At 38.2% G+C, this 72,089-nt stretch overlaps 2 protein-coding genes across 3 annotated transcripts; both read left to right on the top strand.

The window, feature by feature from the left end:
* The first annotated feature begins 27,665 nt into the window (after positions 1 to 27,665).
* Positions 27,666 to 34,766, top strand: obi1 (ORC ubiquitin ligase 1). Of its 2 annotated transcripts, XM_051712974.1 has the most exons (6): positions 27,666 to 27,838; positions 28,133 to 28,268; positions 28,489 to 28,580; positions 29,823 to 30,044; positions 30,406 to 30,494; positions 33,322 to 34,766. In XM_051712974.1, exons 1-6 carry the CDS (start codon positions 27,767 to 27,769, stop codon positions 34,436 to 34,438), a joined length of 1,728 nt encoding a protein of 575 aa, XP_051568934.1. In that variant the 5' UTR covers positions 27,666 to 27,766; the 3' UTR covers positions 34,439 to 34,766. The 2 variants fall into 2 exon arrangements, with proteins under 2 accessions (XP_051568934.1, XP_051568936.1); XM_051712976.1 differs by lacking the exons at positions 27,666 to 27,838; positions 28,133 to 28,268 and having other exon boundaries at positions 28,574 to 28,722.
* A 106-nt stretch (positions 34,767 to 34,872) lies between these two features.
* Positions 34,873 to 38,992, top strand: pou4f1 (POU class 4 homeobox 1). Its single transcript, XM_051712977.1, has 2 exons — positions 34,873 to 36,393; positions 36,708 to 38,992. Exons 1-2 carry the CDS (start codon positions 36,271 to 36,273, stop codon positions 37,686 to 37,688), a joined length of 1,104 nt encoding a protein of 367 aa, XP_051568937.1. The 5' UTR covers positions 34,873 to 36,270; the 3' UTR covers positions 37,689 to 38,992.
* The last annotated feature ends 33,097 nt before the right edge of the window (positions 38,993 to 72,089 follow it).

The raw sequence follows: 72,089 nt of genomic DNA, 5'->3' as shown, positions 1-72,089 counted from the left end.
TGCCATGGTTGTGTAATACTTGACTACAGTGAACTGAATCCTACCATCAAAATGCCCTAGAAATTTATTAGTGCATGTGTATTCAGTAAAATTTTAAACAAAGCTGCTTGATTGTGCTAAACATCTTTTACATTATTTGTGATGCAGTCCTAAAAATCAGAATTTTCAAATTTTCTGTGTTGATTTTCAGTGGAATTCTGTGAAATGGATTTAAACATGGTAAAATAAATGAAGCTGAGAATAAAAAAATTTCCATTTAATTTTTGGTAGCTGAAAGCATCATCAAATTAGCCAAAATGAACAAACATGCTTTGAGTGATGGATTGTGTAAAACTTGATGGACGTTAAAATTTTATGGAAATCTGCAGCACTTTCTGCTGAAACTTAAAATATTTACTTTATAGGCCTTCTTACTAATAACCAGGGTTGGGGAGTAACAAAATACATGTAACGGGAATACGTATTTAAAATACAAAATATAAGTATCTGTATTCCACTACAGTTACAATTTAAATCATTGGTATTTAGAATACAGTTACATTCAAAAAGTATTTTGATTACTGAAGAGATTACTTTGCATTATATTGTCATTTGTTTCATTTAATATTTAGTCCTTTCAGTTGTAAAACATTTATCCATATAAATAATGCGATCCAAAGTGCATTTGAACAGCGGTGAAACACTTTCTTATGATGTGTTACATTCATACGAGCAGACAGAGAAGTAAGTTTGAAGTTAGTCTGGAGCAGAAGAAATATAAATAAACCTTGTGTAAATTGTCAGTTTATGCTAAGCTAAAATGCTATTTCTAGCCATTTTACATGCACATGTTACCAGGCACGATCATATTTTTTTATCCAGAAAATTCACGTTGGATCATAATTTCTTTTTTTCTAGAAAGACCTTTTATATTAGGGCAAAAATCATATTCTTGATAATAATTTTTGTATTATTTTCCTGTAAAAATATCTAAAAATCTTTAAAACAAGATCAATTTGATTAATCTTGTTTTAGAAACAACATTGCATAAGATATTTAGGTTTTTCAGAGAATGTATTTTTAACATGTGTATTTTGTCTTACTGTACTGGCAGAGTTTTTATAGTCAAAACAAGTGAAGTAATCCAAAGTATTTAGAATACGTTACTGACCTTGAGTAATCTAACGGAATACGTTACAAATTACATTTTACAGCATGTATTCTGTAATCTGTAGTGGAATACATTTCAAAAGTAACCCTCCCAACCCTGCTAATAACAATCATCATGGTTTTCTTTAGCTCATGGTTAATGCTAATGCTAATGAAATCCTGGAACAAATAAAATTAATAGTGCACAATTTCACAATTGTTGTTAGCTGTCCAAAAAATTTGCATTTTGGAATCTGCAAATGTTTCTCTTCATGTTATCTACTGTATATGCAGCATTTGGAACATTTACGTTTATGTTTTTATCTAATGAATCACTTGTGCAAGTTGTATTGGACAAAAAAAACAAAAAACAAATCCCACCTAATTGTTCATATTCCATGTCCCCCTCTGCCTCGGTTGATGAATACGGTCTGTTTGTGTGCATGTGTGTTAATGAAATTGTACATGTGTGTTTGTGTGTTGGGGATAACATGTGTAAAGTAGCATTACTCATCCATGACATCAACCAATTGATCATGATGTAGGACTCAATTTCCGAGGGGAAACCTGTGATGTAGGAGTCAGCAGGTTATCTGTTGGAGGTCTGCACCTTGTCTTTATCGAAGTGTAGGTGTTGCTGCACTCTGCAGAGGAGGAGGAGGGGTGGAGGTGGATGGCATGGCCTCCACCGGTCCCAATACCCAATTAAGTAATGGTTTAACTCAAAGGTGGAAATTCACAGTGCGGTAAACATAATTGTCAGATTAGTTTGATGCTTTCCAACCCAATGATTGTTCAAAATTCGCCCTAAACACTGTATGTTAAAATCAGACAATCAGACTTCATTTTATTCATAACTAACATGATCACACAGGAGATCAACATGTTGCTTCCGAATGATCATGTACCCTGATATCAACCCCATTCTGCTGAATTACTAACAATGCCATCCCCCATTAGACATTTTTTCATCAATTCAGACATAAACACATTTCCCTAAGGTGCTACTGATAGCGCATTATGCAAGCAACCTTCATGATGCAGGTTCTGGTCCCATAGAAACCAGGAAGTAATTATTTGCACATAAACAATAGTGAGCGTGATTCCGAGGTTGCTTTTTCACTCTAAAATGTAGAATTTTTTATCCACTGATGGTTAGGATTTGGGTTGGGGTTAGAGGGTAGTGTTAATTACTGTATTACATAATTTACAATTAAAAGACAACTCACTTTTGGTGCCATTCTGTGGACATTTCACCCAGAAACTGAAGCTCACATGTTCCCCAGACATTCAACAACACTTCTAGCTTCGGCCACTGGGGGCAGTGATTTGAATTTCGGTAAGCAAAGACCGATATTAGCTGAAGAACTTTTGAACTACTATTGCCGAATCCGTAGCGTGATCAGTAGCACCTCTGAACAGGACTGAACAAATTCATGTCGATCACAGTTCTGACTGATCTGATTGAGTGTGGCAGAATTTCTTCAAGTTATATCTTTAAAATTTGAAACCCGGTGAAATCTTCACAAATCAGCTCAGTTTTTGTTCACCTCACCAAACACATTTTTCCAAGCACAATTCAATCGGATAACAGCCCAAAAGGATGGCAACAATGACAGTAAATATTATTTTTCTACAATCTACATTTCCCAAAAGAGCCATCGTGAGGCATGCGGAAAACATGACTTGGAAATAGACGTATAACATGTATAAAAACATCTGTGTAGTCAAACATACTACAATTTCATACAGTAATAAACTCATGACTATTTCAACATGTCTTGCTAATGTTTCGGTCTGAACTGCTGCTGTTTGAAGCCTGTAAGACATTAAAGTCCTTTGAAATTCTGAACTGCTAATGGAATAGGCTTTTAATGTTGACTCAGTAAGTGACCCTTATTATGAGAAAGACTTTGGATTGGACTCTATCACGAGGTCCGAGGTCTCTAAAGGCAAAGCGAGGGGTATTGCGGTATTATTGCTGAACTTGATAGCCGGTTCTCCTGCACTGACCTGGCCTTTATTGATCCATTACTCAGTGGCCCTATCGCTGGACAATAACGGCCTGGTCAATGAATGGGGAAATGGTGAACATTCACTCCCAAAACTACGGTTTTATTTGTTTGCATTGCTGAGCACTGAAATATTGTTTGGCAAGTGATTTATGTTATATTACTCATCACTCCAATTCAAATCTTTCCTGTTGCTACTTTTATTTGTAGACACAGTATAGAGAGGACAGAAAATGCTTGGCTTTTCTCCTTTTGTTTTCCACAGAGGAATGAAAGTCATTCAGGTTTGAAACAACAGGAGGGTGAGTAAATGAATTTCATTTTTCTTTTAAGAATCACCATGCTAAGAAAAGGCTCTGACAATTAAACTCTTTCTAAAAAATACTGTATAGATGAAGTTACTGTATACAAGCAACACTCGACGGCTACACTTCTGGGTTCTTTTGGCACCCCAGAAAAGAACTGCTTTCAATGGGTGCTTCATTCAAATTGTCCTGAAATGCCACAAAATTACTGTTTGTGATTGGATTCACTGGATTCATTATCAGAGATTTGGGCTCTTATAGATTTTCACCAGGACTGATAAATCAGAATATATATATATATATATATATATATATATATATATATATATATATATATATATATATATATATATATATGAAATTTCACAGGTCACCGTCATTGTCACTGCGTCTGCTTTAATAAGACTGATTGCAATTTCCAAAGTGCTACCACTGTAACAGATATTAGGCCAAATGTGATCTTTCAGTGATCTTATATGACTAAGACCACCATGTTAGGTCTAACAGGACAAACGGGACCCCGTCGTGCCATCACTGCAGTGTGTACTGGCTGTTAATGAAAGGATATGTGAACAAAAAACGTGTACTTCTAAATAATGTCTTTGCCTTTATTTTGAATGCAGTAAGTTGTTCAATCAAAACTGACTGTTATTAAGTTTGAATATTGAATAAGTCAAATATTATTTACTGTATGTGGACCAATCATTTAATCAGTTTTCATTTTTTATCAATGTATTTTTGTTGATAGTTCAAATAAAACTTTTTTATTTCACTATAAACCATAGATATCCCTTTATAACAACTTTTCTTAACATTAACAAACAGTGCTGGGTAAGTTTCTCAAAAAGTAATCCACTACAAATGGATAATTACTTCTAAAAACTGTAATCAGATTACTTTACTGATGACTTCATAGATATATTTATTACATTAAAGGGATAGTTCAACCAAAAATGAAAATTCTCTCATTATTTACTCACCATCACGCCACCCCAGATGTGTGTGACTTTCTTTCTTCAGCAGAACACAAATTAAGATTTTTAGATGAATATCTCATCTCTGTTGGTCCATACAATGTAAGTGAATGTCACTTCTGAAGACATAGATTAGACCACTAGAGTCATGTGGATTACTTTTATGTTTCCTTTATGTGATTTTTGGAGCTACAAAGGTCTGAGCCTCATTTCCCAATTACGATTGATCTTAGCGGTTAAGAGCGGTTAAGAGCGTTTTCTACGAGCGATTCTATGAACGTTCGTTATTTTTTACATGCATTTCCCAAAACTGCACTTAACATGAACGAGCGAGGACGCACTTTATGTGTTACTTAAGATAGTCGCTGACCGCATGACAGTGCTGAAATGTGAATGTATAGTGTTGCTTATCATTGAAACGTATATTTGAGCATAACTTTACATTCATTTGTAATTTACCTTGCTAATAATTGTTAAAAATATTTTCTTAAATATTCGACTTTATTAACTACATATTTACATATTGTTTTACAATAATTTTGTGCAGAACGATCTATTTCTTTTACACAATCTGCTTCCATAATCAGGTGTGCGTGTGTAATATTTCGTTTTCACAAATTTCTCTTTATATGTAAGCTTCCAGGATTAGTGAAGACAGCGAAGGCCCCGTGTATGATCCTGCTAATTATAAGCATTCATTGAATATTATGAGTTTCACCGTGTTAGCACGCAGCAAAAATAAGGAGACATATAGAAGATGCGCTTTAGGGACATTCACCAATGCAGAGGTCTGCTCTTTTCTTCCAAAATTGATAACAGTGACAGCAAAACTGCATGTGTGGTGCTACACAACTTGTAGTGCTGGGGAGAAAGCATTTGGGTGTCAGCTAGGAAGAGGAGACATGGATGATAAGCCAATATATACTGACTTTTTTATTCTCTCTCTGATTTTAATTTAAACAGTTGTCTGCATCAATTATGCCACCTCTTTGCTGTTACCAACTTGTCCAACTAGTCCACACAAATAACTTAATTTGTTTACTAATTAATCTATTCATCCATTTATATAGACTATCTATTTTATGCATTTCATTATTATTATTATTATTATTATTAGACTCGTCTGTTAAAATTAAAATAAATAAGACATAGATATCCTGATATTAAAGTTTTAGCATAAAGTGTATATATTTAAAGAGTAGGTATTTAAATTGTATCAGGTGTAATTTTGCAATTGGCCTCACAGGTGTCTGCATAAGTCTATGTGCTTACGATGCTCTTAGCACTGTACGAGTACTCCAGAGCGCTCATAAATCGATGAGCATTTTCAAGCACTACTTAAGTTACAAAGCTTTTGGGAAATGGACCGCAAAACTGAGATGAATCTTAAGATGGATTCTACAGTCTAATTAGGCTTACGATAATTTTGGGAAATGAGGCCCTGATCACCTTTCACTTGAATTGTATGGACCTACAGAGCTGAAATATTCTTCTAAAAATCTTTGTGTTCTGCTAAAGAAAGAAAGTCACACATCTGAGATGGCATCTACTTTATTTTTGAAGTTACTTTCTAAAACACTTCAGAAAAGTCACAGAAAAGTTTTTGTTTTTCCCACTCAACAATTTCAAAATATTGTCTATATTTCCTCATTGTTCACTGTCAAACAGACATTCATATTAACATATGAATTTATATTTTAAATGTATTATACATGGATTATATTATTTTATAAATATTTGTAACTCAAGTAATGTACTTAAAAGTAATTACCTTAACTGAACGTCTGTAACTCTAATCAGATCTCTATAATTTAAAATGTAATGAGTTACACTACTTTTTGAGTAAAAAAGTAACAAGGTAAGAGTAACTAATTACTTACGTAATCAGATTACACCCAACACTTTTAACAAACAGATTATTAAAACTGCAGCATTGCTCATATCCACCGTTAAAAGCTGCTACTCTAACCCAGAAGAGTTATTGCCTATTGTGTGATGTCACAGTATCTTCATTTATACCAACACAATATAAAGTATGATACCTAATCACCCCAAAAACAATAATTAAATCACAGTTATTATTCAAATGATGCTGTTGAAGAAAGATTTTGAGCAACGATAGGTCGTTGTATGATCAGTTTCAATATATTGTCCAAGCGTATCCTCAGCATGCAAATTAATAAAACTTCACCAGTCTGTTGGTAAACCAGGACACCTCTCAGGACTAACATTACAGCTGTCATCTCCCACTGCACGGCATCACTCACAATTTACCACCAGTCGGTCAGATATAGTTACTCATACCCACAAGGACAAATTCACTGGAAGGGAGGGAGGGGTGGTTCCGAGACAAAGCCCAGTGAGCAACATTCAAAAGAGGGAAACTGGACCCTGGCGGGCTGCGATATCAGAGTTTTGTGTCGAAATAATTAGCCTGCTGAACACACCATCTGGGCCCTCCTTCGCTGGCAGGCTGTGGGTACCAGATGCCACCTGGCTAATTTTGCCACAGCGGTAGTGCCGGTGCTGACAATCTCTGCCGCGAGTGCTTCGCCGCCTCTCTGCTGAGCCCTAAATACTGTAGCGACAGTCTGAAACTCCCTCTGAAACTTTAGAGATGGCACATTATGTTCAGACCACTTCATTATCTGAGAGTTTAGCATCGTTTAGAGTTCCACAACTCACCAAACTGCTCTACAGGTGGTGGACAGCACTGTCAACAGTGCCATTGTCTGTACAGTACAATAAATCTTCAGTGAATCCAATCCACAGTGTAAATTCCAAACAATTTGCATCTTAAAAGAAACGACTCAACAGATGAATCCCAGACTTTGCTCCAGTTGTAGACTGTTAAGCAGTTGGTGAGTAACTACCTAAAAGTAGCAATGCTACTAACTAAATTACATTTTCCAGTAGCGTAACAGTAGTTTGGCTGTTTAAACATAGTCTAGCTTTACCAGTATCAAGCAAATTTTTCCAGTGAATGGTAGTGTGGCGTTATCACTGTTTTTGACGCATTGTATTGGGCGTGCAGGTTACGGCCAGAAATATACTTTATGGAAGTACATGTGCAGAGATGTGAGCACTTGGCCAACGTATTGCCAACAAATGGTTCGGTACAACATTCTTAACGTGCGTTCTTGCGTTACTGTGGCGGTAACAAACCTTAGTACTTAAGGGGGCGATAAAGAGTCACCTTCAAAAGTCTGTGCTGTTAAACTGGATATGTTAATGTTCTGGTAAGTTACTTTAAATATATTAACTTTACTTTAGCAATATTCTCTTCAAAATGATACTCTGGCATCACAGTAGCTGACTTGAAAGAGAAAACTCACCGTAGACACGGACTGTTCAAACTAATGTCTGCTATTGCACCCCTTGTGGCAATGTTGAGACTGCAATTCATACTTGCATTGTATTATGACTTGATGAACCTTATGAACCTTTTCACACTTTCGGGTTTGTAACGTGTAAGTAAACTATAGCAGGGTGAATGGCTCCACTTGCATTTAAAGATAAATGGTAGACTTTATCAAATGTTTTAATGTAGCAGTGTTCCTTTTTGATCCAACAGTAAAAAAAAAAATAAAAAAAAATCCACTATTATGTTTCCTCTGCTTTTCAAAGAGAAAAATAAAAATAGAAAAAGGTGGATTATGGCAGTCAGAAAAGAGAAAGATACCAAATTTACTGTCACTCTCTCATCAGCTGTATTTACTGCCAGGGTCATATAACATGAAGTACAGTAATATAATAATGCATCAAACAATGTTCATTAAGAGATTAAAAAAATTGTCCCACTTAATTAAAGCAGCAATGCGTCTCTATGAAATGAGTCCATCATGATAGCTTCTAGCTTGGAAATCTACACTGTCAAAGTAGCTTCCCCAACACTGCAGTTAAGACAGCTAAAGCGATAAAGTTTTGCACATCTGCAGTTTCCCCTACTTTTCCAGAGATATAGGGCAGCTCCGTCCTCCTAATTACCCTAACAAATCCATCACCACCCAAATTTCCTCAGTTATCAATGAAAAACAGGTGCCTCATAATGTGACTAGTCCAGGTCTTTAGCTCTGACAATGACAATGGGCAGAAATATTTGTTGAACTGCAAGAGGCCTGCTCAGTAACTTGATAAGGGTCTGAATTTACTTGATGAGGTAAAAAGCTCCTGAGCTCAGCAGCATGAGTTTGACGGCCCCCTGAGGGCGGCTCAGAAACCGTATCTGCCTGTAGGAGCTTCCCCTTTGGTAAGCACTTCTTATCAGGAGGCCATCGCGGCTGGCCGATAGGGCTGGGTAATATCCAGTAACAGCAGTCTTATGTGAGATCCAATACACGGATCAATCCTCAGGCCAGAGAGCTCTCATTATACTCTAGAGTCTTCCTTATCCTCTGAGCCGAGACCACTAAAGCACACAAGACACACGATGTCTGGGCACAAAGCATCAGATACAATGATTTTTATAAATTCGAGTAATGCAGAAGAGTAACATACTTATAACCTTATTATCTTTTGTTGTTCACATCAAAGGCAGTGCGTTCCATCAAACTCTATATTTTGGTGTAAATCACAGTGTGAATTTGGCAACAGTAGGAAAGTTTTTCTGCTTAAATTGGTCTGTGCATACCAAAATTCAAACCACTCCCCCAGTGGCTGAAGCTGAACATATGGTGCTAATTTCTCAGAGAAATGTCCACAGTGTGGCGCCTAGAAGCAAGTTTTATTTTTTGTTATAATGATATAATACACTCAACCCAAACCCCAACCCTTAACCTCTTTTAGGGTGAAAATGCAACCTCCGAATCACACTCACCATTGATTGTGTGAATGACATTACTTCCTCGTTCCCTTGGAACCAGAACCCGTGTCTCGGGGGTTGTTAGCGCAACACGGCATCAGTAGCGCTAGTGTACAATGTGTTTACACTTGAATTTAATTGATGCAAAATATCTGAAGGAGGATGACACTCGTCAGTAATTCAAATAAATTGGGTTGACTTCAGCAACATGTCGATTTTCAGTGTGATCATGTTGGACTGTCACTCAATGCCATAAAACATAAGAGACCTTGATTTCTACAAATCCACATAATACAGAAGAGTAGCATACTAATCAACATTCTTATTAGTAAGAGAATTTTATCTTTTGTTGTTCACGTCAAAGGCAGTTCGTTCAATCAAACTCTGTATATTGGTGTAAATGAATATGTTGCTTGGTAAAAGCTAGACAAACACCATGAACAAAACTATGCAAAGTAAAATAAAATACAACCAGACTGCAACTCAATGGCACAAAACATCAGATACAATGATTTTTTATAAACCTGAATAATACAGAAGAGTAACATACATGTTACAAACAGTATTTGCAACAGATTAACAATTTAATGGTTTGTATATGGAATATTATTTCATTGCATTTAGTTGTCTCCAATTGGTGGATTGTGACCCAAAATTGGTCTCAGATCTGTTTCCGATTGGGTTGCAGACAGAAGGAAAAGAAACAATGCTAAATGGAACTTATAAAATGCAAGTATCCATATATTAATTGACAGGACAGTGAAAGAAATGCTTATCAACTTTTAAAAGGGAGGAGAACACACTTCACATATTTTTTTTGTTGACATCAAAGGTTGTGTATCCAATCAAATTCAATCTCTTGGTAGAAGCTACAGCCAAATTAGGCTGATACCAACACGTATAGTTTGCATGAGTAAAAAAAAAAAAAAAAAAGAGTAAAAAATATAAGTAAATAAATAAAAGCCCCAGGATTAGCTCTGTTTGGGTCATCACTCAAAGTCCAATGAAAAATCTGGTTCCTGAAGCAAAACTCATTGAGAACCACCAGTTTAGGTGGCAATGAAGAAATCAGGTCTCAGGTATGTTTACTGCAAGTCCCCAAAAAGTTGAAGTGTAAAATCACAATTCCCTAACTGCACACTGTTCCCTTATGGATGGCTTTACAATGCAGTTTCTGTCCGAGTGCAAGTGTATGTCGATGATAATCAGATACAAGAGATGGAGAGAAAGAAAAAACAGAAGGATATGAGACAGATAGACAGAAAGAGAGAAAGACAGAGACATTGGGAGAGAAAAATGGGACTCTGAAAGCCCACTTCCATTCCTTTGGGGACACCCAGTATACTGGTGCACATTTGACGAAAGAAACAAAAAAACTACCAATTGTTATTCTGACACTCTAGAGGAGCCACTCGTTCGAATTCACGCTGAACAAGCAGGTAAAACAAATACTCCATATAGCGAAGGCACAATTTGCAAAGTAAGTGAAACAACAATAAGCTCAATGGGAAAAAAATTGAAAACTCTTAATACTCCAGTTTTAAATACATTTCATTGTTTAATAAGACTTTAAAGATAATGATTAAGAATATATTTTAATAAGACTTCAATAAAATAATCCTGTATCTGCTATACAACAGTAAATTGCTATTTTATTTATCTTATAATAATTCACTTATTTTCCCAATTAAAATTTCATAACATGGGTGTGATTTATAGAAAAACTCTGAATTGTGACATATTACCATTTCTTAAAAATATTTTCCTTTTCAAATAAAGCATGGCAGTTTCATCTCAGTATTTTATGTCCTTTAGAATATGTATTAATTTGACGGAAACGACTCTCAATAACCATGCATTTAAATTGATATCATTCCAGTCGAAGTACGCAGGTTTAATGATAGTTTGAACGGCCCGCTTTTTAAGAACCATGACACTCTGTGGCCTTAAAAGTTACAGTTCATTATAATGCGTTCAAATCAGTCAGGTTTCTTTTCATGTAGTTAAGCTGTATTAACTTAAATTCAGTTCAGATTTCTGTTATGGCCGTTAAAAAATGATACACTTGATCTGAATGCTTCTGAAACAGATCATTTTTTTCCTAGACTTATTTGGACTTTTAAGAAGCACATTACCATCCATACAAACTCAAGACAGCTTTACAAAGCACTAGAAAAAGTTTTGCCTGGGCAGATGAGAAAAGCAATTACCCATCCGTACAGCATGTGCACACACTGTACAGTAATCACATCAATTAGGACAAAACTTCCAGGACAACAACAACAAAAAACTGTACACACACCAAATTCTCCAGTAAAACTGCCTTGTGTCTCTTACCTCCAGAGAGGAGTTGGTTTCTTTGGGGGAAGGTCAGGACCCCACAGTGAGAAAACAGTCGTAGATCTCATTTTAGCTCCAGCACAACGGAGCTTCGCAGGCCACTGTAGCGACCAGGAGGAGATAAATCAGAGGAACGGGGCAGAGAGGAGCACCATACAGGGGCGAGAGAGGACTGCTCTAGCCAGGCCGGGTGGACGACTCCTTTTGCCTCTCCCTGAATGAAAGCAATCCCTGAGACTGAATGGGTAATGAGATCCCGGCTCCTGAGATTTTAGCTTTCTTAATCATGTTCATAATTAATTCAAGAACATTGATAATTTCATTACATTCTTTTTGTCTTATCAATAAATGATGTGCCTGCACTTTTGGTCTTGTGTACGGGAGAGAGGGAGAGAGAGAGAGAGATAGAGAGGGAGAGATGCAGCGAGTAATACAGTACTACCAGCAAGACGAGATGAATACGATACAAACAGCAAAGTGGTAATTATAATCTTTGACCAGGCCACCGGCAGCACAATATGAAGTCAAGTGGGCACTAATAATTAATAAGCCCATATGTTGAAACTGTGTTTGATTACAAGAGGCGTACTTCTGTGTGTATACATGGATGCGATGTGGCCACAATTAAAAAATGAATTCAAAGGTAGTCCTTTTTAATTTGGATTATGATTTGATATTAAACTGCTATTGCATTATAGCTATTGTTTTTGCATAAACTCATTGTTTACATTTTTGGGCCACATTCAACAGATAAGACTGGAATTCCAAACGGCAAATTGGTAGTTAACACATAACATGTCGACTGACATTTTTAAATCAGCATCAAGATTTTAAGTTAATATTTATATGAAAGTTTCAGGGAAAGTGTATATTTTAGGTGTTAAGACTGGTCGCTGTTTCTACACTAAAAAAATATAGCCTATTTTTTATGTATTTATGCATTTCAATTTCAGAACAAAATTCAATCAAATTTAATTGTGTAATTTAACCAAATTAAATTAATAGAACGTAAAATATTTAGGTTTTTAATTATTTATATATTTTATTTTTTTTATGAAAGGTTACTCAATTGAATTTGATGGAATTCTGCTGTGAAATTGAAATGTGTAAATCTTAAAATTAAAATGTATTTTTTGAATGAACTTTTGCCTTCACTAGTCCACTTTAAATGGTCCTGTGGTGTGACAAATGAATTTGTAAAACTACAAATTTTCCATGTATCCTCCCAACTAAAATGAGGTTATAAATGCTGCATATATGATAACTATAAATTTGCATATTGCTGTTAAAAACAATAGATTTTATATGAAGTAAAGCATGTCATTCAAAAAGTATTTAATGTGATCTATCCATTTGCAAAAAAAAAAAAAAAGCACAATTTGCCAAAAAAGCTCAATCATTTTACAGAGTCTGGACTGGATTCAACCAATCAGAACTTGGACTCATCACAATTCTGGTGTTATCATGAATTCAATACTGCAAATATATAAATAAATAAATAAGTGATATAAATGAAAGAGATTATAAGAAAGAGCTGTCTCTATCTCTGCAAAAGTTAATGAGATTTTATGCATTTTTAATGGACCATTGTGACAAATTCCAACAGCCACCTCTGTGTCTTAAACATGAGAATATGTGATGCCCTTGAATCATCTATTTCCAAAAATGATTTACTGTAAATGCATCGAATAGAGATGAGTCTTAAAATAAGCATTTGTAACTGCAGTTACATCAGAGATTATTTTATTATTATTTTATTTATGGGTGGTTGACTTGTAAATACTACTTGTTGACATGTGGTTGACAACTTTCCTGCGGTGTTACATAGTATACTCAATCCAAAACTATTCTGAACAGCATTTTGCCTATTCTTTTAGAATTATTATGCATGCAGATTTAATGACCTCATATTAATTCAAAGGCTACATTGAATATACTGTTAAAACTGCAGCTTAGTCAAGACAAAAAGATTAAAATTGGTTAAAACATGTTGATCAGTTACAGGATCTAAAATATACACTTTTCCTCATACATTTATATACAGTACATTTTAACCTAAAACCTTGAAGTTTATAAACAAAAAGTCCAGGGATATGTTATATGTCAACTATCCTTACATTAAAAGGTGTTTTGAACCGTTTCTGAATCTCTTAAAGTAAAAGAGAATGGAGTAATTTGACGGATGAGACTGACCCTGTTTATTGGGCAGTGACTGATAGGCCACAGTGGGCGGGTTAATCTGATAATAAGCATGGCAGAAATATCTCGTAAGGAACTAAACATAATCACTCAGAGACTGATCAGCGCTCAGACCGGTGACAATGATTGATATACGAACACACCATCCTTCCCTCGACACGAACAGAACCTGTTACGTTTGTGGTACAGATTTCACTGATATCAGCGCTATAACACAACATTTGACCAAGTTTTGCTAGAATGCAAAAAAAAAAAAAAAAAAAAAATTATACATTGCAAAAAGTAATTTTCTTAATCAGTATTTTGTCTTACTGTATTTTCCAGTAAAAATATCTAAACATCCTTAAAACAATATACATTTACATGAAAAGCAAAATTACATAAGCTATTCAGTCTTGTTGTCAGAGCTATCTAACAAAATTTAGTGAGGTTTAGCAAGTGTAATAAAAGAAAAATGGGTTAAAGGACTGATCCAAGTTTAAAACAATTAAGCTCAGTTAACAGTGGTTATGGATAATGTTGATTACCACAAAAATATTTGATATATATATTTTAAAAAAGAAGCAAATATCATAGTTTGCAGTAAGGGACTTACAATGGAAGTGCATGGGGCCAGTCTAGAAAGTTTAAATACACACTCAGTACATTTACATGCACATTCTTATACCAATTATGCTTAATAAGCCGGCAATGTGAGTGAACATGTAAACGCAATAAACGGCTTTCTTTGTCAGTCAAAGGTCATAAACAGCTGAAGAATAAACTGATCAATAAACTGTAGATTTATGCCCATTACCCTGATTTTGCATTGCTATCCAATGTACGCGTTGCATCCAAGTGTTGTGTGCATGCCTTTTCAAGGTTTCAATTATTTAAAATCTCATGTAAACGTGGTTTTCTTGCTTTGTCTGATTTTTTAAATAAGCTGATTTTGGGATTTATCAGTATATTGGTGTGTGTGTAAACAAGCTCTCTGTTTCAATAGTATGGCCACAAGACATAAACATTATACATGTTAACATGATTTTAGCATGATAAAATCAGTGATTTACCAGTGTTACAGCAGATTACAGGGTTTACTGGCATTACGATGTCATGACAACGAAGTTGTAATGTTGGATATAACTTTATACAGAAAAGATGTGAGAGTTTTTTTTATCAAACTAAAATCAGTGTGTAAATATTTATTTGGTAAAGTAATGTGTATTTTAATGTTAATGGACTGGCCCCATTCACTTCCATTGTTAATGTCTTACTGTAAACACGATTTTTTTTTTTTTTTTTTTTTTTTTTTTAAATAAACAAGAAATTATAGAAGTAGAAATTATTTTTATGTAATCAACATTATACCACAAATGTTGTCAACTGAGCTTACCTTGTATTGAACAACATGATCACACGGTAGGTTGGCATGTTGTTTCTGAGAGTTTCAGCGTGGGAGGCCTGTGTTCGGATCCCACTTTGAACCCAGAAAGTATTCGTGTTTATATACTCAGTGATGAGCGCAGTTCAGAGGTTGCAGTTTTCCCAGTAACATTACATTTGTACTCTACTGATGGTTAGGTTTAGGGTTTGGCTGGGGGGTACAGTTTATAAAATATGCATATCTCTTCATTGTATTACATCCTGTACAGCTGAAAACAATATGCTTCACAATTTGCTTTTGGCCCCCTCCGTAGACATTTTACCCAGAAAATGGAGCTAAAATGTGCCCATGCAATCAACAACAGTTACCGCTTTGGCTACTGGAGGCAGTGTTTTCAATTTCAGTAAGCACAGACAGATTTTAGCTAAAGAAAAGTCAACCCACTGTTTATGATTTCACTGTGAGATCAGTCTGTATTGAACCCGGAACAGTCCTTGAAGAAAACTATTTTTATTTTTTTACCCTGTTGGCAAATTGCTTTATTTTTTTATTTTTTAAGCATAAACCTCACTAAAGTTATTTAGATTTCTCTGAAAACAAGACTTAATATCTTATGTAATTTTGCTTCTCAAGTAAATGTATCTTGTTTTAAAGCTGTTTATTTAATTTGTACTGGAAAACAAGACAAAAATATTGAGTATGAAATGTTTTTTTATTTATTTTTATTTTTTTTTGCAGTGCAACGCATGTGGACAAAATATTTTAGATGAAAATGTATTACAGTCTTATTTACACCTGTCCCATAAGATACAGGACTAATACAGCTAGAGGCAAAAGGTAACAAATTCATAGAGGTCATTTTGACAGCACTTGACATAAAGTGTTCAAACCAAGTTTTCTGCATTTTATCCAGCATCACCCACACACATTTTAATCACATTTTATGTGATCTATGTACGCCACTTGTCTAAGCCGTGACGCTTGCCTTTGCCCTTCCCAGAACAGATTGCCACAATGCACGTAATGATGGCCCTGCCCAGCTGTGCTTCTGAGGGCCAGTGGATGAAAGTATTTCCATAATAATCCACCCTCGTCTCCCAGGGGCCCCTTGAGAGCGGTAGGGATAGAGGAAGAGGGGTGTAGAGCAGCCACTCTCTGCCTGAGTGGAGCCTCATCTGCACCGTGGAGGGGTGGGGGCGACACGAGTGCGTCGTGTGGTTGAACCAGCCTGTAGGCAATGCAATAAAATCACTGCACGCCACTCCTTGCTGCACCGCGATGCATGGCCCACCACTAAAATAGCACCCGCAGAGGAGAATATATATGAGGCTGGAGAGAAAGAGAGAAAGGGGGTGGTGGCACAGCAAGAGAACAGACTTTGATACTCATAATTGGGCTGGCATCCTCATCTCTCCATTAAATAAGTGTTTATGTGCATGTATTCATTTTGTGTCTGGCCTATGGCAGACTAGACTCGAGTAAGGGGCTGTTCACAGAGGACATGCTCTTGCTGTTTGCGCTATTATTGAATTGTTGGTCTATGTTAGGGAGGTCTAATATACCTGAAGAGAGCTATCCGTTAGCATCCCCATTCTTCTCAATAGCAGTTGCTTGGTTGGTGCATGCAGCCTCGGAAGTACCAAGAGTACCAACAAGTAGGAGATATCGTATGACTTGGTTCGTACGAAAAGGTACAGCTTTTATTCCCATAGAGACCAATCAATCAACAAACAGAATTTCAATTGTATTAAATACAGGAACAGAATTTTAGCTAGCCTCCTATCCAACACTCTGTTAGGTTTAGGTTTGGGTTAGCAGTTAAACTTAGAAAAAATCGTAATAACTTTGTTCGATGATTCGCTGATTCGTAGGGTTGCAGTTTTGTTTCCTTACACGACATCTTCCGAGCAACAGGCAATGGAATGCCTTTATGGTCAGAGATCAGAGACATCAAGTATCTCACAACCGACTTTGAATGGAACACAGTATCAGTTCCGTAGACAATTTTTTGGTCATTAATACCATGTGACTTTGCTCTGGAACCACAGGAAAATGACGTCATGACAATGCTGATTGGCTAATGACAAGTTGTAACTTAAAGGGCAGCAGATAAGGAAAAATAAGAAATCAATTTCATGCTTTTAAGAGCCCTCCAAAATATTTAGCACAGTTGTAACATCCACTATAATATAGTGATATTTTGTTTTATTTATATGTTGCTTGCAATTAAAAAAATATATATTTTATCAGACTACACATTTTGAATGATTGTCAATGGAGATGCTTTTTGAGGGAATTCGGGGGAAATCAAATCAAGCTTCAAATGGCGTCTGTAAAACAAGCTGGGACAACATAACACCTTTTACTCAATAAACACGTCCTATGTGAACACCCCTCAAGGCCATTTTTCTCTTCCTTATGAAGTATTTAGCACAGTTTCCTACACAGTTATGTATAATTGCAATTGCTGAGCTTCAATCAGTGAGTCTAAACATAAAGAACCGGATGGCATTCCGACTTTTAAAGGGCAGGGTTATGAAAGGGCAATAAGAGGGGTCTGCATGGCAGAGGGGGCATCAGCTGCAACTCTGCAGAGCCGCTTTACTGCGGAGAGCGAGTGAGGACTTAGGAAAGACCCCTGCGGACACCAGGGGCCCCTCATCTCCATGACACACTCCCTCACACCACGGCTATCACGGTCAGGGGCCACGCTAATCAATGCATGAAGCCTGCAGGTGTGCAAGGGAAAATGTCTTCATGTCTTTCAGATGTGCATGACTGTGACTTACTGCGTTCAGTTTGGCCAGCAATGCAAAGGAAACTGGCATGATGTTGATATGTGTGTGTATGTGAGGGATCAGGTGGATGGTTGAAAGAAAGAGAGCAAGGGAAGGCTAATTAATGTACCCATTTGTCAATGATTAGGCTTTAAACAGAAAGGTCAGCGAGGCATCGGAGCCAAGCCGGTCCCACTGGCTTGCTCTTAGGGCAGTCTAAACCTTTCCTGCTTAAATGGTAAAGATGCCATTTCACAATGGGGGAGTATGGTACACATGTAGGCCTGACACACGGGTCATTGGTTCTCCATCCTCCATTACCCGGCCAAGGAAAATGTGCCGATCCGTGTCATTTAAGAGATGAAATATAAGACCTCCAATGAGATCAATAGACGCTGGAGTCCTCAAGCAGCTGTGATTAATTGACTGTCACCCAATTAATGAGGGAAAGATTACAAACCATTGTCTAAAGCATATGTGGGCAAAATAAAATCTTTAAAGCAATTGGGGGACCATGAACTGTTACAGTAATATGATTTGAACTAGATTTTTACATTTTCTTAAAGGTAAAGTGTGTAAGTTCTGCACCACTAGCATCACCGAATGAAATTATAAAATAATGTTCTTTTTCAAACAAGTTTCCTGAACTCTCCCACCATATTTTTTATTGATCAAACAAACAATTCCACCCCAGACTTTCACCAATGGTTGAGCCATTGTTGCTGTGTCAGGCTAGATGGGATGTTCAAACAAACAGTGATGTTTTGACGTCAAAACCAAAGCAACACATGATCATTTCAAATCTCAAGTCTCAATGATATTCTGGTCTCTAGACATGGCTCGGGTCCCTCCTTCAATGTAAATTTATGGTATTTTCCTTCCTATTTTATCATCTGTCAGGCAAAAATTGTTGTAGAAACATGTAGAATCATGCCAATATAAGACATAAAACAGCACATCTGTCTTCAACAAGTCACACAATCTGAGATAACATTCATGTCCATAGCACAAACAGCACACACAACATTTAATATGGGTTTTCTAAAGGGGCACTGGTGTTTCACGATGTCTTTCGAAAAATAAAGCTAAGCATTACAAAAATCTTAAAGTACTTGCATGGAACATTAGTCATACACAAAATAGATTTAAAATCCAGCCTGATCTCATGAAAATTACGTGAATTTTGGTTAAATTATATTACGTGGTTCCTTACACTATCGCGGCAGTTCCGAGGTGAAATGTCCACTGATTGGCGCCAGAGACTACTTAGCCTGAGATGGATCACTTGTGTTAAAATGAATGGAACAAACTGGAACGCCCAATATGGCAGGTGTAGAAAACACAGTCACACCTATTAGTTAAATTGAAAGCACGCATGCACATTAGCTAAACCAGCCTGAAAAATAGTGTTGTTTAGCGTGATCTGAGCTAAAGACAGTTTATGAAACCATTGTTGTCAGATTTAAATGCTGATTTGAAAGATGGTCTTAGATCGTAATCTTGATCAACAATTTTGGAGATTCCAGTTTTTTCCCTTACAAGTAGAATTGTATACATGGTAATTCTCCTTGGTAGCTATTTTCTAAGATGGCTACAGTGCCTATAGTGTTCGGTTTACCAGGAAACTGTCACGATACATACTTCAAGCCACGTATAATCACAGAATAGGCCCATACGTGTAAAGGACTCAAGGCTTTTTGTAGACTAATGTGATGAGGTGTTTCATTGCACTGGATGAATCATTCCACTGGAGACCTAATGATGACATGGACATGTCTTGTTGACACAGCTTTGTTCCACTCACAAATGATGAAGTGAGGAGTAAGCAATTTTTTTTGCGGGTATTTCTGAGATGCTGATCTCACTGATAGAATGTAAAAGCCCCCCACCCCCCACACCGTTAAAATTAGAAAACAAGGCAAATTTATATTATTATGTAAGAGCGTGCTCAGCAGTTTGGTTCCTGCGCAAACTCTGTCTACAAGACAGGCATGCAGATGTCTAAATTTGAGTATCAGACCTCCAAAATGCCTAAATGCTAAAGCCAGCGCACAGTGTGACTATTCAAAGTCTAGACAAAGTAGAATCTCCAGGGGCGTGTTGACATGAAAGACCTGCAACAAATGACAGTAATGTAGTCGCAGCACCAACAGTCCGCTTGATGCAATCAATGTACAACATTGTTTTGCATCAGTTCAATGGTAATAATGTTAGCTCACAAGTGCTCAGCCGCTGGGTCTGCCATTATGAGATAATAAAACCATCATTTGGCAATGACCAATGAATTATGAGATCAAATAAAAATGAAGAAGAACTCTCAGTTTACATTTTTGTGATAAAATTATTTGAACAAAGGGCGGACAGAGAGAGAGAGAGAGAGAGAGAGAGAGAGAGAGAGAGAGAGAGAGAGAGAGAGAGAGAGAGAGATAGAGAGAGAGAGAGACTACTTCATGGTGATGCCACAGCTTCCTCTCTCAGATCACAGTCACATAGTCATTAGTCTAAACAAGTCAGCAAATCTGCCATCTTCTGATCAGAAGATTAAATTGCATTCCCTCGTCACCAAATTTATATGGAAAAATGACAGCCCTGCACAGTATGTGTCACGGTTGTGAAGGGAAGAGGTGAGAGAGTGAGGATCCAAATGCAGAACTTCAATTCTAAACAAAATAAGTGGATACAATGATGAAGGAATACTATGAAGAAGGTAACACAAACACAACAGCAGAATGCTGGCTACTAACGCACTACATACAAACAAGAACCAAAAGTGGAACACGGAACAAGAGGATATAAACTCAGCAAAAAAAGAAACGTCCTCTCAATTTCAACTGCTTTTATTTTCAGCATGTGTAAATATTTGTATGAGCATAAAAAGATTCAACAACTAAGACATAAACTGAACAAGTTTCACAGACATGTGACTAACAGAAATGTAATAATGTGTCCCTGAACAAAGGGGGAGGGTCAAAATCAGAAGTAACAGTCAGTATCTGGTGTGGCAACCAGCTGCATTAAGTACTGCAGTGCATCTCCTCCTCATGGACTGCACCAGATTTGCCAGTTCTTGCTGTGAGATGTTACCCCAATCTTCCACCAAGGCACTTGCAAGTTCCCGGACATTTCTGGGGGGAATGGCCCTAGCCCTCACCCTCCGATCCAACAGGTCCCAGACGTGCTCAATGGGATTGATATCCGGGCTCTTTGCTGGCCATGGCAGAACACTGACATTCCTGTCTTGCAGGAAATCAGAACGAGCAGTATGGCTGGTGGCATTGTCATGCTGGAAGGTCATATCAGGATGAGCCTGCAGGAAGTGTAGCACATGAGGGAGGAGGATGTCTTCCCTCTAATGCACAGTGTTGAGACTGCCTGCAATGACAACAAGCTCAGCCCGATGATGCTGTGACACACCACCCCAGACCATGACGGACCCTCCAACTCCAAACTGATCCCTCTCCAGAGTACAAGCCTCGGTGTAATGCTTATTCCTTCGACAATAAACACGAGTCCAACCATCACCGCTGGTGAGACAAAACAGTGACTCGTCAGTGAAGAGCACTTTTTGCCAGTCCTGTCTGGTCCAGCGAAGGTGGGTTTGTGTCCATAGGCGACATTGTTGCCGGTGATGTCTGGTAAGGACCTGCCTTACAACAGGCCTACAAGCCTGCAGTCTAGCCTCTCTCAGCCTATTGCGGACAGTCCTAGGACTGATGGAGGGATTGTGCGTTCCTGGTGTGATATTCGGATGTACCGATCCTGTGCAGGTGTTGTTACACGTGGTCTGCCACTGCGAGGATGATCAGCTGTCCTTCCTGTCTCCCTTTAGTGCTGTTTTAGGTGTCTCACAGTACATACATTGCAATTTATTGCCCTGGCCCCATCTGCAGTCCTCATGCCTCCATGCAGCATGCCTAAGGCACGTTCACGCAGATGAGCAGGGACCCTGGGCATCTTTCTTTTGGTGTTTTTCAGAGTCAGTAGAAAGGTCTCTTTAGTGTCCTATGTTTTTATAACTGTGACCTTAATTGCCTACCGTCTGTAAGCTGTTAGTGTCTTAATGACCGTTCCACAGGTGCATGTTCATTAATTATTTATGGTTCATTGAACAAGCATGGAAAACATTGTTTAAACACTTTACAATAAAGATTTGTAAAGTTGTTTGGATTTTTACAAAATTATCTTTAAAATACAGTGTCCTGAAAAAGGGACGTTTCTTTTTTGCTGAGTTTATTTACACTAGGGCTAACAAGGAGACAAGGAACACAAGGAATACAATTAGGGCAATGGATAGGAAGACAGACATAACAGAGGAAGACACAAAACTTCAAACTAAGAGTCTCAATAAATTTCAAAATAAGAGTCATTGAGGGGAAAACACAAGAATGATGTGACAGAACTCAGGAGTCTCAGGAGGAGGATCGGGCAGAGCCGCTGAGTCTCAGGGGACGGAGTCTCAGGAGGCGGAGCCACAGGATTGTCAGGAGGCGGTGCGGGTGGAGCCGCAGTAGGCAGAGCGGACGGAGCAGCAGTAGGTGGAGCTGTGGAAGACTTGGAGGGCGGAGCCGTGGAAGACTCATCAGGAGAAGCGGCTGGAGGAAGAGCGGGAAGGGTCTCCATCGAGGGGGTCTCTGGAACCACCGGAGCTAGGAGCAGAGGGACCTCCGTCGAGGGGGTCTCTGGGACCATCGGAGCTGAGAGCAGAAGGTCAGCCCTTATGATTTCAGCTATGAAATCCTGAAGAGACTGACGATCATAGTCCAAAGGAACTAGCTTCCTCACAGGGCCATTAAATCCCATCCAGAACATGGTCCTGAGGTTATCTCTCATGCCAATGCAATTGAGCGGCCAGTTTCCAAAAAAATAGAGCAGTACTCAGCTGCAGGAGTGGACCCTTGGGAAAGCGCTCAATCTGTTCTGCTGGATCCATAATATATGTCAGTTCTTCTGTCAGGGTTGTGAAGGGAAGAGGCGAGAGAGTGAGGATCCAAAAGCAGAACTTTAATTCTAAACAAAATAAGGGGATACAACAATGAAGGAATCATATGAAGAAGGTAAAATAAACACAACAGCAGAATGCTGGCTACTAACATGCTACATACAAACAAGAACCGAAACTGGACCAAGGAACAATAGGATATATATACACTAGGGCTAACAAGGAGACAAGGAACACCTGGAATACAATTAGGGCAATGGATAGGAAGACAGACATAACAGAGGAAGACACAAAACTTAAAATAAAGAGTCTCTTTTAAATTTCAATATAAGAGTCCTTGGGGGGAAAACACAAGAATGACTTGACAGTATGAAGCTGAGTTCCACAGCATTCATGTTCAGAAAATGATAGACACATTTTTATACACCAAATTTGGACTAGACAAGAAAAGTATCAATTTGGCAACAGAACAGTTAACTAAAAAAAATTCTACAGTGGCCAGCAAAGCCCTGAGAAAAAGAAACATTTACAGAAGTAAATGGAAAAACACAGAAACCCTGCAAACCAGCACACACACATTAAACCCTCAAAATTTACAAGACACTACTAAGAGGGAAAAGAGCAGAAAATATGACAGCAAAGCTCAGCAAGATTGAGGAGGCTGTCAACGAAAATTCCATTTGGGGTTTATGGAACAATTTAGATAAATCCAAAAAAGTCAAATCAATTCCCATCTGTAACCCAAAAATCTGGACAGAACATTTCAGAAACCTCTATTCACAAAATGAACCAAACCTCAGCCAAAATAATTTGACCTCCCAACTAAATAATCTGGAACACACAATAAAAGATCAATTAAACCATTTGGACACCCCCATATCATTAAATGAACTGACTGAAAAAATCCCTCAAAAATAAAAAATCTTGTGGCTTGGATGGAATATATAATGAGATGCTGAAACATAGCAGCCCCAAACTGAAAGATGCTATTCTTAAATTATTTAATCTCAGGTATTAGATATTAAAATCAGGACACTTTCCTGACAACTGGAAGGAAAATCAAATCACCCCAATTTTCAAACAAGAGGACAAGTACAACCTAAATAACTACAGGGGCATTACAGTAAGCAGCAACCTCGGAAAACTATTCTGTTGCATTATAAATAACAGATTAGTGAATTTCATTCAAGAACACAGAACACTAAATAAATGACAAATTGGATTCATGCCCAAACAGAGAACAACTAATCATATCTATACACTCCACTCACTTATACAGAAATATGTTCAGCAAACAAAACAAGGCAAAATATTCGGCTGCTTCAATGACTTTAAAAAGGCCTTCAATTCTGTTTGGCATAACAGACTCTTCCTTAATCTCATCCAGAGTGGAATACGAGGAAAGACATATGTTATCATAAAAGACATGTACAGCGACAATACATGCTTTGTTAAGATAAATGACAAAATAACCAATTATTTCAATCAGACCAAGGGAGTTCGTCAAGGCTGCAGCCTCAGCCCAACTCTATTTAATATTTAGATAAATGAATTGGCAACAACCCTTAAAAAGTCACCTTGCCCTGGACTGATCTTAGATGGCAGAGAAATCAAATGCCTCCTTTACACTGACGACCTCCTGCTGCTGTTACCTAATGAAGAGGGACTACAGGAAAACCTCTCGATTTTAGAAAAATATAGCAGTGATTGGGCCTTACCAATAAACATGGAGAAGTCCAAAGTCATGATTTGTCAGACAAAAAATTGCATTATGAACATTAAATATATTTTTATAATCGGGGGAACAATCCTTCATCGTGCCAACTGCTATAATTATTTGGGGCTTACAATCTCTGCTTCAGGACAATTTGATTTCGCAATAAAAGATCTGGCTGACAAAGCCCGTAGGACATATTATAGTATGAGAAAATCATCATTTAAATCTAAACCCCCCCCCCATTAAACTGTGGCTGAAAGTCTTCAACAGCATCATCAAACCTATACTTCTATATGGCTGTTAAAGGTGGGGCCCAGAATATATATTAAATTATGAATCCTGGGATAAAAGCCCTGTTGAAATTTTCCACCAAGAATTCTGCAAAAACATCCTGGGAATTCACAGAAATGCTCCAAGTCTGGGTTGTAGAGCAGAACTGGGCCGGTTCCCTCTCCTCACTGAAATCCAGAAGAGAGCAGCTAAGTTCTGGTTCCATTTGTCAGACACACCTCCAGATAAATACCATCACTGTGCCTTTACACACAGGGCAGGACATCCAGAGAGTGACCTTATGCAGTATTTAGTGGAGAAATATCAACTAAATTCTTCCATCCAGTTCAGACTGGCAAAACTGAAACAGACAGAAAGAACAAACCAGGAAGAATACATTCATGATTGGCAGAACAAAGTCATACAAGTACATAAATTAAACTATTCCACAGAATCAAGACTGATTATAAATCGGCACCATATTTGATCAGTATTACAACCCCAATTCCAAAAAAGTAGGGACAGTATGAAAAATGCTAATAAAAACAAAAAGGAGTGATTTGTAAATTATATTCACCCAATGCTATATTGAAAACACTACAACTACACATTATATGATGTTTTACCTTGTGAATATCATTGTTTTTTTATGTACAGTAATTTCAAATCAGATGATTGCAACACGCTCCAAAAAAGTTGAGACAGGGGCAATTTAAGACTAATAACAATTTGACGGGTTAAAATAACAAGGCAATGTGAAACGAGATGTTAAACAGGTGAGGCAATCGTGTCATAGTATACATACCTAACAAAATGAAGACATACCATTGACTTCATGTATGTTTACTGTAGACCTAGGGATACCAATCAGGTGAGTCCCTGAATGTACAGGCGGGGGTCAATAGAGAACAGGGTATGAAATTAGCACCCGCATCTGCCAAATGTGGGTGTTTCATGCGCAGTGGCAGGTAATTTTGCTCATATATATATATATATATATATATATATACACACTGTATAAGGAGCCTCCAAAAACAGCCTAGTCCTTCAACAGCAAAGATCATTCGAGACTTGTAAATTTGCCAACAGATGCTTCAGCAAATAATCCAGCACTTTGAGAACAATGTTCCCCAAAGACAAATTGGAAGGATTTTTGGCATTTCACCCTCTACAGTGCACAATATATTTAAAAGATTCAAGGAATCTGGTCAAATCTCGGTGCGTAAAGGGCAAAACGAAAACCACTTCTGAATGTGCGTGATCTCTGATCCCTCAGATGTCTTAAAAAACATCATTCATCTGTAATGGATATCATGAACATGGGCTTGGGATTACTTTAGTAAACCTTTGTTAGTCAACACCACTCGCCGCTGCATCCACAGATGGAAGTTAAGACTTTATTATGCAATGCAGAAGCCCTACATCAACACTGTCCAGAAGCGCTGCTGACTTCTCTGGGCTCAGTCTCATCTTAGATGGAAAGTATCACAGTGGAACTGTGTTTTTTGGTCTGATGAGTCCACATTTCAAATAGTTTTTGAAAAACACAGCCATTGTTTTCTCCGTGCCAAAGGGGGGGGGGGAGGGGCATATAAGTTAGGCTGTTAAAAATATATAAATATATACACCGATCAGCCACAACATTATACCACCTGCCCAATATTGTGTAGGTTCCCCTTGTGCCGCCAAAACAGCACCAATCCGCATCTCAGAATAGCATTCTGAGATGCTATTCTTCTCACCACAATTGCACAGAGCGGTTATCTGAGTTACCGTAGACTCTGTCAGTTCGAACCAATTCTCTGTTGACCTCTCTCATCAACAAGACGTATCCATTCACAGAACTCTCCCTCACTGGATATTTTAATAATTCTAGAGAATGTTGTGCGTGAAAATCCCATGTGATCAGCAGTTACAGAAATACTTAAACCAGCCCATCTGGCACCAACAATCATGCCACGGTCCAAATCATTGAGATCACATGATTTTATGCACTGCACTGCTGCCACACGATTGGCTGATTAGATAATCGCATGGATGATGCCAGATGGGCTGGTTTGAGTATTTCAGTAACTGCTGATCTCCTGGGATTTTCACACACAGAAGTCTCTAGAATTTACTCCGAATGGTGACAAAAACAAATAATTAAAAAAAAAACATCCAGTGAGCGCCAGTTCTGTGGACGGAAATGCCTTGTTGATGAGAGAGGTCAACAGAGAATGGACAGACTGGTTTGAACTGACAAAGTCTACGGTAACTCAGATAACCACTCTGTACAATTGTGGTGAGATGTGGGTCGGTGCTCTTTTGGCAGCACAAGGGGACCTACACAATATTAGGCAGGTGGCTTTAAAGTTGTGATATATATATTCCTCATCAGATTTTTTTTTTCTACCCTAAAATTTTATTTTATTTCTTTATCAAGTGCTCTTATTTGTATAATATTCATATTAAATTATAACTTAATTATTAATTTATGATCCATTATTAATTTTTAATTGATGTATTTATTATAACTAACTTATTATTATTTGTTGTTTTTATTGTTATAGGTTACTGATGTTATGTATGTATATTAAGATTCATTTTGAGCAGTATAAATGACAGATTTTGACATGATCTTAATAAAGTACTGTATTAAAGGACCAATACTACAATTAAATTTGATTTTAATCTTGAAATAACCTTAACCTATCTCCACGAGTACAAGACACTAATAATAAATAACTAAATAACTAAATAAATACACTTCATAAAAGCTATAATTACAAACTCTGAATCTGTCCACTATGAAAGGCGTTTTCATAAAGTTTATTACTCTACACTTGCCGTAGTCCTTGAGCTTCTCGCTCGCTTTACTTTGTTTATCCTGGAGGGAGTTTCGAATCAACATGTTTCACACTTAATTCATGTAAGGACTTTATTTTACACATCAATCATGGCTCAAAGCGTTCAAAACGTCACTCTTTCTCTCACGTTACCGATATCCTGCCAGATTTGCCTCGGAAAGGTAACTTTTATTTTACAGTTATACACGGCTAGAATGAAACCAAATTGTGCAATACGCGTGGACTTGTTAGAACGTTGTTGCATCTCAGTCTAGAATTTAACTATCAATATAACGCAATACACAACACTTTTCACATTAATTGGTTTACTGAGATGCTAATATCAGAAAGTTAATGCATAAACTGGGTTCGCTAGCTCCAAGACAGTCCTACTATTAAGCGTTTACTTGGTTTGTTTCTACATCTAATGATAGTGACGTTGAATTTACCTGCTGGTTTGCTCTTTTGCATCAAAGGTGCGTCAGCCTGTCATTTGTTGCAACAACCATGTTTTCTGCTCCAACTGTATCAAAGTTTGGCTGGAGAAAAGCAGCCAGTGTCCCACATGCAGAGTTGCCATCACCCCAGAAAACCCCTGCAGAGAGATCATTGGTAATTGAAACAGAACTCATAATATTACTGTATATTGTTTTTATTGCATATGCATTGTTCCTGTTGGAATATAGAGCTGTAATTTAGATGTAGAATGTTTATTTGTGCATCTATGCCAACACTGTGGCATTTGACATGAGTGTATGCTAATTCCAGTTGAGATGAGTGTGAATGGTTTAAATCTTTATCTGTTTGCGTGTGTTTACACATATACTCGCAGGAGCAACAACTGACTGCGAGACCAATGAGAGCCTTTCTGTTAAGAGACGCCTACGAAAAACTCGAGGGGAATTGCTTTTGCGAGAATATGAGGTACTCTTTCTTAAATACCCTATAAAATGGTTTGACAAACACAATTTTCTTTCCTATGTTTTTGTATTTCCTATTAAACCGGGGAGTTGGAGTGGGATATATCGAATGTCTCATCCTTTCAGTTAAAGCCAACAAAGCCAAGGTAATGTTTGGAATAGCACACTTCTATACTATTACTATTCTTGCAGTATGTTGTTTGTATACTGTGCACAGAAAGCCTGGCTGAATTACTACATGAACCACATTGTATTCAATATGACGAATGAACAGGAAATAATATTAACCATTAGTTTTAACACTTTTTTTTAACTCATCAGTTGACCAGATTGCCACTTCTAGAGAACATTCTTTTAGATCAAAATTATTTTGTCCACTAGGAGTACACTGGCATATACCAGTCAGACCTTAAAGGGATATTTCACCCAAAAATGAAAATTATCATGCCAACCCAGATGTCTTTTTTTTCTTCTGCTGAACACGAATAAAGATTTTTTGAAGAATATCTCAGCTCTGTAGGTCCATATAATGCAAGTGAATGGTGACCATAACTTTGAAGCTCCAGAAAGCACATAAAGGCAGCATAAAAGTAATCCAGACGACTCCAGTGGTTTAATCCATGTCTTCAGAAGTGGTATGATAGGGTTGGGTGAGAAGCAGATCACTATTAAAAGCCCTTTTTACTATAAATCATCCTCCCTGCCAAGTAAGTGGTGATATGCATGAAGAATGCCAATCAGCAAAAGAAGAACAACTCTTAAGAGAGAAGAGAGCTCTTAGGAGGACTGGTGAAAGTGTAGTTTTATTGTAAAAAAAAAAAAAAAAAAGGACTTAAATATTGATCTTTTTCTCACCGACACCTATCATATCACTTCTGAAGACATGGATTAAAGCACTGGAGTTGTATGGATTACTTTTATGCTGCCTTTATGTGCTTTTTTGAGCTTCAAAGTTTTCGTCAACATTCACTTGCATTGTATGGATGAACAGAGCTGAAATATTCTACTAAAAATCTTTGTTTGTGTTCTGCAGAAGAAAGAAAGTCATACACATCTGGGGTGGCATGAGGATGAGTTCATCTTTGGGTGAACTATCCCTTAAACTAAAAGCTACAAAACCCCAATTTTGATTTAACGCGATCATTAAAACATGTTTGAATTCTCTTGTCTGTATGAAATTTACCTAGCTATGCCATGAAAGCCGGTAAGATTCCTTGATGGAACTTATGAATAATCTGTCTTTCAGAATGAAATCGAAACCCTCTTGAAAGAGAACGAAGAGTTGAAAAGCAAAAACCTGAGCCTTGAGATGCAACTTAAGACGGCTTTGGAACCCAGCACTGTCTTGGTTCCAATGAGTGAAACCAGCACTGTTGACCCGAGAGTTCTGGAGGAGTCGGCGAATAAGCTACGAGCTGCCAGTGACTTGTACAGAAAGGTCAAACAGGATCTCGACAGGCTGAAAGAGGTATGATTGTGATTGCTCTTAAAAAATATTTAGAATTGACGTTGATCAAAAATGACATAAGCCATCATTTAAGCATTGAAACCAAGTTGAGGGTGGGGACATTTGTTAAATAGTGAAAAGGATAACAAATTTTGATTTCATGGGGTAATTGATGACTTAATTGGTCGATACATAGACATACTTTATTGATCCCTAAGGAGAAATGTATAGTCCCATCTTTTTTCTATACAGTATGTGAATTCTACCTGACTGTAAGGGGAAATTTTTTTTTGTTATTTGTGCTCTTTGCACAGCAAGTCCATGAATTGCTCAAAAATACAACGGCTGCCATTCTAAAAGCAAACATGTTTCTCTCCTTCAGGCAAACAAGACACTGCGCTCCCAGAATTTTGACCTAATCCAGGAAAATGTGCGTTTAAAAGCTGAAGTGGACAGCAGGTCTCCCCAAAAGTAAGCACAATAGTATGTACTGTTTTCATAATTTTTGGTACATGATTTGCTGCTGTATTTACAGTGTATAATTATGCAGTAACAATAATATACAGTGGGGTCCAATGTTTGAGACCACATTGAAATTCAGATTTTGTAAAAAAAAAAAAAACAATTTTATATATTTATATATATATATATATATTTGTTTTTTTTTTGTTTTTTTTTACTTGATTGTAAAGAAATGTTCAGGATTTGGGACAATTTTAAACAATGAAAATCTGTGCTGTATAATGGAGAAGAAATATTTTAGATATTGCATTTTGTCTTGTTCATTAATTAAATGTAAGCATATTTGTGACACTGAGCACATTTACATGCACAATCTTATAATTAATAAGCTGACAACTTCTAAGTTCAGGTAAATGCTTTAAACAGGACTCCTTTATCAGGGATTGGTCATAAATTATTTAAAGGAATAGTTCACCCAAAAATGAAAATTTGCTGATAATTTACTCACCCTCAGGCCATCCAAGATGTATCTGAGTTTCTTTCTTCATCAAAACAGAATTTAAGACTTTTAGGATTTCATTTCAGGCCTCCTCCTCTAAACAATGCAAGTGAATGTCCTCCATTTTTTGACGGTCCAAAATGCATATTTAGGGTGCATCAAAATAATCCACACGACTCCAGTCGACAAATAAAGTTCTTCTGAATGCAAACGATTGATTATTTTAAGAAACAAAACAATACTTATACTTTTTAACTACAAATATTTGCTTCTGTACATCTCTGTGACGCGCGCTCACGAGAGGGATGACGTAAGCTCGTTGGTAAGGTCACGCATCACGTGGAGGAGTCAGGAAGCGCGTCATTGTTTACAAGAGAAACTTGTGCCGTTCACAAACTAAAACAGTCCAAAACAATTTAAAAACAATATAAAATTTAAAAAATATATCATTTCCAAATAATAATAATAATAAAAAAAACAATGTAAACAATGACGCGCTTCCTGACTCCTCCTCCACGTGACGCGTGACCTTACCAATGAGCTTATGTCATCCCTCTCATGAGCTCAGGTCACAGAGATGTACCGAAGTGAACATTTGTAGTTAAAAAAATATGTAAGTATTGTTTTGTTTCTGAACCCAAATGGTTGATTATTTTTAGAAGAACTTTATTTGTCGACTGGAGTTGTGTGGATTATTTTGATGCACCCTAAATATGCATTTTGGACCATCAAATAATGGAGTACATTCACTTGCATTGTTTAGAGGAGGAGGCCTGAAATGAAATCCTAAAAGTCTTAAATTCTGTTTTGATGAAGAAAGAAACTCCGATACATCTTTGATGGCCTGACGGTGAGTAAATTATCAGCAAATTTTCATTTTTGGGTGAACTATTCCTTTAAGCAAAAACTGATTAGCACACATTGATTTTTGGCCTTTGGCCCAGTTTTGGATTGCATATAAAGACCTTTACTGCCATTTTCACTGGTTCTTAAGTGTAGTTTGCATGCCTGGTTATGTTTTGACGTCATAAGTAGAGAATAATCCAATGATTTCAAATTTCATGTTAACTGGGGCTGGATATTGATACAGGTTTCTCATTTCGATTTGATTCCTATTCACAAGCTCTCGATTCAATTTTATTTCGATATTGATTCAAATGTGTATATTTCTGTAACAATGTCCATTTTGGTTGCATATCAAAGAAATTCTCTCCCAGCTAATGCTGTTAATTATACAGTGGACTTTCTAACTAGGTACATAACGAAAATATCAATTTAACAAATTTTATTTCTTATTTTAGCTTTTTAAAAATTTACAAATTCATGTATTCCACCAATAAATGTGATGTTATATTGCATATAATTCATTACATGTTTATTGTTTAATGCATAATTTATACTATTTACATTGCTTTGTAGAATGTGCTAAAAATAGGTACTGTCTCTTTAAGAAAACCGGCAATTCTGTGAAGAGCGCCTGTAATTGAGCGCATATCAACAAAAAAGAATTCAAATGGCTTCTTTACCTAATCCGTGCTATTCATGATTAGAATTAAATGTTAATTAAAACAGTTGATTGTTAAGAACAGAGGGTATTAAAAGAGACATTGAAGTGGATTACATGTATCTCGTCTTTGGACACACATTCCACGAAAAGAGTCAAATCAAACTTTAACTCTTAACACGCAGTGAAAGGACGCTGAACTTCTTTGCCAATATACTACTCAATCTCTAGTGAGTGAAATCTGGACATCTACCAGCCAGTGGCTAATCACAGACATTTTAGTTACATAGTGCAGAATTTGGCTCATGTGAGAGTGATTTATTTGCATTGTAGAGAATTGCGCATATAGTAAAAGATCGAATTTGGGATTTAATAATTGATATCGAGAACCAATACTTTTTACCCAGTACTAACGTAAACGCTGGTTTCTTGTTTTTTTATTTTTATTTTACATAGTTATCTGCGAATTGATGTGCATGTAAACATACTCTTTGACCATGGCAAAAGTTCAGATTTCCTAAAACACAAGATGGTCTTTGGAACATTCTCAAATCATGTTGGGATGCATGTCAGATTTGGCAAAACTTGTGTTTTCAGTCATTAAAGCAAAAATGGGAGATGCCAAATCTAATTTTTAGATTTTAGTAATTTTTTTCAATTCAACTTTTCACTCAAAATGTTATGCAAATAATATTATTTGTAATGGAAAGTTTTGTGATATATGCTTCATTTTTTCATTTTCACTAGTGGTCTCAGACTTTTGGAACCCAATATATGTATGTACAGATAAATTTTTAGTGTTTTTACATGGCTTGTCTATGTTTCACATTGAGGTTCGGCAGGTATACGGTTGCAGCACTCGAGGCTAAAATTCAGCAGTATGAGCGGGATGTGGCCCAGCTGAAAAGAGCTCTGGAGCGCAGCGATAAATACATTGAAGAGCTTGAAGCCCAGAACCAGAGGGCTAACTTTCCATCTGAAGAAAACGCCACCTCTGAGGGGACACAAAACGGAGGGGTTGAAAGAATCGCCCTGATGCGGAGGAGCCTGAGTGAAATGGAGGAGACTTCTGTTTGTACAGACTTGGACAGCAAGTGTACTGAGCTCCCCAACAACCACGGGAGCCTCTTGACAACATCTGATGTGTGCCAAAGGGTAGGTTTTTTAGGAGGGACTTTGACTCCACTGAAGGATGGACTCAAGGATGTTCCCTCTTCGCCTTCCTCGGCTCTCAGATCTCTGAGCTTGAAGAGTCCTGCAGTTTGTAGTGACAGAAAGTTAGGTCTCAAACCTCTCACTTACCTGAGAAGACTCAGTTTTGATGAATGTCAAGGCTCGACCAGCTCACACTCAGCCAACCAAAGCCCAGGAACCTTCCAAGTCAACAAGGGCGATCGTTTCAATCAGAACACCGCTGTGAACTCAGACAAAGAGGTGTCGTGTGGGGGCTGGATGGACCACAGACCCGAGCTGCCCCACCTGGATGAAAACAGAGAGAACTTCAAGCAACCCGGGACCACTTCTTCAACTGAGGACTCAAAGGGCAACAGTGAAGCTTGTATGGATGCAGCATACCTGGACAAGATCTCAGAGCTGGACTCTATGATGTCTGAAGGCGAGAGCTCTGGCAGTCTGATAGCTCAACTTCCCCTTGCGTCAACTTCACAGTCGCCAGATTTTGATGCCTCCCAAATTCCAGTACTGGATTTTTCTAGCAACCTCTTGGCTGATCCTGGACCTGCAAGAGAGCACCAGACCACATTACAGACACAGGAGAACACCCACAGCGCACATCATGATGCTGCTACGGCTTCTGAGGAGAAAGTTTCATTTGTTGAGTGCAGCGAGAGAGTTGAAGCCCTGATGGAAAATCCTGGGCAGTCCACCAAACGCAAGTATCCCTCAGGATTGGCCATCTCCAGCCCCTCCAAACTGTCCAAACTCAAGTAGAAGCAGAAATATTTGAAATATTTTTCTCCATTTTGATCTGATTCAGTGGCAACTTTTTAGTGAAAGTTAACTAGATTTTACAGCCTTTTCCCTCAGGGCTCATATGAATTTGCCTCACTGTTCATTATGATGACAGCAGTGTGTGCTGGATGATGTTACTGTATATTACAAAAACAGCTTCGGTGTCCTAAGAGTTTAAGGTGTTAATACTTTTCTCTTGAATTTGAATGCTTTGGATGTGTTACAGATTTATGTGCCATTCTAAGGCTGTCACCATGACTAAAATCTGAATTTAAACTGTTAAAACAATAAATACAAATTGAGCAGAGAGTTTGAATATCATTTCCTATTTTTTAAGACAGGATTTTCCAACCAGGGGGATCGCAAGGGAACTACGGAGGGTATGTGAGCTTGTGATAGAAATGCCAATGCCGAATTAAATTTACAATCAAATAAATAAATATAAACAAATAATTAAAATGTAATAAGAAAAGTACAAATAGAAAAGTAAAAGTTGGCAAATGTCATGAAATGCATGTAATACAATAAAGGAAAAATATTATAAATGCTTTTTGAAGTTAAGTTGTACTGGGATGTTCTCTAAATATTTTTCATGAATTTGATAGTGGACTTTTCAAGTAGTTTGATGATATAATGTTGTAACAACGACAGTAATCATAGTAATTTTAATAATAGTGCATACAAACACAATGTCTGTCTGGTTTGGTGGTGAATTATTATTGCGTCATCACCAGAATACTAAACAGATCCATTCAATATCCACATCATGCACAGTCTTTTTAGGAATTAATGAAGCCTAGTGAATTGACACTTCATTAGCTCCAGCTGGAAACGGTTAGGCAATTAAACATTCATGCGGTGATTAGAGTTTAGTGAAATATACATGATAGTTAAAAGTTGCGTGATCAATCAAGGCGGTGCCACCAGGACTTGAATAAACATGACTGATATTTAAATATTCAAGCATGCAACTTCTGAAACGGAAATAAACGAATGCGCACACGAATACGCATTGTTTTGATATATAAATTGAAACATTTCAAAAATAATTCATTTGAGAATCTTTATAAAATGTATGCCTGTTTGAACGGTTTTCGTTTGCACTTTATGGGAATAAAAATGAAATTATAAAGACTTGTATTAAATGTATTTCTTCATAAACTGAGTTTTATGTATTCACTTGTAATTATTTATGTATTTATACAGTTACGTATTATAAAACGTGCCAAGCTATGATATCCTATATGATATTTTATGTATTTTATGTAACGTGCTTTAAAACAGACAAACAATTATTTGAAAATTATTTCCGTCAAGCGTTCTGTCGTCACTCATACAACCCACATTTGCATATCGAACGTTAGTGGTTATATTGTAACTGTTTAATATGTAATTGCTACAATATAACAAGCTGTATAAATCCAGGCAGCACGCATGCGCGCCGAATCCACAGGTGTAAAAGTCCCCCTAGCTTTATTAAGCTGGGCCGGTTTGCAGTTTGAGGGGACATGAGCTGAAACGAGAGGAGAAAGAGGGAGAGGCAAGAGGAGAAGAGAGTCAATCGCGCTCGTCTCGCGAGAATAGGCGAGTCTGCCGGACGAGATGTGAGAGACTCAGGTGTAAGCGCGCTCCTCATCCACACACAGCAGAGCTAAACAGACAGAGCCACTGCAGGCATCTCCGCAGCCAACAGCCTCTGCATCCGCCTAACTGCTTGAGGACACCAGAAGAGGACGAGGAGACTGGATTTGTTTTGTTTGTGTTCTCCAAGCCTTTTTGTGCACTTTATCTGAACCGGATCCCTCGCAAACATGATGTCCATGAACAGCAAACAGCCTCATTTCGCCATGCACCCCACTTTACCTGAGCACAAGTACACAACTCTGCACTCGAGCTCGGAAGCGATCAGGAGAGCCTGCCTACAAACTCCACAGGTAAACGAGCATGGAACTTCTCTCTTCTTCTACGTCTCCTGGTTTCTCCTCTGTGCATGAGGAGCGCACAATAATAAGGAGCGCTGCGAGGCACACACTGCCTTAATGTTTTTTTCATGTATTCCACAGCCATCATCTGCACGTCTGTGATCTTTTCTGAAGGCATGCCCACAAAATCTTGTCAGCCTTTTTTGTATTAAATTTTTTTGACTGGAAGCCTCTAAAAGGAATATTCTCTGTGTTTTGTGTTGACACTGTTCCCTAGCTGACATATCTCACTCTATCTCTCTCTCTCTCTCTCTCTCTCACCGCAGCTGCAGAGCAACATCTTCGCCAGCTTAGATGAGACGCTCCTGGCCCGCGCCGAAGCTCTGGCGGCCGTGGACATCGCCGTGTCCCAGGGTAAGAGTCACCCTTTCAAGCCCGACGCCACGTACCACACGATGAACACTGTGCCATGCTCGTCCACGTCCACCGTGCCACTCGCCCACCACCACCATCATCACCACCATCACCACCATCAGAACCTGGAGCCGCCCGACCTTATGGACCACATCAGCTCTCCGTCGCTCACCTTGATGCCCAGTTCGCACGAAGGGGCCGGCGGAGGCGGCGGAGGGGGCGGCGGCGGGGGTTTGATCTCCACGTCGGCCCACCCGCACTCCCACATGCACGGCTTGACCCACCTGTCCCACCAGGCTGCTATGAACATGAACTCGCCGCTCACCCACCACGGGCTCTTACCGGGCCACCACGGCGGTGCGCATCAGGGCGCACCGGGACTCACTAACAACGGACTGCCCTCTATTAACGACTCGGACACGGACCCGAGGGAGCTGGAGGCGTTCGCGGAGCGTTTCAAACAGAGGAGGATCAAACTCGGGGTGACTCAGGCGGATGTGGGGGGCGCCCTGGCCAACCTGAAGATCCCGGGCGTGGGCTCACTGAGCCAAAGTACCATTTGTCGGTTCGAGTCGCTTACTCTGTCGCACAACAACATGATCGCGCTCAAACCCATCCTTCAGGCGTGGTTGGAAGAGGCCGAGGGCGCCCAGCGGGAGAAAATGAGCAAACCCGACATTTTCAACGGGAGCGAGAAGAAGCGCAAGCGGACCTCCATAGCCGCTCCGGAGAAACGATCTCTGGAGGCTTATTTCGCGGTCCAGCCTCGGCCGTCTTCGGAGAAAATCGCGGCTATTGCTGAGAAATTGGACCTTAAAAAGAATGTGGTGCGAGTATGGTTTTGCAACCAAAGACAAAAACAAAAGAGGTTGAAATTTTCTGCAGCTCACTGATTGACTACTTCGAGAGAGAGTGAGAGAGAGAGAGAGAGAGAGAGAGAGAGAAAAATGTTGGACTGCGTTTTGGGGACCAAGGAATATCGCTTTGGCTCTGCTGGTATTCAAATCCGTGTGCTCATCATGACAAATATGATTACTGTTTTATTTTATGAAAACTCCTTGTTATTTACACTGTACTGAAGTGAATGTGAAGTATGCAAATAACAGGTAATCCAGACGAACACCTGGTAAACTGGTAAATATTTCAAATATCATTGTGAAATTAGATAAATAAATCCAGCTTTATTTGAGCAAGATTTGTTTTTGCCCCAATGACGTTATGATGTTATTCGGAATGATGAAAATAGCCATTGATGGATTACCTCATAGTTTAATTCTATCCTAATTTATTTATTTATTTATTATTAATCAATTTATTTATTTTCAGCATATTTGTGTATTTATTCATTCGTAATAGGGAACTGCTATATTTTTGATTATTAAAAGTGTTAAAAGCAGATCCCGTTTATCATCCAGTAAGATGTTATCATTCGATGTTTCAAAGGTCAGAACTAAAAATGGAGAGAGAGAACGAAAGTATACAGAGTCCCTTTTAATGTAAGAGTGGGAAATAAAGGTGGCAACCACCGCTTGTTGAAATTGCACTGAAATCTACTGTTATTTAGATTGGTTAGATATATTAAATGCTTTTGTATATATACTAATGACACTTGCTCACCGAGCAAAATTTCCCTTTTTTTTTTTTTTTTTTTTTTTTTTTTTGGCAAAATTGGAATTTCCCTCTGACTTTTCATTTGAAAATGTTAGTGGTGGATATTAGTTTACTCGCATGATCAAGGTGATTCTACTTGCATTCTAAAGGAAAATTGTCCTGAGATATAATTTCGTTGTTTTGTGTACTTTGGTTTGCAGTGCAAACATTCTATGCATTGAGAATTATATATATAATTTTTTTTTTTTTTTTTTTTTTTTTTTTACCAAACACTACATAGAGTATCTGCTGGTAGACCTTTGTGGTTGGTGTAAGTCACTGTTTAATGCCTGTTTTCACATAAAGACACAACGTTGTTTGTCGTGTTAATTGTTCGGGGGGAAAAGTGTAAGTAATGATTTTATTTTGTGCACAATTATGTTTACAAACAGCGGCCACGTGCGCATCACGAGACGTCTCACTCTGTCATATCTGTGCACCTGTCCAACAGTCTGCTGTCTTTACCATCTTATCATCCAAACGTTTCTCCATTCTGTAAGCCAAATCCAGCTGCAGGGGCACAAGTCCCTGCAATCTTCTAAATAAACGATGGAAAATCAAAGTCACGGCTCTTTTTGGGTGGATAGCAGATGCATATCTCTTTCTACAGTATAGACAGTCAGGCCTTAGTATAGGCCTGTAATTATCACACATATTCAGTTACTGTATTAAGTCTGTTCTTATTTAGATACAGTTAACCTATGCACCAAGGAGAAATGTACAGTTTATTAATGGTTATTATGGTTATCAAAATTATCAGCACAATCCACTAAATCATATTCACAGCTAATTAACTAAACATATTCATTTTTAATAGCCTAAAAAAGTCCTGAATGAAATATAGAGTAGGCTTATATAGTATGAAAAACGGCAAACAGAAGGACCATCATGTTTTGTGCCTTAATGAAATATCGAAATGAAATACTTTTCCCCCAAAAGACCACTAGTATGAAATAAAATCACACTTGGGAAAATTTAGTAGCGCAAAAATTGAACCCAAGACACGCACGTTTTACAAAAGAGAAATTGGCCCAATAAGCTATATCATATAGCGAGATCACAGAATACACTCTTTCTTTCTTTCTTTCTTTCTTTTACAGTCACTTGATTGGATTCCTTATCAGCGCAAATCTTTGATATGCATCATTACTCCAGAAAGCATGCATTATTTATACATTTTATTTCGCTTCATTTCCATGGTCTGTAATTCTTAGTCTAGATTGTAACACACTGTCGGAGGTTCTGCATTCTGTTAGACCAAATTTTTACCGCGAAAGAAAATGTAGAAAATGTATCCGGCTTAACGAAATAGGCTATATGTTAAGAGACCTAATAATAATAATAATAATAATAATAATAATAATAATAATTTCCAAATGATTTTCTTAGGCTACATGTCATTTCCGGCCTTGATTTTACGTGGGTATTAAATTTAAATACCCTTACTACGGTTAATTAAATAATTCATGCTCTGTGGTTTGGAAAAATTAATAAACGGAATACAACAAGGCACCAATTAAAAAGCTCAGTAATTGTTATCCGCGCCCTAATGGGATGTTAGTGTGTCAAACAAATGGAATTTTTGGCCATGCATGTGTCTGCTAAATGAGGCAACATGAGTATCACATTAGAACTCCATCAGAATCTATGCGATTCTGCGCATTCGATGTGTGCGTATGATATCTCAAACGGATATGAGGATTATTAGTTCCCAGAACCAAAAGGCTTTTGGACAGAGGATGGGTTCTGCCCCTCCGAACTGACAATAAACATTTAATGAAGCCTGAGACCAGGCCGTCTCCAAACAGTGTCAAGGGGAGTTCAAAAAAGCAGAGCGTTAAAGCAGTCTTTTAATACACTCCTTACATTAATGACAAAAGAAAGGGGTCTAATTTCACAAGTTTGTTTATTCATAAAAAAACAGTGACATTGCAGATGTTTTCCAGTGTAGCTAAAAAGAGAAAATTCAGGGGTCCAGGGAGGGAGCTTTACATTTTGCTGTCTTTAAAAAAAAGATATGTTATATGTAAGTGATGCAATATTAATCGCGCTTTGCTGATATAAAATGCAATATTTTCAGACAGCTATCGGGGTTTTGCAGGGAAGCACTTGATGAAAGCAGGTCGCAGCTGCTGTGCTACTGGAGAAAGACATTTATTGCAACTGTTTGGCTTTTGGCAACGAAGAGGAGAACGCGGTTGCGTGAGTATAAATGGACATTTTCTTTGGACTAAAGAATGACTTATCATTTGAATGGCAGTGCTTTATTTGTATTTTTATTGCTCGTGAATGCAAATTTTCATTATGAGTGCCACTGAGCGAGTTTGGGCACGACACCCATAGGGTTGCTGAGTCACACCAACTTTTAAATAGATGCTTTATTAAATGCAATCTTTACAAATCTATTTTCTTACACCAACGGCCACTAAATTGCTATAAATCAACCATTCCAATACCGACAAGCGTTTTTATTGTATTAAATTTTATTGTTATTGTAAATTTGATTTGGCTACCCTGTCTGTCCTGAAATCAAATTTTGAGACTGAATCTTTCACTGTAAAAAGTGGTAACTTGCAACACTTAAAATTAGTTTTACTGGTGTAACCGACGTATTCAGACTGATTCAGTGATGTTAAATTATTTTGAGTTTTCCCCCTCCCCAGTTAATTTAGATGTCACCACATGAAGCACTTTTTTTTTTTTTTTTAGGTAAACATGTTCTTTACGTGAAAGACAGTTTTAAAAATGAAAATGGAATTGAATTGGATTGTGAATGTAAATGACCTTAAGGAGCTATTTCTGTCTGACCTATGTAGTCAGGTTGATTCAGTCATTTTAAATAATATTCGACTTGAATAAAACCAGTTAATTTAGATGTTAGCAAACGAATCACGTTTTTTTCGTTTTCATAGATGCACGATGCTACAGACACACATTATATTTGACCTCAACACAAAGTTTGAACATTTTCCTTTGATTGTGTTCCGACTCTGCATGCCCTGTAATTAGATTTAGCTGATCCTCCTTTCTATATGCATTCAAAACTTACACTAAACTACATTTTTACTGCAGTTCACGGCACCGAACATCACGCAAGCACCATATTTCAGCACCACGAACAGCTCCCTCGCAGATTGAAGAGTAATGCATCGAGTCTATATCAAACAGCTCTAGGGTGCTGCTGTCTTTCTGCCTGCACTAAAGCCTCTAATATGTTAATGGCCGGAGGGGATGCCGCAGGTACAGATCCCAGCTGCTTCATGAGCCATATGTCATCCGGTTTGCCTCATGGATCTATTAATCAAGAGATACTTCATCAACTCAACACAACTCAATAGCAAAGTTCAGCTGCTACAAACAGCAACAACAAAAACACCAGCTATAACCCATTAGAACTAAAAGAGAAACGCGCCCTGTGGATGGATGTGCAAGTAAAACAAAAAGCAAAAAACAATAAAAACAATATGAAGGAGTCAATAACCGTAATGTGCATGTAGTTTTCGCATTAAGAAAGCAAAGCCAATCTTTCGGATCAAATCACGAGCATCATTGCCATTACAGACTTTGATAAAAAGGAAATTACATTTTAAATACTGTAACTTCCCTGCAGAAATCCATCTGCTTTGGATATTAACGAACACATAGTTTGATTTCAATGGAAAAATTGATTTGGAAGCACCAATGCTGCATTTTTATCGGACAGAATAAGTCAAATCCCATTCATCTCGTGCTTATCCAGGATATCTTCCCTTTTGGTCTACACTTAGCAGATTTATTTGGCTTTAATTTGAGATAATTTATTACAGAAACAAAATTCTCTAACCAGTTCGTTGCAATGCACCTAATTCAGTTCGTCTCAATAATGTCAATGTCTTTTTGACAGCCACCTGTGTATCTGATTAGATAATGGAAATTAATTAATGAATTAAATAATAAATTATCAATTTAAATAAAATGTTTAATCCAATATGCAAAAATGTTCATCGAATAAACGAGTTGTTACAATATTTGTAGAACAAAATTGCAATCATTTGTAATTTAATTAAAATTATAGCCTACATTCAAAAACTGAACTGTTTATGTTTTTCAGAGTTTTTTTTTTCTTCCGTTCTGTGTTTAGACGTATTTAAAAACATTACAAATGATTCATATTAATGGGTATTTTAAGGAGAATTCACAACTTGAATTTAAGTTGATTTAACAAGTGGATATTTTCATAACAACAAACTATATTCAAGTACAGGCCCCTGTCTAGCTTGTTTTAGAGTGGGGAAAAAAGTGTCCCACTTTACCAGTATTGGTTGAAATAAATAAATAAATAAATAAATAAATAAATAATAATTATTATAAATCTGTGATTTGGTCAAAAGAGGGTCTCAAAGCTTCTTCTTCCCAGTGTTTAGTATTTCTTAATTTTTGCTTTTGACTAAGATATGAGACATTTTAAGCTTTCTATAAAGGTATAATGTCAGGTTATATGACATTTGGATTCTAATTAAAAGTGCCAGGAAATGCAGGAAATTCACCCTATTATAAATAGTCTAATTTACAAATATCGTGTAAATTTAATGTGGCTGCTTGAAAACAATAATTCCATGTAGGCTATAATGATATAATGTATTATATACTAATGTAAATGTTTTTTATTATTATTTATTTTATGTTATTTTCTAATCAATGTAATTATTTGGCCACTGTACTGTAGCAACCAATGCACTCTGTTTTATGGGAAACATGCACAGACAGAGCAAATGCAGGGCTCTATATTGGTTATAACAATGTCCATGAAGGATGGCCTGTGGACGGAAATGTCAGGCAGGGGGTTGGGGGAGCGAATCCTCCCGGATCTGTGTTCATTTCCAACTTGTATTTATTCAGTGATCTTCAGCGTTGAGGGGAGACCAGGCTGTTGACACAACGGCATATTTCAATCACAAGGGGTTCAAAGTCACACCAAAAACCTATTTGTTTAATAAATCCATCATTTAAGTTGAAAAATATTTGATAAGCAAGGTTGACCCCCCAATCCCCCCATCCCCATCCCATCCCAAACCAGAGCATTCACTGCAGCTAAAAGGAAATAGAGGTTAAAGTCTTTATGCAGATGAAAACATGCTCTTCTCTGCATTTATCCGTGCATCAAACAGTGTTCTGTATCACAGACAGCTTGACTCCAAAAGCGAATGCAACCTTCATGACAGGAATGAAAGAGCCAGCAAGGTTTCTGCCAAACAATATCCAGCTATACGGTCTAAGCACGTGAGAATTGTGGGGTGATCTGACTCTCCCATTGGTTTGTTAGAGTAGCTGTCAGTCTGTTTCTTTATGAAGGGCTGTATAAATGTCAAGTGCTTTCTCTCATCCTGTCTCTTTAACGCTCTCGTGGCCCCGGGCCCTGCACTTTTTGACCTTCTATTGAACACACTCGCTCCTTGTCATTATCCTCATTTTGCCTCAGGAGTTCATCGTTTGTTCTACTGAACCCTCTTCACCAAAGCCAGAGATATTTACAAACCAGCTGTGGGTGACACTATTTACAAATGGGCCCTTTCAGACAGAGTTTTGAACCCATTTTGTTGCCCAAAGAAAGCATGGAGAAAGTATTTTCGAGATGTTATTTGTATGACAAGAAGATCATTTTTAACAATGTAGAATGTCTCTAAAGAAATTTTATTTTCTCCTTCCTGCTTTCAGATGATACAATGAACAGTCTTCAGAGAGAGAGAGTGAGAGAGAAACATTAACAAAAAGCAAACACGGTTTCCCATATAGGAGATCTTTTTAATATCTCAATGTTTTCTTCTAAACAGCAATGAGATTAAAATATATTAAAATCTGTTTGTTTTGCTCTCCTGAGAAAAAGACACCAGGAATCTCACATGTGTCTCCTCTAGAATAATAATAATAAAAAAGATCTCAACAATGTCTCAAACTGTGCTTTTCCAAGATACTCAAGTCTACAATCAAAAGATTTTAGTTAGGGCTGTCAATCGATTGCAATTTGTAATTGAATTAATCGCAATTAATCGCATAAATCAATATTTGCTGAGACAGGTCCCCAAATAAAGATAATTCAATATAAATAATACATAATAATTCAAATACATTTTATAATACATTATTGTGGAAGACGTGTAAGTCATTGATTAGACAATAAAAAAGTGGCTTTACGTGTCAACATATTTTTAGTTTTTTCCCCATATCATTAAACATAAGCCCACAGTCTAAAGCAATCCATTTTTAAATTGTTCGTCAAACTGTCATGTTCTCACAGGAAGTGTTATTATTTTCCGTTGGCGCAATTTTAATTATATTGTCGGCCTATAGCATATATGTAAAACGTAGCGCCATGTTTATAGCGCCATAAATGCCACATTTTTAGGATGCTGTGTTAAGTTAAACGTAGCTGAAACTTTGAAAATCTTGTCATGAGATTCCTGTATTCTGTTGTGCTTCATTCAGCTGTCAAGAACGCAACCTGGCTCTCATTCTGTGGCTGTGCTGCTTGTGAGGTTTGTTGAGGTGCGCTGACTGCCCCGTGCTGATGTGGCTCGTAGAAAATAATTCATGCTTTTGCTACTGAAATTACATATGGGTAAGGAGGCATGATAAATTGTGTAAAGTTTTTAACACGTTATTTTTCAGATAATTATTGGCAGTAATTAAAGCTTGAAATCAACTGCCCTAATTTCAATATAAATATTTCTTGTCAAACTATTCTTAGAAGAATATCTCAGCTCTGTAGGTCTGCAAGTGAATGGTGGCCAGAACTTTGAAGGTAAAAATCCCCCACATAAAGTCAGCATAAAAGTAAACCATACAACTCCAGTGGATACATCCATATCTTCTGAAGTGACAGAATACAGTAGGTGTGGGTGAGAAACAGATGAATATTTAAATCCTTTTTTACTATAAATCTCCACTTTCACTTCCACATTCTTCTTTTGCTTTTGGTCAATTTGCATTCTTCTTGCATATCACCACCTACTGATCAGGGCTGGTCAATAGTGAAGATCTATATTAAAAAAAGGACTTGATCTGTTTCTCACCCACACATTGTTAGCACATGCATAAAATGATGAATTTTCCAGGCAGATAGTCTAATAAATAGTCCCTTTTTAAAAGCTTATAAACATGATTATATCACAGGACTGAAAAAATAGTGTAGTTTTTCATGTGAGAATGATTTGTATTCAACTTTTTTGTAAGTTTCTGTTAAACCATTTAGGATTTTACCCTTGAGCCATGATTGTAAAGTGAAAGCCAAAGTCTCTAGTAGCGACTTCCCCAGATCTACATAGGAAAAATAGGCAGCTGATCATTTATCCCAATGAATGGCTTATCGATCACAGATGTCTGCACGTAGTGGTAAAGATAGCTCTAATGCGATACATTATGCATGAAACATATCCCAAACAAGATCTGACAGGACGGGCCAACATCGTGTCACTCTAAACTCATTAAGTCTTCACATTTCAATCTGGATAAGCATGAACTAGTGTGAATGATGGAACATATTTATCAGAGTCTAGAGTTTAAAACTTTGCATCTGTGCTTTAGGTTTAAAGACTGTGTGTGTGTTGCTGGCTGAGACGAAGGCTTGGTATGTGTGTGTGTGTGTGTGTGTGCGGATAATAAGGGAACTGGCTTAGGCCACCCCTGTGCTCACCACCACACCATCAAATATTCATCAGTGTTGATTAAACAAGATACCAGCCGCAGATCTGGTGGCATAGTGCTAGAATGCTGAACCAAATGCAAAAAAAAGCAATGAAATAGGATGGAATATCCTGCAGTATGAGGTCAGCGTGAGCCACCGGAAATGACATCAGAATTACAGCAGCCTTATAGACATGACCTCAGACAAGGAGATGGTGATGGGAGAGAAAAACAGAAGGATGGAGAAGAAATTAGATGAGTGGTAAAATAAAAGAAAATGTTAAAGAAATAGTTCACCCCAAAAAGAAAATTCTGTCATCCTTTACTCACCCTCATGATGTTCCAAACCACACTTTCGTGTTCATGTTGTGCATGTCATATGATGGTCTTCTGTGGAATATAAAAGGTGAATTTTTGAAGGATATCCTCATCGCTTTTTCCATATAATGGAAGTGAACGGGGAATGAGTCTGTTTAGCTCTACAATGACAAAAAGGCACCATAAAATATAATTTAAGTCTTCTGAAACCACACGACAGATTCATATAAAGAACGGACTAAAATTTAAGTCATTATTTGCTGTTCCCCTACACCAAAACTCTTAAATGGACTACAAAAACTGTAAGGAATGTAACAATGGCACGTTGATGGTATTTCCATCAATAGATTATAATAGCTTGGTTCTGGAAGTGAAAATCCCATTCATATTTTTCCATAGGCAAATAGATTTTTAACAGTTACTTATAAACCTTTAAAGACAGACCTACAAAGTTGTTAATCAGTGATACAGTATATGCTTCTTTTGAAGCCATCAGTCTGCATTTTTTCAACTTCATCTTAAAAAAGTCTTATTTAACAGAGGAATTACACTAATTACACTATCCATGATCCTGAGGGGAAAAATCCACCAATCAGAGAATCGCGGCCAACAAAGCGTGCCAAAAGAGTGAGTCAATTTTTGGAAGAAATATTCCTCCAAGGAGAATGCAGATGAGCAGAGGATCAGTCCAAGAATAGGAGTGAATTTGACAGGATAGGAATAGTGGAATAGATGAGTGGAAAAAATGAATTGAAAAGAAGAAGAGAAGAGAGGTCAGTCACTCCTGAGCACATTAAATATTTAATGAGATGTGCGGTTCAGCAGATACAGGAAAGAGCTTGGTCAGAGAGGTTAGCCCAACTCATTTACAGCACCCAGAGAGAGAGAGAGAGAGAGAGAGAGAGAGAGAGAGAGAGAGAGAGCTGTAAGAGGAGTCAGATGTGTATTTTAGTATAATCACTCAGCCTGCTCGGTCTATCACTCATTAAGACACTATTAAGATAAATATTTTTTAATAATCACACATAAATAACCATTATTAGTAGTGTTTTGCTATTGTCAGGATTTAAACAAACTCCTAACCTAAGCATTAGACTTCGGTGAGTTTGTGTTACGACATGAATGTTTCTTGAAATCATGTGGCTTGTTGAAGAGAGTGATCTGACTTAAGATGTTCACCTGGTGGGCAATAAAAAGGTGAAAAAAATCCCATAGACTAACATTGAGGGATGGATGCAAACCATATCTACAGACCAGAATCATAGAGGGTGGGCTCTTTTGACTTAAAGGGACAGTTCACCCAAAAATGAAAATTCTCTCATCATTTACTTACCATCCCAGATGTGTATGACTTTCTTTCTTCTTCAGAACACAAACTAAGATTTTTAGAAGAATATCTCAGCTCTATATGTCCATGCAATGCAAGTGAATGGTTACCAAAACACTGACGTTCCAAAAAGCACATAAAGGCATCATAAAAATAATCCACATAGGTCCCTGGGATACTTCCAACAAAATCTAAGAACGAATGGGTGTGATGTCATTTAGAACAAAATCTGGCCAAAAAGGTGTTTTTGAGGTCATTTTGGTAGTTCATAACGGTTCGCCGGGGCGAACTTTCAGGAAAACTTCTTACCGGCTGCTAAACACCTTCTTACTGCCATTGGTCCACATCATTGTTAGGTGTGACCAGGAGCTCCACCTACTTTGAGGCCGACAGCTAATTCCAGTTACATTGTTCAGTTAGTTAAGATCAGTCAACATGAACACACAAGTATGCAGTTATTAGTGAGTTGGTCAAATTTACCTACATCTGTACGATCATTTGTGTAGAGAAATTTTCCAAGACCATGTCATGTGATTTTTTTGTTTAATTTGTCTACAAAAGGAATCAAATCTACCCAAATACTCTTAAGCGTCCATTCACTCTATTGTTTTATATGCTGCTTCCCTCATGTGCCTTCTGCAGCAGAAGCCATTTACACATCTGACCAAAGTATAAACCCATAGAAAAATGTAAGAAATAAAAAAACCCATAGTGATGTGGTAAGAACCACTTAGAACACCTGAGCAACCACATCACAAAGCCCTGGCAACCAACCAGAATACACTAGCAACCGCATAGCAATGCCCTGGAAACCATCCACAACACCCTAGTATCAAAAAGATAAAAAAGAGTTTTGCATGAGTAAACAACATTAATATTGTCCTTAGAAAAATATGCAAAATGCAAAAATAAAGTTTGAATTTAATGTTTATTAACAGCATTACTTTTAATCAGAGGGATTTTGGTTTTGTTTTGTGAACTTTGTGACACCACTCATATTCTGTGCATGAATTATTAAATAATAATATTTTCAATATTTGGTTGGTTATTAAAGAGAACTTGATGAATAATTGATGACATCGCCAACATCAGTGACAGAGTAACAGTGTTTGTTTTGATCTGTGACAGTTTGTGTGCCAGGATGATTGTACTGAATTTGCTTTTCTGTAAATGTAACAAATTTATTTTCAAAATAAAAGCATTAAGCCAAAATTAGTGGAGAGTTGTTTTGTTCTTCAGTAGATGCTTCATATTTTTGAATAAATTATAAAAGTCTCTAAAAAATCAGATATGTTTGTATGTGGTGGGTTTTCGGGGGGCTTATTAAGTATTCGAAATAATGCGTTAATAAACATCTGCTAGTGCAAAAAGGTTTTTGTTTACATATATATATATATATATATATATATATATATATATATATATATATATATATATATATATATACAGTTGCAATCGATATTATTCAACCCCCCTGACCAGCAATACAGTCTGGTGATGTGAAATAAAACACATCAACTAAAACAAAGTAAGTTTTTAATACACATTTGAATGATTTTGAGAACAAAAGGTTCAGTTTACCCAAATTTTAAAATAAAAAAATAACTAATTCTCTCCACAAATGTCATGTCAAAAATATTCAACCCCCAAAGTCAATCATTTTTGGAGCATCCTTTATTCTTAATAACAGCAAATAAATGTTTCAGGTAAGTGTTCTCAGGCTTCGGATACCTCTCTATTAAGAATTTTTACATATTTCTCATGAGCAAAAGCTTCCAGCTCATTGACATTCTTTGGTTTCTGTGCTGCCACTGCTTCCTTTAAATCCCAATGGGATTTTAATGATGGACTGAAAGGGCCATTTAAGAACATTCCACGACCTATCCCTAAAACCAGATTTTGGACAACTTGGATGTATCCTTGGTGTTATTGTCTTGCTGGAAATTCCAGTGATCACCGAGCTTCAATTTACACACTGAAGGCATCACATTTTTCATGCCAAAATGGCCTGATACCTGAAAGAATCCATGGTGTCAGTCACATAGTCAGGATAGCCGTTTCCTACAGGTGCAAAACACCCCCATAACAGGACTGACCCACCTCCATGCTTGACTGTGGGGATGATGTCGTTCTTGTCATCACCTTGTCATCTTACTCTAGACATACTGCTGACACATGGGTCTAAAACTCATTTTCTGTTTAGTGTTATATGTCTATAAAACCTTCTTCCAGGACTCCACAGGTCTTTCCTAATTACTTCTTGAATAGTCAAGTCAACATTTCCCTTGGTGAAGTTTTGCTTTCTTCCACACCCCAAGAAGGTTGCTGTTGTACCATATTTAAAAAATTTATGAATGGTGCTGCCAACTTTGTCTATTGGAAATTGAAGTGCCTTGGAAATGTACTTTTAGCCATGACCTTTCTTGTGTAATGAAATAATCTCCTCTATTAGCTTTTGAGACAGCTTATTTTTAATTGCATTTTTTGCATAGAAATACATTTTTGCTTACAACGCTAAACTTAAATTTTAAAACTTAAATAAGTGCCATTGCAGATTGATGACATAATTTTGTTTTAAAACAATTACTTGTGTAGCCTTAAATATTTAAGAAACAGCTACATGCAATAGGGGTTGAATAATTATGACATGGCTGTATTTTTAAAAAATCCTGCTATTTAGAAATATTAGGTTATATATTCACACTATGACTTTGAATGTGTTACTCAACTGATACAGATGTAAAGTTGAAAGATTCTGGGTCATCAGAAAAGCTTACCTTTGTAAATCCTTACTGTCTTGTGGGGGTTGAATAATTTCAAGTGCAACTGTATATATATATATATATATATAATTAAAAAAGTGTCTATGTGTTTATGTAATCTCATTAGCATTCTTCTGTACAGCCCATTGTTACCATGCAATTTAAACACACATTAGTCCTGACAAACCCCTCACAGTTGGAACACGTGAATGAAATTCTTGGCCAAATATAGCATCACTTCCCTTGCCGTACCTCGACATGGCAGGACCAAACCAGACACCCTGAAACACACACACAGCGCTGCAGTTCATTCCCAGTAATTTTCCTCACGTCTTATCAGCCCATCACCCTGACAGACCGTCATTGATTAGCATGTCAGTTCTGTGTCTTGGTGAGATGGCCGCGGGTCATCTGCAGTGAGAACTGTCTCTAACCAGAGCCCACCAGGGACACCTCGAGCCCCCCCAGATCTTGCAGACAGACAGGTAAGACCAGAGCCGCAGTGTGCTCGATTTGCCCTTGTGCTCTCTAAACGCCCTAATGCTCTCCTAACACTGGCCGACCTGATCAAGCTGTCAGGGTGATGTCAGGAAATTAATGTGAAGGAGAGGTCAGATCAACAGGAACAACATTATCAGTGGGCCATCTGCACTACCTTCAATCTTTGACACACTCATGAACAGAGTAATTAAAAGAACTAGCAAACTCCAATTAAGGAATATTCTGGATTACAACACAACCTCTAATGATAACAACTGTGCACTGATATGAATTACCACAGACAATCATTTCGACTAGTCCCTCAGTTTGTTTAAAAGAACAGAAATCTTGTTTATGTAACATACATACAATGGAAGTCTATGGGGCAACAGTTGCGAAAAGTAGTCCCACCTTGAAAGGATGATTTGAACAACTTTACGTCTCAAATAATAAAAGCTTTACTCAGTTAATGTCAATAATTGCGTAAAAATTCATTTTAGTGCTTTAACAAAAATACGAGCTTCTCATTTCTGCTTTTTAACCCTTCAGGACACTTGCCCCGTAGGCTTCTATTGTATATGCATTTCTGTATATGTTTTTACAAAAAGAGATGTGGAATTTTTCTGTGGTAATCAAAAAAAATGCCACAGATGTTGTGTATAGAGCATAACTTGAAGTGGAATATTCCTTTCAATAGCACAGAAAATAAATAAATAAAAAAAATCTACTCATCTCTTTGTTAAAAAAGAACGGAATATGTGTTTTCAGATTTGCACTTACAGTGGAAGCATATGGGGCCAGCGTCTCGGATGATTTAAAAGCAGAATTGTAGCTCGTATATTTGTTAAAGGAATATTCGCAGATTCAATACAAGTCAAGCTCAATCAACAACATTTGTGGCATAATGTTGATTTACACAAAATTTAATTTCGACCTGTTCCTCCTTTTCTTTAAAATAAATAAAAAATCTGGGTTACAGTGAGGCACTTACAATGGAAGTGAATTGGGCCAATCCGTAAATGTTAAAATACTCACTGTTTGAAAAGTATTGCCACAAGACATGAACAATATGCCTGTTGACGTGATTTTAGTCTGATAAAATAACTTACTAACCTTTTCTGTGTAAAGTTATATCCAATTTTACAACTTTGTTGCCATGACGACATCACACCATAAACACTAATACCCTAAAACAGCCATAAAAATGACGATTTAAAGAACTTCACAGCTCAGATAATCGTTGTTGTTGTTGTTTTTTTGTTTTTATATATAATTAATGCAAGTGCTATTTTAAAAATATATGCTTCATATTTCTGCTTTGGTCCCATTGACTTCCATTGTAAGTGCCTCATTGTAACCTCGATTTGTGCTTTTTTAAAGGAAAGAATTGATGAGTCTAAATATTTTTTTTTTTTGTGGTAATCAACATTATGTCACAAATGCTGTCAGTTGAGCTTAAATTGAGCTGAACCCAGAATATTCCTTTAAAGCAGTTCTTAACTTCAATTCAGTAGTAATCAGTGGCAGACTGGCCATTGGGAGAACCGGGACTTTTCCCGGTGGGCCAGCCACAAAATGGCACCGCAATATGCGGAAGGGGGCAGCGATATGCAGAAAAGGACAGCACCCCCCCACCCCCCCCACCTCGCTAAACAAGTTTTGGGCAAATTTCTATGTGAAATCCCAGGCCGAATTTTCTTCCCAGTCTGCCCCTGCTAGTAATCGTATTATTTGAGCAGTAAAGTGGTCTTGTCCTTTTGAGGTGGGACTGCTTTTTTGTATGTGCATTTCTGTATATAAGTTTGTTTTTACAAACTGCGATACTAGTAAAACTTTTCTGTGGTAATCAACAAAATGCCACAGATGCTGTAAATAGATGTTCACTTGTTTTTAAACTGGAATATAACATATAAAATATTTCCTACTCATCCCTCAGTTTGTTAAAATGGATGGAAAATGTGCTTACGCTATGCACACTTACAATGGAAGCCTATAGGGCAAGCGTCCCAGAGAGTTTAAAAACAGAGATGTGAAGCTTTTATTTTTGTTAAAGCACTTCTTGACATGAATTCAGTAAAAACATTATTATTTGAGCAGTAAAGTTGTCTCACTTGTCCTTTTGATGTAGGACTACTTTTCTGGGTGGATGAAATTCTGGTTTTACTACTTATAATTCCTGTTGGTGGAGTTTGCAGAACTCTGCACAATGTAAACATAAAAATACTTTCCAGATAGTTACGCCACATTCCTTCCTGGTATCCTTGCACAGATACCTAGCATATTCTCATTCTTAAAAGCATTTTATTGGATGAAAATGTATATATGCCCCAAAGCAGAAGAAGATGTCATCAATATTTTTGTTTCATTTTCTTGGTAGACAGAGGCCCTGTTTCCACCTGATATTAAAGGAATATTTCACCCAAAAATGAAAATTCTCTCATCATTTACTCACCCTCATGCCATCCCAGAGGTGTATGACTTTCTTTCATCTGCTGAATTCAAATGAAGAGTTTTAGAAGAATTCCTCAGCTCTTTTGGTCCATACAATGCAAGTGAATGGGTGCCAAAATCTTGATGCTCCAAAAATCACATTAGTCAGCATAAAAGTAATATTAACGACTCCAGTGGTTAAATGAATATTCAGAAGCTATATGATAAGTGTTGGTGAGAAACAGATCACTTTCACATTCTTGTGTTTTTAGTGATTCAAATTATTCATGCATACAGCCCTCTACTGGGCAGGGAGAAGAGTTTCAAGCAAAAAAGGACTTAAACATTGATCTGTTCCTCAGCCACACCTATCATATCACTTCTGAAAACATGGATTAAAACACTGGAGTCGTATGGGTTACTTTTATGATGCTTTTATGTGTTTTTTGGAGCATCAAAATTTTGGCACCCATTCACTTGCATTGTATGGACCTACAGAACTGAAATATTCTTCTAAAAATCGTAATTTCTGTTCTTCAGAAGAAAGAAAGTCATTCACATCTGGGATGGAATGCGTGTGAGTGAATGATGAAAGAATTTCCATCTTTGAGTTAACTAACCCTTTGAGATTTGTTTCAGGTTATCCTATCACATGTGTTCAGTACTAAATACATTTGGAAATGGGGTCCAAACATTTTGTGATTGGATCAATTAAAAACCACATATGGAGGTAGTCTAAAATGCATGTGATCACATTGCATTTGAGGTGTGAAACGCAATCAGTCCTGAATGCGTCCCGGATAGCAGTGAAGAACTACCTAGCTTTAAAAGGAAATAACCGTCCGATTGAAAAAAATAAATAAATTAAAATGAATACTGTACATACACAAGCATGAGAACTTCATGGAATCTCTTTAGAATCAGAATCAGAATTAACTTTATTGCCAAGTGTGCTCACGTACATAAGGAATTATTATTTTTTGGGTGATAGGAGAAACAAGAGCACACAGAACATTACAGTGAGACACAGAATATAAAACAAGGCAATAGTATAAATAGACATACAAAAAATAGGACATATAACATAGAATGGAATATGTACATGTGCAGGTGTTAATATATGTGCAAGGTAGGGGTATGTACAGTTATTGAATTATGTACATGAGATATTTATTTACATTATTGCACTATGGGGAGTCCTGAAGGCAGTTTAATTGTTCAAGTGGTAAACTGTCTGAGGGTAAAAACTGTTCTTATGCCTGGATGTCCTGGTGCTGAGTGCACTGTAGCACCAGCCAGAGGGCAACAGTTCAAAGAGGGAGTGGGCAGGGTGTGTGGGGTCCAGAGTGATTCTACCTGCACGTTTCCTCACTCTGGAGATGTACAGGTCTTGGAGGGTGGGCAGGGGGGCACCAATAATCCTCTCAGCAGTCCTGACTGTCTGATGTAGTTTCCTTCTGTCTGATTTGGTGGCTGAACCAAACCAGTCAGTTATAGATGTACACAGGAAAGACTCAATGACGGCTGAGTAGAACTGTGTCAGCAGCTCCAGTGGCAGGTTAAACTTCCTCAGCTGGCGAAGGAAGTACAACCTCTGCACAATGTCTATGTGGGTGTCCCACTTCAGTTCCTGAGAGATGGTAAAGCCCAAGAGTGCGGGGGGGAGGGGAGAGTTCTCCTGATGTCCACTATCATCTCCACTGTTTTGAGTGTGTTCGGTTGTTGTGAACGCACCAGACAGCCAGCTGTTCAACCTTTCAGCACCATCGTGGGCCGATGACCATGGTGTCATCTGCAAACTTCAAGAGATTGACAGAGGGGTCCTTTGAAGTGCAGTCATTCGTGTACAGGGAGAAGAGCAGTTGAGAGAGAACGTATCACTGAGGAGCACCAGTGCTAATTGTGAGGGTCCCAGATGTGAGTTTCCCCAGTCTCACTAGCTGCTGCCTATCTGTCAAAAAGCTGGTGATCCACTGACAGATTGAGGTGGGCATGGAGAGCAGGGTCAGTTTGGTTGCGAGAAGATCAGGCATGATGGTATTGAAGGCTGAACTGAGGTCCACAAATTGGATCCTTGTATAAGTCCCAGGTCTGTTGAGGTGTTGCAGGATATAATGCCGTCCCATGTTGACAGCATCATCCACAGACCTGTTTGCTCTGTTAACAAACTAAAGGGGGTCTAGCAGGGGTCCAGTGATGTCCTTCAGGTAGGCCAAAACCAGTCTCTCAAATGACTTCATGGCCAGACATGAGAGAGTGACAGGTCTGTAGTCATTAAGTCCTGTGATTTGGGTTTTTTGGGGACCATAATTATGGTGGAGCGTTTGAAGCAGCAAGGAACTTCACACTGCTCCAGTGATCTATTGAAGATCTGTGTGAAAATGGGGGCCAGTTGGTCAGTGCAGACTTTCAGACAGGCAGGTGAAACACCATCTGGGCCTGAAGCTTTCCTAATCTTCTGTTTCTTGAAGACCCGGCACGTACCCTCATCACAGACATAAGTGCAGGTTGAGTAGCAGGAGGGGGGAGGAGGGGGGTTGCAGGAGGTGTAGGTAGTGTGTGAAAAGTGAAGATCAGAGCGGGTTAGGGGTGTGAGATTGGGCTTTTCAAACCTGCAGTAAAACACATTCAGGTCATCAGCCAGTTGTTGATTCTCTACAGAGCGAGGGGGTGATGTCTTGTACTTGGTGATGTCCTTCATGCCTCTCCACACAGATGCAGGATCGTTGGCTGAAAACTGTTTTTTCAGCTTTTCAGAGTAGCTTCTGTTAGCTCCTTAGTCAGTGTGTTTCTGGCCTGGTTGTACAAGATTATATCCCCACTTATGTAAGTGTGGCGCAACCAGGAGAATTGATACAATATAAATACTGACCTTAAACTTTTAGGGAAATCATCGACTATGCCATCCCGGGAATTTCACCCAGGGAAATATTTGTTAAAACACAGAACAAGCACTAGGTCACACAGGTTCATTTCTACAATGAGGGTGAGAGACATAGGTCTAGTATACAAATAAAAAAACACTTTATTTTACAATACAAAAATACATTAAAATGCAAAACAAGTAAAATCAACTTCCAACCATTCACGTGAGTGTTCTTCAAGGCCTGAACAAACTAGAATCTGATAATAGGTTCCAGAAGAATAGATACATAAAAATACATATGTAAAAGCTGTCACTGCATCACAAAAAAGAAAAAAAGAAAAAAAAAGAACAAACTAAATTTATTTAAACAAAATACCAAAGTAAAACACTGGGCTGAGGCTTACTGGCAGAAAAGAAAGATATGCAAGGAATTATGGATAGAAATCACACTCCCACACACACACAAACGTGCACTCAAATACCACACTTCACACACTCCAAACAGGGTGATAAACACAACACGCAATGCCACCACCAACAGGGGGAGGTAAAGCCTTTCTGCCGGGGATCCCCAGCTCCTGAAAAACCAAACACACAATGGATAAATTGAAAACAAACCGGCTGGTTCAATATACACCAAATATACAGCCTCCCTGTCAACAAAGGGGAGAGACTGCGCACAGAATAGTCTGATGCAAAGATGGCAGGTTAGGCATAAATTGAAATCGTACCAACCACATATACACCAACACAGACACACACACAGGGTTCAGCAATACAAGGAACTCCCCAAAAAACATAAAAAAAGAACAAAAATACCATTAAACATATGAAATACTTGAACACAAATCTAACCACCAAAAGAAAAACAATGAAAATAAAGAAACAAAACAAACAAAAGGGGTAGGCAATTTCCACTAGAACACACACCAAGTTGTTCTCAATTAACCACATGCAGCATTATGGTAATCGATCGGAAAAAACGATCAATAAGGCAAAAGTAAGAATGGGGAAATCCCATCAGCCAAAATTACAGACGCATGTAGTCACCGCACTAATTCCACGACCGCCGATCAAAAGGGAAGTAAACTTACCCAAAAGGATGTCACCCCAAGAATGTTATCCTTCAAGGGTAAGTACTCCACAGTGTATATCCAAACTGCTGATTAACTGGGATACATCGGACTACACATTACTGGGAACATAAATGGATTACTAAGCACTAATCACCAGACTGCCGGCAAAATATGGGAAACATATAAAACGTACCTAGGGTTGAACAGTCAATGTATGTGCAGGTGAAAGCACAAGGAAATCCAAAATCTAACACGGGCAAAACAAACTATTGTTAATACCATGACAAAAAGGCTTTTAGCCAAACTGCTACATGCTATTACACCAGCACATACCTTCAGATACCGTTGGAAACATGGACGTAGAGGGTTGGATGTGACGCATTCCCAGATACTACCAACCGGCTCTAAATAGGTGGCAAACCTCCGCTGATTGGCGGTCACTCAACGATACAACCGGGAGTTAAACAATTCTGCCACATAAGCATCCTCTTTGGCATTGTAATGAACTGGCCATGGAGATGGTGTTAGGATCCATGTGCTGGAAGTTTATTATGAACACAAGCAAACAATCCAAATCGGCAGGCAAATAGAGGTAGTCGTTAAGCAAGCGGTATAATCCAATAAACTAAAAAGACAGTCTAACAAGGCAAACAAAACAAAGGGGTATCCAAAAGGCAGTAAAACAGGCAATGGTCATAACATGAAAACAATCAGCAAAGGCAATGGAAAAACACTTGGTAAGGCAGGGTAAACTGGCAATACTTTGCAGAGTCAAAATGGAACAGCATGGTATTTATATAGTTCAAACAGGAAGTCACCAAAGAAGAAACAGTACAGAGTTAGTATTCGGGAGAGGGCTCCCTCTGGTGATTGGTAGGAGGGGTAACAACCTCGGATGTTACAGGCATGACGAAGCTGTCTGAGTTTAGCTGTAAACCATGGTTTATCGTTATCGAATGATAAACATATCCTAGTAGGGATGCACATATCCTCACAGAAACTGATATTTGATGTCACAGTATCTGTAAGCTCGTCCAGGTCTGTGGCTGCAGCTTCAAAAACACTCCAGTCAGTGCATTCAAAGCAGTCTTGTAGTTCCAGCTCTGCTTCACTGGTCCATCGCTTTACAGTCCTTACTACAGGCTTAGCTGATTTTAGTTTCTGCTTGTTGGTCAGGAGAAGATGAACCAGACATTGATCAGAGATTCCTAAAGCTGCACGTGGGACAGAGTGATATGCATCCTTAATAGTGGTGCAACAGTGGTCCAGTATATTTCTGTCTCTGGTGGGCCATGTGATGTGTTGTTTGTATTTTGATAGTTCACGGATGAGGTTAGCTTTTATGATAAGAGAGTCCGGGTGTTGTTGTTCTGTTGTTTAGTGTGTCTGATATCAACATGCTGTGACAGAGATGACAAGCACACACATCTAAAGCTCAGGTTAATACTGAAATAACGGATAATTCTACTCGAAATTATGTGTTTGTGCTTAGATAAAATAAAATGTCATCATGAAATCAGAGACCCTCCCCTCGAAATCTGATCACAAGTGGTCACAGGAGATGCATTTGAGATGCATACCAGGTTGACACAGGAATGTGTCTTGGCTGACCACATTTGATCGGATCACAGAAAACACTTCTTAACAGCAGGTGGAAACAGGGACAAAGACTGTAAAATTAGTGTATATGCTTAACTTGTAGGGCACACTGGCACATAGATGGCCTCAAAGCAGACTGAACACCAATTTTGATCTCATGGGGTGTTTTAAGTTGTATTTAACTGGAATATTTGTTTAATGTTTTTGGTTCAATCAAGTGTATTAAATTTGTATTTTTGAGCACCACTTGTAAAAATATTTAAAATGGTAATTTATTTTTGTTCTTCCTCAATCTCTCTGTCTGGTCTCTGTCCATTATCCATTGCTCAAACAGGGGAAACCACTATTGATGCATGTCTTGATTGCTCTGATTGACTGCAGTGCTCTGTCGTCTGTCTAAGTTTACACAGCTCCCCTGTATTATTGCCCGTGGCACCCCCACCCACCCGTGCAGTACCCCTAGGGGACAAAATCCACACCACCACACATCAAAACCGGCCCCATCCACAATCGTCCAATTTTACCCCACTTATTGAGCACTAAATGACTATACTGAGAGAGAGAAAGAGAGAGAGAGAGAGAGAGAGAGAGGTGAAGAATGTCACTGAATTATTTAGAGTGAAAACACAGAGAGGAAATCAATGGGGGCAAAATCTGATATTAACTGCAAATTAAACAAAGACAGCATGAGAGGGGTCCTGTGATGATTGCAGGACTGGATCTACAGTAGGTGTGTGTGTGTTTGTGTTATTGAAGCACTCGTCAAATCAGTTGTGTTAAAACACTGTAATGCTGTCATTGACAAAAAACATGCTCTGAAATGTTCTGAGCAATCCAAACTGCAAGCTTATAAATCAATCATTGTTATACTTAAGCAATAAGGTGAGAGGCTGTGCTAAATTTGAATATAGTCATGACTAAATGGCTTTGTAATACACAACATGCAACATGCAGAGGTCTGTATTCACAATATAACACAGCCTTGTTGAGTACCTTGCTGCTTTAAAAAAAAAAAAAACACCTAATTTACAATTGTTAATTACAAATTTGAAAGTCACAAAAGTGAAGTGAAACATTACAAGGGATAGTTCACCCAAAAATGAAAATTCTCTCATTGTTTACTCACCCTCATGCCATCCCAGATGTGTATGACTTTCTTTCTTCTGCAGTACACAAATTAAGGTATTAAGAAGAATTGTTCAGCTCTGTAGATCCTCACAATGCAAGTGAATGGGTGCCAAAATTTTTAAACTCCAAAAAGGGAGCATAAAAGTAATCTATATAACTCCAGTGGTTAAATCCATGTGTTCTGACATGATATGATATGTGTGGGTGATAAACAGATCAATATTTAAGTCATCTTTTGTCATAACTTCTTCTCCCTGTCCATTAGGGGGCAATATGCATGAAGAATGTGAATCACCAATAACAGATGAAGGAGAATGAGAACATGAAAGTGAAATGGAAATTGACTGATCAGGGAGGAGAATTTATAATAAAAAATATCTTAAATATTGATCTGTGTTTCACCCACACCTATCATATCGCTTCAGAATATATGGATTTAACCACCAAAGTCACTGGAGTACTTTTATGTTGCCCTTGTGTGGATTTTGGAGCTTCAAAATTTAGGCAAAAGAGCTGAGAAATTCTTCTAAAAAGAAGAATAGAATATTTATACGTTTTGCTTCAAAAATGTATATGAATGCACTTTTGGTGTAGTGATAACTTTGAGAAATTTTTGTGACACTGATTTACAAATATAATTTCAGTCTTACTACACATGGATGGCATTTGTAAAATGGCAAAATTGCATTACCACATTTGTGTTAACGTGCCCCGGGAACCTGTCCATAATTTTAGAAACTCCCATAAGAAATGCCTGCTAAACTCAAACATATTACAGTCTGTTATTGATAGAGGGCCTAGAACGCTATCAGCATCACGAGGGAAAACATGAAAATATGAAAACGTTCAGTCATTTATTTGAATTTGTGGACATAAGCACCACTCAAACGATTAAACCATGCAGAATTCTGTTGAAAGTAATCCAAATGTAATCTAAAAGTAATCAGATTAGATTAACCCTAAAATGTAATCTGCGAGATTACGTTACTGATTTCATTTTTGTCATGTAATTTGTAATCAGTACCTAATTACAGTTCACAAGTAATCCACCCAGTGGAAAAGTGGGAAAACCCACTTTTACGTGCCAAATGTTTCGTCCTGGTGAAATTAACGTTAGAGGCACTACAACAATGCGATTTATTCATTTTCACACAAATCATGGCTACAACGACTGATTATGACTTTTTAAACACTTATTTTTCACACTATTACTCACACAATGGTTATATTGATTAGTTTCCACGGTAGCTCACCTGATAGAGTGTTGGACTCTGGACTCTAAAGTACACGGTTGAAGACCAGTCAAGCTTGCAAGCTAGCACGTAAAACAAGAGTGTCACAGAAGCAATACCAGATGATGTGGTTGCTATAAAAATTGTGCTTTCCATTTCTCGTTTTGTTTTTGGACACTATTGGTTAGGTGTAGGCGTGGTTAAGGATGTCTGTTTTATGTCTACCTCTCATTTGATTTTAGATCACTGTTGGTTAGGTTTAAGTTAAAGTTTTAGGTTAGGGAGATACATTTTACTCATTAAAACATCCATTTTATACTCATTTTCAAAACCTCGTCTGACTATGACACCATTTCACTTGCTTTTGATGCCCCCACTGGACATTTCACTGTGAAATTGCAGCTAAACTTGGTACTGCACTAACATCTTAAAATTGGTAAAATTGTGGCCAAAATTGCATAAAATCTAAATTTAGACAAACAGGTGCTTCATATAATTGCTGTTACTATATTGAAGCTTAAATTTGAGCATGATTGGAATGCTGCATTGGCCATTCGACATCTAGAAACGGTTTTATAATGAGTGATAAATAATTGAGCATGGCACAGTTTGAGTCATCAGATGCTGAGCTGTAATTGACCAATAAAGTATGTGGCAGCAATGGTCAATTAACCAGTCAAACAGTATGACTCAGCATAAAATGGAAACTTTATTAACTCTTGATTAATACAAATGCACTTTCTGTCTCTCTTCCTCTCTGTGCTCTCAGTTTATCATCAGGTAATTAGTATTTTCATTAACTCCAGCCAGAGATGAGTCCTGATCATTTCATTTTCCCACTATGAGTTCTTAATACGGAGTTGCCTTCATAATTAATATGATTTATGCTTGGCTATTGTAATAAATTGTGATCTGGGATTTTTCTCCTTTTTCTTTCAGTCTTTTTCTCTCTCTCTCTCTCTCTCTCTCTCTCTCTCATTCCCACAGCTTGTACATAGGAGTTGTATCGAATAGTTCTACCACTAGTTGGGCCTGTGTCAACTAGTAGCAGATCACATGACTTCATTTGCACTGTTCTAAGCGAAAAAGGAGAAATTTGTGTTCACCAAGCACATTAGAAGTAAACCAGTAGATTTCTAAGTACACACTAATCCGTTTTTGTTTGAAAAATCTCTTTGTCAGTCTCCTAACATCATTGTTTCAAAGGTATGCTGTAATGGAGAGGATTTTTTAAATGCTCCATTTCTGTGTAGGAAAACGCGGTTTCAGTGTAGATTAGAGATTTTCAAACAAAAACGTATTAGTATGATGTGGCCTTAGATGTTCTGAGTTTGTTCAGAGTGTTCACAAACAAGCCAAAACTCTTACAATCCGTTCTGAGATCCCTGAAATTAACCAAGAGGTTAACAGAAATAGTAAGCAAATGGGAAACTGATGTGTCTTTGTTATTGACAAACGCAAGCAGCAACAATTGAAATATGCCAGCTAAAAAAAGAAACAGATTTTGAACACTCTGTTTGACACACAAATAGCCTCAAACACAATATATGTAAATAGAGTTAAACTTTAGCATGTTGCTAAGCTAATGGCCAAATACTTTAATAAGCTTAATAAATACACCCAAACTTTCTGCAATCTTGCAGCAAATTGGCCACTAATTATTTTCGCATGGAAATGAGTTTTGCGGCAAACTCTTCTTTGTCATCAAAGGTTTGCGGCAGGTTTACCACAACCGGCAAAGAGCTGCAAACTTCCGGCGAACATTTGTATTTGCATGAGAAAATAATGAGTGGGAAATTTGTGGCAAGCTTGCTGAACTTTTGATTTTTTGTAAGGGCATAACATCACAGTTGGGTACATTACTAAAACTGAAACCAGTCAAAGTGATCTTATAGATAAAATTTTTTGTAATCTAATCTGATTACTTTAGGATTATTCATTGCTTGTTTTGCTAAATCTAATGAAAAAAATAATTTATTAAGTAGCAATCAACACTCATTTTATTAAACATTAGTCAAACATGAACTCAAACAGCAATTTGCTATACAGTTGCACAGTAAAACAAAAGGTACTTGAAAACGTAAAACACAGGAGAAAAACTAACACTAAGTTACCCAAAAGTGAATGTCATCGAAATGTTGCAGAGATGTATGATTTGTACCTCCTTGTAATTATTAATGAGTATGTGTGGCCTTAACCTGTGACAGCTGCTTTTTCTAATCATGCAAACCATAAAAAGAAACTGTAATCTGATTTTACAATGTAAATGTAAATGTAAATATGTAATCCGTTACTACCCATTGCATAACATACACAAATAATTCAGCAAATAAATATATTTTACATTACACCCGGTATACACTGGACATGAGCGATACCCTGTTGCAACATTTTTAAACATTTATTTTTTTGTCTTGTTGGTAGGAGTCACCATGTGCGGGGGATCCGTTTACTGTCGGTGCGACAAGGCGTGACGCGACAAGGCGCGACGCGATGGACGGGTCCAGTGTAGACAGCATCGTTGATTACAATGATAGCGATTCGCTTTTGTCACATAGTGCCGCTTGCAGCTAGTGTAGACAGGGTGTTAGAATTAGAAAATTTCACAGATACCTTTAGGTATAAGATTAGTGAAATATAAGTTAATTAACATTAACATTCCTCTCGACTCTGTCTGCCATCTTGGATGATTTTTTTTAGGATGCATTTTAGGATTGCATTCACCATGAAGGATAGATAGAATTTGGCCACAATGAGGTATCTTTCAAGCCAATAATCATATTAATATATATAAAAAATCTATATATTTTCAGAGAAAGGAGATTTTTCTTCCCTGACATCAGTAACATAATCATTTCTCTCCAGTTACAAACCAAATGTCCCAATGCGTTTGAGAAGAACGGGTGACTATCAACAATTGCAATCGATATAATCAAACATTTTGCCTCACTGATTTTCAGTTCACTGAGATTGAAACAAAGAAATGTCCATTTTACAGCTGTCCTGCTGAATTCATTTGGCATCAAGCAAATCCATATTTTCTGAAAGGTTGGCTCAATCCGCTGTGCGATTGAGCCGATATCCTTGCGATGCTCTGGAGAGGACCATAGTCAGTCTGGCTGCCCTGCTGAAGAATCCGATACGGTGCACAGATGAAGCACAAATACTTCTCCACAACTACAAAGTCGTATCGAGCCCTACGGGAGGTGAGAACTGTGTACATAAATGACTTTTATCATTAATAACGGCCCATTGATTATTGTTGTGCTGTTAAAGGTGAGCAGTTCTATCTTAGAACAGCAGGAGAGCGAATGCACGCACACACTCACTTGCACATACATAAACGAGAATGTTTCTTTTCTGAGGGATGATTTACATTTTGGAAAGTGCACAGATTCCCCTGGGAGTGTGTATCATTTTCACTCAATGCTGACCCTGAACTTTGATTGTGCCAAAGGAAGGCAAAACGATCCACTAGTGCCTCTTTCATGGGCGAGAGAAAGAAATGTCAGACCATATGAAACCTGGAGTTTGCTTAGAACTTCTGCTCAAACAAATGGTAAGATTTAAGGCACCTCTAATTTAAATGACAACAAAAAGACTCAAAAACATGGCATCTTCCTTTCTAATGAAAATGTCTCTTACATTTAAGGAAATAGTTTAGCTAAAAAGGAACATTCTGTCATTATTTAATCACTCTCACTTTCTTTTGTCTGTGGAACACAAAAGATGCACTTTTGAAGAATATCCTGGTCGTTCTTCTTCACATATTAAAAGTGAAAGATGAATGAGGATGTCAATTTCCAAAATGTCAATAGATGCACCATTTATTAAACTAGTCCTTATGACTCATGCAAAATATTAAAGTCTTCTGAAGTCATATGATGGGTTTGTATAAAGAACAGATAAAAAGTTATACACTGAAATCTTCCTCATATATCCAATGACTTTTCGATCTATTTTTATTATGTTTTCTACAGTATAGGGCCCTAGTCCCCATTCACTTTCATTATTTTTATTTTTGTGTTCCACAGGAGAAAGTCATTCAGGTTTGGAACAACATGAAAGTGAGTAAATTATTTTTAATTTTATTTTTAGGTGAACAGTTTCTTTAATACTGTCTAATGTGCAACTGGTAGGTGTACACATGAAAACAAGCTTTCATGTTTTACCTCTCCCTCTGTCTTGTTTCTCTCAATGTTTCCAACACACTTTCCTTCCAGCTAACACTTCTCTTAGGCAGCTACATTTTTTTTAACTTTTGTCATAAAACGTCTTTGTCAGCACAAAGCGTGCAGCAAGCTGGCAGAATCGCTCTCGTTTTGCCAGTGCTGACTGGAATCCAGACAACAGGAACCTCAGCACATCTCAAGTGTGAGAGCCAGAAAACCTTCTGACAGAAATCGGCCTCATTTCTACTAGAAAAAAACACCCTGTCTTGTCCACTGTTACTCCATCTTTAGCACCACTTTGCCTGACAGCACCAAATAAACGCCTGCGGTTCACAAAGAGAAATAGAAGACTGTTACAGCAGGCATCAAATGTGGGACTACAGAATGCATGAGAACAAACAAACATTAGTTTGAGAGCTCAAAACAGACAAATTACATTACAGATTTGAGCAGAAACACCAGAGGAACATTTTATTGCTCAGATGTTGCTCTTTCACAGCTATAGAGACTCTGTGGAGTTCTTAGATATGGGATGTTTAATTTTTATTATTTTATTTATTTATTTATCACACATTATACATTTGCTAACAATTAACAATATTTTAAAGCATTTATTAATATTAGTTAATGTTAATTTCAACATATACTAATAATTTTTTTAAATCAAATGTTGCAAATGAATATGCATTTTGTTAAAGAGTGAAACATTGTTTTATTTATTTTTCCAGTGAAATTTGAGTGAATATTGAGTAAAATACTTTCTGCAATTTTTGTGTGCATCTCATTTGCTGTCATTAAATTGTATTAACCTCCTGAGACCCCCGAGTGACTGCTGTGTGCATTTCCCCTTTTGATTTGTAACTACTAGCACCTTATAAACAAGCAAAAAAATAAATAAATAAAAACAAAAAAATAAAATAAAAAATAAATAAATTCTAGAGCAAATAGTTTTCCTAAAAATTGATGTCCACATATGTAGACAGGGGGACTTGAAATTTGTGAAAAGCTATAGAAAGTCAGATTAAAAGTAATGGCCAGCATCATCAAATCACTGCCAACCATGTTAAAATAAAATGCAAAATTATAAAATTCTGAATCTATGTACTGATTATCATTGTCACATCAGCATGTGAGCTGCATTTACTGTCTGGGCTGCACCCACGCAGAGACAGCTCTTATAGAGACAGACTACCCTCACTGTGAGGGCATGAGTCTCAAGATGCTTCGCTCACAAATCGCCCTCGTTCTGAGGGACGATTCAGCCTCACGCACCCTCCCACCTGCCTCTTCTGTGAATCCCGAGGGATCACACGAGGAGGCACGGTGGGGCCGCAAGTTCGAGCATGATGAATTTTAGGTGAACCTCATGCCGGCACACGCCCCGCGAGCCCCTCAATCTCCATATACTGCGTATATGTTGATATAGTATGTGCATGATGAGCTTCGGCCCTCTGCAAGAGCGCACAACGTGCATCCTATTCAGCTCGCTCGCACAGCAATTCCACTCTCCTCACTACAGTGGACCATGGGGAAGACAAAGGTTATGCCCAACTACCCCCTGTGGAAGAGGCGGTAGCGGCACATCTCTGCCCAGCGAATAGCAGGGTGTGGAAATCACACTTCCGTTCATCCTTCCAAGCCATGTTGACTGATGTCCGCATTGGCTGGAAAAGCATATTCAGCGGTGGGCCAAGCTGGTTCAGAACTCCACGCGATGGCGGTGCTCCAAGTTTTCCAAGCTAAGCTCCACAAGCAAATGGACGAGCAAGGCTGCGATCCAGAGACGTTCAAAGAGCTCTGCACCGCAACGGACTTAGCCCTGCGAGCCACGAAAGTCACTGCACAGGCCATTGGCAAGTCAATGGGCAACCTGGTGTTTTTGGATTGTCACATCTGTCTGATCCTCAGGGAAATGTGTGACGCAGAAAAAAGCCACTCTATTTGATGCTCCAGTGTCTCCAGCCGGCCTTTTGGGCAGCTCTGTGGATCGATTTTCTGAGCGCTACATCACGACTCTGCAACACACAGGCTATGAGACATTTTATGCCAAAATGGAGCAGTACTTCATCACAACTGGCTCGGGCCAGCACCCTGCTAAAAACCACACGCACGCTACCTTAGTGTTGCCAAATGTCACCGCTGGTAAAGCCACGCAAGCCATGGCCCAAACGAAGGCAGCCGACTCAGTCGCAGCAAAAGCGTTCCTGACAGGCACAGCCCTATGAAGCGGAATGCAGAGCTCGCCGTTCTCAAAGAAGGCTCGATTGGAGACACACAATGCTGTTCCCCTCTTCTCCACTGCTGTTTGTCAGGAAAGGAATATTGTTGTTCAAAATGTTGTTCAATATGTTATTTCTGTGTCTCACATTCAATCACATGCAACAAAGAATGCAAAAAGAGTACAGCGCTAGTTGCACATGCACGAGACCCTCATAATTTTTCAATAAAAACTCTTTCCCAATTCAAAGCCCACACATTATGCACAACTGCTTCCCAATGGTGAGCGGTGCATTATATCATACAATGAACAAACCAATGATCAACATGGTTGTTAAAATGATCAACATGGTTATCCGATCCAATTTGCACGTTGGCCGTCCCATTTCAAAGGTGTTCTGTCTTCCATGGTTTCGTCCGATGACACATCAGTGTTACAAGCTGAAATACACAATCTTCTCTGAAAGAACGCGATATAGGTTGTTTCAGATGAACTAATAAGCCTGCTGTCCCACTGTGTGAATGCGTGGAAAGCACTCACGGGCGTGTCACAATGGGTGTTTAAAACTATTGAGCAAGGTCACATGATTCAGTTTGTACGCAGGCCACCTTGCTTCTCCGGCGCTTTGCAATCTGTGGCCGACCACAGGATGTGCCGGTGTTGCGTGCAGAGATTCACAGTGTCCTTGCAAAAAAATGCGATAAAGACTGCCCCAGACTGCGACACACACAGCGGGATTTACAGCCGTTATTTCCTCATTGTGGAAAGGATGGCAGGCTTTGGCCCATTCTAGTTTTGTGACGCTTGAATTGTGCCTCTGGAAGCACCCATTAAAAATATTAACTCAGTAACAGATCTTATCACGCATTCGTCCTCAGGACCGGTTTGCGTCAATAGACCTGAAGGACGCGTACTTCATGTACCAACTGCACCGCGTTACCAGCAGTTTTTTTAGATTCGCTTTCGAGGGAACTGTATATCAATTTAAAGTCCTTCATTTCAGTCTGTCTCTGGCTCCCCGCACATTCACGAAATGTATGGACGTGGCGCTCGCCCATTTGAAAATGAATGGTGTGCGTGTTTTGAATTACCTTGTGATTGGTAAATACTAGCCAATCAGAGGCACTACTGAGCGAACACAGAGACATGCTGCTTTGCCATATGGAAAATCTGGTCTAATGTCAACTGGGCGAAAAGAATACTTTTCCCCAACCAGTAAATCTCCTTTTTAGGAGTTCGTCTCGACTCCGTGAGATGCGTGCACACCTCACGAACGAATGTGTACAAACCATTCTTCAGTGTCTGTCTCAGTTCAAGCTGGAAAAACATTACCACTGAAGTCATTTCACAGAATGTTGGGTTTTATGGCAGCAGCATTCGTCGTCATCCCTTTAGGTCTGTCACACATAAGACCTCTCCGGTACTGGCTCAAGCGATGTTCCACATTGCGCCTGGAACCTTGGACGCATGTGCATCGCGGTGACTCGCCGCTATCTGGCTGCTCTAGCACCATGGACAGTGCTGGACTTCTACCAAAAGGGTGTTATGCTGGGTCAAATTTTCAGAAGGAAAGTGCTGACAACAGATGCATCCCACATAGCTTGGTTGCAGTGTGTGATGGACACCCGTCTTTCGACACCTGGACAGGTGCGAAACGGGTATGGCATGTCAACCGGTTCGAGCTACTGGCTGTCTTTCTAGCTTTGAGAACTTTTCATTCCAACATCATGAATCACCACATTCTGATTTGTTCGAACAACACAACAGTAGTGGCGTATATAAGTGGCCAGGACATGCTGGCCCATGTATGGCTGGGGGCAAGTATGCATTTCCCCACGTGCACCTCATTCATTCTGTCATCAGCAAAGTCTGAGTGGACATGGAAACAGTTCTGTTAATTGCGCCAAAATGGCCCAGTCAGTCCTGGTTTCTGGAGACGGTAGAAATACTAGACAGGCCTTCATGGGAAATACTACTAAGGAGAAACCTTCTCTCTCAAACACAAGGCACGATTTGGCATCCCCAGCCAGAGCTGAGAAGCCTACACATGTGGCCTTTGAATGGAGCACAGCGGACAAGCCAGAATTGGCTCAGTCATTTATGAACACCATTTTACAGGCTAGAGCACTGTCCACGAGACGCCTTTACGCACTGAAACAGCAATGTGTTTACTAACTGATACTTTTCACATGGCAAAGACCCAGTGTACTGCCCAATACCTGATATTCATACATTTCTTTAAGAGTGATTGGACACAGGGCTCACTCCATCAATGCTCAAAGTTTATGTGGTGACTATATCTGCGCATCACGCACCTGAAGCCGGCACCTCAATAGGCAAACATGGTTTAATCATAAAATTCCTTAAGGGGCCTAAATCCCCCCTCACCCGGCTACAGTCCCAACTTGGGACCTAACTTTGGTCCTAAAAGTGCTTGCAGAGGCCTCCCTTCGAGCCTCTGGACTATGTTGAATTGTGTGTGCTTTCTCTTAAGACTGCATTACTGCTGGCTTTGGCCTCAGTAAAACGGGTCAGTGATTTGCAAGCACTGTCAGTTGATAATTCTTGTCTGGAGTTTGGTCTGGGTCTTTCAAAAACCACTGTCAAACCCAGGAAAGGCTATGTGCCTAAGGCTCTAATCACACCCTTCATAGCACAGGTGGTTCACCTTCAAGACTTTTGCCTCCTCCATTTAATTTGGATGAGGAATAGTCCTTGTATTTGTTATGCACTTTGCAAACACTACACACATACATTGAGAGCATAGTGCATTATCTAATGTTAACATCTAAAATCTTTTTTTTTTTTTAACATTGTATTAGTGTATGTTGAAATGAACATTAACCAAGATTAATAAATGCTGCATTGTTCATTGTTGGTTCATGTTAACTAATGTGATTAACTAATGTTAACAAATGGAACTATATTGTAAAGTGTTAACAATATTTTGTCTAATTTGATTATGCTTTCAGCTCCCAATAACAGTGTAGTGGTCTCAACTCCATTTATGTCAACCCATCAAGATAATTTTTGGAGATTTGGCCCCAGAATTATAGCATAGAAATAAGTCTGGGCCTGGCCATTGCCACCCTGCTTTCTAATGATCTGTAATGGCACGATTTAGAAAAAATAAAATCCAGTTTACTGGAAATTACAGACCAGGTACCTTAAAAAATACCATAGAATTAGCATTGTACATACCCCCCAAAAATAATGATAATACCATCATACTGTTTTGTAAGTGTAGCTTTATATGTTAAAGGGAAGAAAAAAAAGAAAAGAAAAAAAAGTTAGGCAGGGGTGACGTAAGCACAAAAAGGAAAAAAGAAAAGAAACAAAAAAAAAACGAGAGAGGAAAAAAATGCCATAGAGAGACTGCAAGGAAGAAGGGAGGGAAAGGAGAGAGAGAGAGAGTGGGAGAGAGAGGATAACAATGATAAAAACTGTCCCTCTGCACAAAAGTACAGCGGTGAAAAACAAGCACTGTAGACTCATATAGATGATGGTAGATGGCACATTAAAGCAAGCTAAATGAGCAGGAGCAGCCCGAGCACGAGTGCAGACAGCAACCCCATTTAAAAAACACCATCCACTGCCCGCCTGCATAAATTATTGACGATAATTATCACAGGGTGGGTTACTCTGTGCGATAACAATCCATTCTGAACTACAGCAGAGAACAGGGCTTTAAAACTGAAATGTCACAGCAGTGTTTTTTATTCTCTGTGTTCAGTCTGTAGACTTTCAGCTTACGCTTCGAATCAGGGGACCATTTCAAAATCACCCACCGGAGTAAAGAGTGTGTACATACTGTATATTCATATCTATGTATGTATTTATCGATAGATGGACAGACAGACAGACAGACAGACAGGTAGACAGATATATATATAGACAGATAGACATTCAATCAGTCAGACAGACAGACATATATGTATAGAGAGACGGACGGATGAACAGACAGATATATAGACAGGTAGACACAGACATACAGTCAGTAAGGCAGGTAGACATATATGTATAGACAGACAGTCAGATAGATAGAGACAGGTAGACAGACAGACATATATGTATAGAGAGACGGACGGACAGACGGACAGACAGACAGATAGACAGATAGATAGATAGATAGATAGATAGATAGAAAATATAAAATATCTTTTACCCCATTTATGACCAGGTGTGAATGAGAAATTACTGACTTTCACACTATATTTTCAGTATGTTTGTTTTATGTATGTGTGTGTGGGGGCTGATCCGAGGTCTCTGGCCGCAGGGCATAAGGAGGCCACGTATCATTAAGTCCAGGTCAGTGCTAGGCTGGTGAGGGGGGAGTCAGGTGTCAGGAGTGTGTATTGATCAGGCCGGCTCTCCTGT

The sequence above is a fragment of the Myxocyprinus asiaticus genome, chromosome 12 (assembly GCF_019703515.2).
Source record: "Myxocyprinus asiaticus isolate MX2 ecotype Aquarium Trade chromosome 12, UBuf_Myxa_2, whole genome shotgun sequence".
NCBI lineage: Eukaryota > Metazoa > Chordata > Actinopteri > Cypriniformes > Catostomidae > Myxocyprinus > Myxocyprinus asiaticus.
Note: the sequence above shows the minus strand (reverse complement) of the source record. Positions and strands in the feature narration are given on the sequence as shown.

Coding starts and splice junctions, on each gene's coding strand:
- obi1 (XM_051712974.1), top strand. CDS start 27,767: ATGGCTCAAAGCGTTCAAAACGTCACTCTTTCTCTCACGTTACCGATA. Junction 27,839..28,132: donor GCCAGATTTGCCTCGGAAAG/GTAACTTTTATT, acceptor TTTGCATCAAAG/GTGCGTCAGCCTGTCATTTG. Junction 30,495..33,321: donor GACAGCAGGTCTCCCCAAAA/GTAAGCACAATA, acceptor TTTCACATTGAG/GTTCGGCAGGTATACGGTTG.
- pou4f1 (XM_051712977.1), top strand. CDS start 36,271: ATGATGTCCATGAACAGCAAACAGCCTCATTTCGCCATGCACCCCACT. Junction 36,394..36,707: donor CCTGCCTACAAACTCCACAG/GTAAACGAGCAT, acceptor CTCTCACCGCAG/CTGCAGAGCAACATCTTCGC.